General features: G+C 36.3%; 2 protein-coding genes across 2 annotated transcripts; one reads left to right on the top strand and one right to left on the bottom strand.

The window, feature by feature from the left end:
• Window positions 1–49,880: 49,880 nt before the first annotated feature.
• LOC109827635 lies at window positions 49,881–55,639 on the bottom strand. Its single transcript, XM_020394649.1, has 5 exons — window positions 55,402–55,639; window positions 54,153–55,207; window positions 53,857–54,045; window positions 50,063–51,333; window positions 49,881–49,968 (listed from the first exon to the last, which is right to left on the bottom strand). Exons 1-5 carry the CDS (start codon window positions 55,637–55,639, stop codon window positions 49,881–49,883), a joined length of 2,841 nt encoding a protein of 946 aa, XP_020250238.1.
• Window positions 55,640–67,427: 11,788 nt separating this feature from the next.
• On the top strand, window positions 67,428–68,915 carry LOC109827634. Its single transcript, XM_020394648.1, has 2 exons — window positions 67,428–67,629; window positions 67,840–68,915. The coding sequence occupies exons 1-2, from the start codon at window positions 67,428–67,430 to the stop codon at window positions 68,913–68,915; spliced, it is 1,278 nt and encodes a 425-aa protein (XP_020250237.1).
• Window positions 68,916–72,089: the final 3,174 nt, after the last annotated feature.

Below are 72,089 nucleotides of genomic sequence, written 5' to 3'. Positions count from 1 at the left end.
AAATGCAAGGCCGTAAACTATGAATGGATGGTTCATTGTACCCGTCATAGAGATAATGATTGATTCTATGTAAAAAAATTAAAGTTCTCATAGTTGTTTGAGAGGAGGCATAGGAAAGGAAGAATATAGATGGCCATCTCATAAGTGGAATGCTAATCATCTCAAATCCATCTTGAAGGAACAACTCACTTATCGCCTTATTAATTTCTAGAAGAAGCTTAAAATGGAATTTGGTTTGGACATCCCTTATCATAGAATTTGGTGGGGAAAAGAGCTAGCTCAACATTAATTGTATGGTGATACTAAATATTCATATGACCAACTCTGATGGTATAAGGATAAAGTTATGGAAACTAATCCGGGATTAATTGTTCACTTAGAGCATGAAGATGGAAGATTTACAAGAGTATTTGTTTCTTTTTATGCTTGTTGTAAGGGGTTTATGGACGAATGCAGGCCAATACTGTTCTTGAATGATACACATCTTTTTGATCGGTATGGTAGAGGTCAATCTAATCAAAACTTATATTATTGTATCATTCTTCATAATAACATATTATACTTTGTTTCATAATTGTTCTTTTTTATTATAGGTATGAAGGAACCTTACTTGCCGTAACTGCTCTAAATGGAGATGGGCGAATGTTACCCGTAGCAATTTGTATATGCAGGATGGAGAATGAGAGTAATTGGGAATGGTTTTTGGATTGCATTCGAGATATTCTCTTCAATGATGAAGATCTATATACTCTAGATGATGAGCTCGTTTTAATCTCTGATAAGGACAAAGGACTTCAGAATTCCGTAATGAAATGCTTTCATTGGTCACGCCACTCTTATTGTATTCATCATCTTTTGGCTAATTTTAAGAATAACTTGTCAAAGAAAGTCATTACACCATCTTTATGAGATGAAAGTGTGCAAACTATGAAGATGGCTATTTATGCATACACTTCTTATTCCTATAACAATGAATGCAACGGGCTAGGGAACAAATCAGTGATTGCCTATAATGAAATGTTGAGGATGAGTCCAAAAAATTGAGCTAATTACTACTTTCATGGAAAAAGGGTAATATTTTAATTTATGCAAATTTAATGTCCAAATCATTTAGATATATGTATATCTATATTTACTATTTATTGATATGCGTGTAGATATAGATGGTTGACATCAAACCTAGCGGAGTCATTCAATTCTTAGATCAAAGAAGCTCGTTATTTGCTATTTACCCAAACAATTGATAATATTCATAAGAAAATGATGAAGATGAGTTTTGAAAGGTGGGAGGCATCCCATGAATGGACCGCAACATTTGTTTCTACTGTGGAAGAGCACATTATTCATATCAATGAGAAATCACGTTGCCTTTCTACTATTCTTTCTATTATATGAAGGTACGAGGTATATGATTTCCCCACCATTGAAGTAGATTTGAATGACCGGACATACACTTATCGTGAATGGTAAATAGTCGGGCTACCTTGTAAACATGAGACTACAGTAATTCGACAAAATAATGACATTCTTTACTCTATATTTCTCACTACTTTAGTGTGGAGAAATACCACAAATGTTACTTCTTTCCTATATACCCAATTCCTAACGATGACAAGCCATATGTAGATGATGAAAATATGGTGATTCGGCCACCACCAATAACAATTCTTCATGGAAGACCAAGAACAAAGTGCATTCCTTCAAGATTGAATCCCCATAAAGAGTTAAAATATAGTAGATGTTAACAGTATGATCATAACCATAGAACATATAGACAACCTATTACAGACTAGATCACCTATATATTCTAAGCATTGCAAACATGCATGAGTTTTATGTTATAGTTTTGTGTAAGTGCCATACTTTTAGATCAATGTAAGACATGTTTTTGTCATACTTTTGGATCAATGTATGATATGTGTTTGTTATGTATTTTATACAATTGTTTAGTTATGTGTTTGGTATGACTTGTGCACTTGCATACACACTATACTTTAAGATTATCACATTATGCTTTTAGATTATCATGCTATACTTTCAAATTATCACACTATACTTATAGATTTTCATGCTATACTTTCAGATTATCATGATATACTTACAGTTTATCACACTATATTTACATTTATCACGTTATGCTTACAGATTATCACTCTATACTTATAGTTTATCACGCTATACTTACAGTTTATCACGCTATACTTCAGATTATCATATTATACTTACAAATTATCACGCTATACTTACAGTCTATCACGCTATACTTACAGATGATTACGCTATACTTACATATTATCACGCTATACTTTCAAATTATTACACCATACTTAAAGTCTATCACACTATACTTATAGTCTATCACGATATACTTACATATTATCACGATATACTTGTAATTTATCACGCTATACTTTTAGTTTATCATGCTATACTTATAATTTATCCCGCTATACTTTCAGTTTATCACGCTATACTTACAAATTATCACGCTATACTTATAATTTAGTTTATCATGCTATACTTACAGTCTATCGTGCTTTACTTATAGTCTATTCCGCTATACTTACAGTCTATCACACTATACCTGCACTCTATCACATTATATTTTTAGATTATCACGCTATACTTATAGTTGATTACAATATACTTACATATTATCACGCTATACTTATAGTCCATGCTATACTTTCAATCTTTCAAGCTATACTTACAGATTATCGTGTTATACTTACAGTCTATCATGCTATACTTACATATTATCATGTTATACTTAAAGAATCATACTATACTTTTAGTTTATCGTGTTATACTTACAGATTATCATGCTATCCTTACAGACTATCTCGCTATCCTTTTAGTTTATCATGCTATACTTAAAGTATATCACGCTCTACTAAAAGATTATCACACTATACTTATAGTTTATCATGCTATATTTATAGTTTATAAACAAATAATCCATCAGTTAAAGAGAAATTTGTTAATGAAAGAGCAAGCTTGGCTGCACTCACAAAACTGCATAAGAACAAAACTACACTCACAAAACCTTCAGATCATCTATTTTCATAGTCTTACAAACTAAGAACAATATGTTACAAATTAAACTCCAAATATATACATACACACATAAAAGTGAGAACAATCAGAGAAATTTACGTATAACAGCAGGCTTGGATGCAATCACAAAACTGCATAAGAACAAAAACTGAGATTGATGGCATCTAGCATCAGGTGGACTTAGCTTGAGATGAATGTTTATATCTGTAGGCATCGAAAATTGCCTACAGGTCTCCACGAACAGCTCAGTGTTAAGGAACGATGATGAACATCAATATCCGGTCCACAGGAGTTCGATTGATATCGGTGAACGTTTGAAGTGAATCGACAGACTACGTGGACTAACAGAATCTCGGAATAACGAAGGTACAGGCTAATCGAGAGCCCCGCGATGTTTACAAAAGAAACAACGCCCTTCATGTCTTATTCATTCAACAGATGATCCAACCATCGGAGCTGATAGAACTCCCTGTCGGCTTTCCAACGCACTTCGAATCACTCAAATCCGAGTCCGGACGAAGGAATTACAGCGGAAATAGATCAAAAAGCACCAAAGGAGTGTCTCGGACCAACGAGACACCCTTGGGTGTCTCGGCCCAACCCGAGACACCCTAGGGTGTCTCGGATCAATGGGAGACACCCTAGGGTGTCTCCGAACAAGTGGAGACACCCTGGGGTGTCTCCAAGGCAGATTTGGGCTTTTAAGGTGTTTTAACTGCTCTGTTATCCCCTCAAGCCTATAAATACAAGCCTTAGGCCTCATTTTTTCAGATCTGGAATTTTGGGAGAATTGGCAAAGCCCTGTCGGAGTGAAGAGTGATCGAGCACTTCAACGTAAGAGAGTTTCGTCGTCAGATCTACATCGCCCGCATCCGATCCTTAGTCTTATCCCGTTGTGGTAATTCATAGGCGCTTCAAGCTTCTAGATCTCCTCGCGGATCGACGAAGCTCTGGATCAGATCTGATTGCCAGGTAGTCCACGGATATCGACGTCCCCGTCACAGGCCAAAGACCCACGCAAGCAAGAAACGATAAACGGATCTTGCGTTTATTTTCAAGAAAGTTGTAATTTTTATTTCTTTGTTGTTTGAATTCATTTGTAACGTTTAAAGTTTAATGAAATCAATGATGAAGGCAACTTTCGACGAAAATAAACTGGCGTCCACAGTGGGAGCCAACAGCCTCGCTCCCGAGGCTGTCGTGACGCAACAGGCATTCAAGATCCGGGTGAATGAAGAGATCGAATATGAATTCGATCAACAGAAGTTCGAAGAGCACCTCTCTTCCTCCTCCTCCAGATCCGCCTCTCCAAGCAGGCGCAGGAAGGCATCCTCTTCCAGAAATGTTCGCGGGACCTTTGATTCGAAGATCCGAGATCCCCTCGTCGTAACTGCACTTACTCCCCGCGACGCTCCTACGACGTCTAACGTGGTCGAAGCTGTAGATCCAGATCTCCCCTCCGCCGTGAAGGTGACCGTTGAAGGTGCTCCAACTTTGTCGAAGAGGGCGCGCCAAAGACGTCGTCAACGCCTCACGCGACAATTGGCCAAGGCCGCAGAGTCGATTGACGGGATCCGATACAATGAGGATCTAAAGCCCAGACAGCGCCAAGAACAACAACGGCGAATCGTCAACTTCTCCTCTAAGATGGGGACGAACGAATGGGTCCGGGTCAAACGGAACCGTTCGACACTTGAGGACTGCATTCGCAAGCGAGAAGCCCGTAGAAGACTGCAGAAGGAGGTGGCCAAGAAGCCGCTACCAACCCGCCAAGTATGGAAGCCGAAGTCTGAAGCGGCGATTCAGGCTAAGGCAAAATCGTTGCGGCCTTCGAAGCAAGGTCAACCTCCGGCGAATCAACCAAAGTCGCCGGTAATCCCAGTAGCTACTCCGGGAGATCCCGTAGAATCATCCCGAAGGAGAAAGTCAGTCTTGGAGCACCTCGGTCCAATTCCCGATGAACGAGGCAAAGCTCCAGTTCAAGAGCGTTTGGGCCCGATGAAGAAGCCCCGAACGACTCAACACGCTAGGGGTCGCCGTCACCTCCAACATGACAAGGAGCTCAAGGCAGCTGCGCGCGCTAATTTGCGCATCGAAGTCCAAGAGCCCGCTAAGAATTCAAGCCCAAAAGGGCATGTCTCGAGGCGCGTGACTCTTGAGAGCCCTAAGAAGGCAGTTCGCCCTCAGAAGGAGACGTTGTCGTCTGATGACGACAACGTTATGAGGAAAACCAGGAAGAGGAGTCCCCGAGGACTGGAAACTCAATGCCCCTGTTCCAAACTCATTCGGGCAGTATTGTCTGAGTGCAACTGCATCAAGGCGGTCCCCGAAAGAGTTTCGGTTTTCGAAAGGCTCAGTACCGAAACGCCGAAACCAAGGCCTAGGCGTTTCCGACGAAGAAGAAGGATAGTCGAAGACGGAGAATTTCCGAGGGTCCCCACCAATATGACCAGCAAAAGTGCATCGACACAGGATAATCCCGAGTCAATTCTGCCAGTACCCCAGTATCTAACTCGTCTGCAGTCTAGAGCCATTACACGAGGAACTTATGGTAGGGTTCGGACGAGATTACCGTCAGAAGATGAAGAATCGGATGCCTGCTCTGCGATTGCATCGGACAACACGGTATCCAGCGAGGGACAACCCCGCGAGGCACTCATGATAAGTGCAGAACAAGTGGCCAAGATGCTCGAAGAGGCCATGGCCAAACAACAAGAGAGCTTCAAGTTCGAAATGCAGATGGCCATGCAGAATATGAGAGAAATGCATGACCAACAAATCCAAGCATTGACGAACCAGCGAGGCGGACCAAGTCGTCGTAACCAGATTAATCTGGAAGATGAGGACACAGATGAAGCTCACAATGCCAATAATCCTCCCGTCAATGCAGGGGGTGGTAATGAGAATGTTGATGAAGACTCAGGTGAAAACCTGAAGATTAAAAATCTCGAGAGCAAAATCAATATGTGGATTTCCGCTCAAGAAACAAAGAGGACGGGCATCCCTTGTCCATACCCACGAGAATGGGTATCAATCCCCTATCCGGCGAAGTTCAGTCTGATTAACTTCACGCCATTTGATGGGAAGGGTTCACCCACTCAGCATTTGATTTACTTCAAATCACACCTGGGTGTTATCTCTGGTAATGAGCCTCTGATGGTACGGTCCTTCGTTGGCACTCTTCGCGGAGCCGCCTTCAATTGGTATCGTCGCCTCAAGCCAGGAAGCGTGAACAGCTGGGACGACATGGAGACTAAGTTCCTCACTAACTTCTTCGACGACGACACCGAGATTTCAATTGGCATACTATTTGACGAGAAGCAAAAAATGGTGAAACAGTTGAAAACTTTGTAAAGAGATTTCGAAACAAAGCAATGAATTGCAGGGATCCGGTCAGTGAAGACTTTATCCTCGAGACTTGTTACAATAATCTTTCATTGGACATCCTCGAAGCGATGGGAACATCACCGTCTGACACTTGGAAAGACTTGAAGGTGCGCGGTGAACAAGCCGAACGCTTCCTCCGAAGGAAGAAGGCCGAGAGGAACCGACCGACGGCTAATCCTCCGAACTCGAACTTTGCCTCTCGTGGCAAAGGCAAATCACCTGCAACAGCTGTTGACGCTAACCAGACGTCACAAAAGCAACTCCGAAAACAGCAAAAGACTTCAGATCCGAGACTCCAAAGAGAGTATTCCTTCAAGGACGAAGACGTTCCAGCCATCTTCGAATCCCTCCATGGAAGCAACAAGATCAAGCTACCACCTATCACAAATCAGGAGGAAGCTAACAACACTACGGACCCAAAGTACTGTGCATACCACAGGAGGGTCGTTCATCCCACCAAGGATTGCTTTGCTCTTAAGAATAGCATTCAGACCTTGGTTGAAGCCGGCGTTATATCGCTCAATTAAGTCGATCAAGACTCCAAAGAGTATACGAGTATAAACTGTTTCTCAATCCTCCAACAGGTGCAAGAGGTTAAACTGCTCCCTGTATACTCCAATAGGTATATGAGTCTAAACTGTTTCCCACTTTTGACGGGAAGTTCCTGGAGGATATTACGCTAATATTCTTAAGGATAACCCGGTCAGGTAACTGAGAATAATGTCCGAACCAGTTCCGTAGAGGAAGCTGGGGGTGGACGATTTATGTAACGGGAAGTTCCTAGAGAATCATATATTCTTAAGGATAACCTGAACATGCGATTGAGGATAACGTACTCCTCGTTACACCCAGTTTTGCAAGAAAGCTGGGGGTGGATAATTCGTTTAATGGGAAGTTCCTAAAAGAATGTTAATATTCTTAGGGATAACCCGATCAATATGAACAAAGTGATGAACACTAAATCTCTCACCGATCAGACTAATTAACGGTGGGACCACCAAATTCGATCAAGTTTAATCCAATCAAACTTACGCTATGTTCGTGCACTCAACACTTTCATAGTTAGAGTCCGGATATAATAAATCTTGATCTGTCACTTGGTCAAATATTTCTACAGTTAGGACCACAACCAAAATCCCCCTCTCGATTCCTCCAATGAACGAGAGGTCCACAGATCGAGCGATCAAACCTTCCTACAGTTAGGATCGTCTCAAACCTCCCATTTGGTCAAACCTTCTTACAGTTAGGACCAGAGTCAAAATCCCCTCTCGATTCCTCCAATGAACGAGAGGTCCACTTTCAAATCGAGTGATCAAACATTCCTACAGTTAGGGTCAAAACCATAATTCACTCTCGATAAACAAGAAATTCACCTTTAGTTCGGTAATCAAACCTTCGGACAGTTAGGATTATCCGAATCTTTCGATTCTCGGAATGGAGGTCCCACTCCTAGTTTCACCGTTCCGGATTCTGGGGGTGGAGATCCCACCTCGAGTCTCCTTTCCAACTAGAAATAGAATATAAAATTCTTCCTTTCCAGAATCAGGGAATAGAATATAAAATTCTTCCTTCCTTGTGTTCGGGTTCGCCTTCACCCTAAAAGAAGACCGGGAAATAGAATATAAAATTCTTCCTTTCCCAAGAATTTGTCAATCTAGGATTCATCAATCTAGGATTCATCCTAGGAAGTTTATCCCGAATCCTAAGCAGGGATAAGTCTGCGCCTAACACGCGCTGCCGGTTTAGTCTTTTTCCGCACAAAAAGACACCAGAGTCTGATTCTGGGGTATTTTATCCTGAAACCTAAGCAAGGATAAGTCTGCGCTTAACCCGCGCTGCCGGTTAGTTCTTAACCACTAAAAAGAACACCCGTTCACATATTCAACATTGTGGCAGGTTATTATTAATAACACCAAAATCCATGCCTTACACGCACGGGGAACTTTATCTCGAATCCTAAGAAAGGATATGCCGACGCCTAACACGCGTTGCCGGTTTAGTCTTTTTCCGTAGAAAAAGATACCAGAGTTCGATTCTGGGGTATTTTATCCCGAAGCCTAAGTAGGGATAAGTCAGCATCTGACACACGTTGCCGGGTAGCCTATTCCCGTGACAATGGCGAAGTCTACGTATTCGAAGTCGTAGCGCCAATCCCGAAGCCTAAGCAGGGATAAGTCAACGCCTAACACGCGTTGCCGGTTTAGTCTTTTACCGATTGAAGAAGACACCAGAATCCGAGTCTGGGGATTTTTATCCTGAATCCTAAGTAAGGATAAGTCAGCGCCTAACACGCGTTGCCGGGTAGTCTATTCCCGTGAGAAAGACGAAGTCTACGTATTCAATGTCGTAGCATTAAAAGAGTTAACTCTTTTAGCACAACGTTATGTGCAGAACGGATCTAAACAATCTGCATGCTAGCCCGACTCAAACGGTAGTCGGTAAAGGCTCATCAAACCCGTTGATGGCTGAGAATTTGCCAAAAATTCTATAAGTGCGAGTCATTGATGCATCAGCTCTGTTAGTTGGTCTCGTGACTCGATTATCCAACAATATTAAATTAAGATCCACAAATGTAGATGAATCAGCTTTAATAGTTGGTCCTGCAACCCCGACACTTGGGACCGCCGTGCTCCAATACCTTAAGAGCTTAAACTGTGTATACTCCAGTAAACGTACGAGTATAAACTGTGTTAACGTATGACGTTCGAAACCTTAGGGTCAACGCCGGTCAACGCGTAACCCTAGGTCAACGCGTAACCCTAGGTCAACGCCAGTCAACGCGTTGCGATAAAAAGTCAACATTCGACGTTCGAAACCCTAGGGCCAACGCCGGTCAACGCGTAACCCTAGGTCAACGTCAGTCAACGCGTTGCGACAAAAAGTCAACATTCGACGTTCGAAACCCTAGGGTCAACGCCGGTCAACGCGTAACCCTAGGTCAACGCCAATCAACGCGTTGCGACCAAAAGTCAACATACGGTGATCTGAAACACTAAGTCAGCACAATATGACAGAGATAGTCAGTTCAAAGTCAACTCAATAACACGAGCCAAACTCAACTCACTGGTAGTAGACTCGAGACTCCGACGACGGCCAGGCGATAAACGCAGCGCCGGAGAGACTTCGGCTATTCGTCAAAGCATTGAATAGACCGAAAATAAAAGGAGCCGAGAGTTGAAGCTAACTACAGGTCCTTTACGCCGACTGAAGGCTGGACCAATCACATCCAAAGTATTTCAGCCTCTTCTATAAAAGAAACGAGTCTGGAACGCTTTGGAGGGGGTATCTGTAGGCATCAAAAATTGCCTATAGGTCTCCACGAACAGTTCAGTGTTAAGGAACGACGATGAACATCAATATCCGGTCCACAGGAGTTCGATTGATATCGGTGAACGCTTGAAGTGAATCGACGACTACGTGGACTAACAGAATCTCAGAATAACGAAGGTACAGGCTAATCGAGAGCCCCGCGATGTTTACAAAAGGAACAACGCCCTTCGTGTCTTATTCATTCAACAGATGATCCAACTATCGGAGCTGATAGAACTCCCTGTCGGCTTTCCAACGCACTTCGAATCACTCAAATCCGAGTCCGGACGAAGGAATTACAGCGGAAATAGATCAAAAAGCACCAAAGGAGTGTCTCGGACCAACGAGACACCCTTGGGTGTCTCGGCCAAGGCCGAGACACCCTAGGGTGTCTCGGTCATGGCCGAGACACCCAAGGGTGTCTCGGCTCAGGTGGAGACACCCTGGGGTGTCTCCAACGCAGATTTGGGCCCTTATGNGGCTTTTAAGGTGTTTTAACCGCTCCGTTATCCCCTCAAGCCTATAAATACAAGCCTTAGGCCTCATTTTTTCAGATCTGGAATTTTGGGAGAATTGGCGAAGCCCTGCCGGAGTGAAGAGTGATCGAGCCATTCAACGCAAGAGAGTTTCGTCGTCAGATCTACATCGCCCGCATCCGATCCTTAGTCTTATCCCGTTGTGGTAATTCTAAGAAGAGCAATTATCTCGCTTTTATCTAGATAGGCGCTTCAAGTTTCTAGATCTCCTCGCGGATCGACGAAGCTCTGGACCAGATCTGATTGCCAGGTAGTCTACGGATATCAACATCCCCGTCACAGGCTAAAGACCCACGCAAGCAAGAGACGACGAACGGATCTTGTGTTTATTTTCAAGAAAGTTGTAATCTTTTTATTCTTTGTTGTTTGAATTCATTTGTAATGTTTAAAGTTTAATGAAATCAATGATGAAGGCAACTTTCGACGAAAACAATATCATGAAATCAAAAGATACACGGATCAAAAGAATAGTAGACGTAATGTAAAAGTCAGCAGCATTTCATATCTCTAAGAGTTTAATCTCTTATAGGATCATTATTTTTGTTGGCATATAGTCATTTATGATACACCTGAAGCAATATCTTATAGGTCTTTCTATAACAGTACAATAATTACATCTTACACATGTGATGTTTTTCTTTTACATGTGAATTAAGGAAAAATGTTTGAATTCAATCTCATAACACTGATCCATCTTTTCATTCCTCTTAGTTTTGTTCTCACATATTTTATTTTCAAGTTTTGTGTTGTTTGTTATCTAGCATGAATACTTCCACAAGAAATCGCATACGTTAAACATTACACTTCTGGAAAATATACCTTAGATGGAAATAGGGCTACGATACAAGCCTTATGTCTCGCACAATCCTTATGGAAATCGGTTGACCAGAAACGAGCTTGAACATGTATGACATCAAGAACACCCCACAATCTAGGCTATTGCAAGTACATAAATTGCAAGTACAAATATAAAAGTTTTGACCCGCAATATATAGAAATTATGTGTTAACCCATATGGAAAATAATAACATACGAATAAGTTGAATACACTAATTCATGTTGTCGAGGTACATCAATACTTTCTATCTCATGATAAGATCTATAATCAAAATTTGAATTATCAAAATGGAGGACATAAGCTTCACTCTAAAATCAATAGCATCAGACATGTATCGCGGCGAGAGGAGTAATGATAAAACATTTCATCCTTTACAGATAATACCAACATATGCCAATGAAATGGAGTTAAAAGTAGGAAAATAATCTTATCAAGTTCAAGGAAACGTATAGTCATTTTGACTTGAACATACGTTCGACGCTTGACGGATTATTTTCATTAATGCATATCTAAAAAAAAGAAAATATAATTTTTAGTATTTTAGATAATATATGAATAATACTTATAATCTCCAATAGGATTTCTACTTACGGTTACCGATGGACTACAAATGTGTTTTGTCCTTTGCATAATTTGGCTGCATCTCCATCAACATATTTAGCAGCACAATATACGAGGCTATGACCTGAAATGTACATAATAAAATTGTAAACATTAGGAATATATACTACACATGTGTATTGTGTGAAGCATGAAAAAATGGGTACTTACATCGTAACTAATTGTATCTCCTTTACGTAATTCCAATGCATCCTTACGGGTTAACAAAGCATCACTAGACGTTCACACTAATGTCTCCCTACATATGAAAAAACTTAGTAAATATGTTAATGAAAACACTATAAAAGTCATAAAATGGGTCATTCAAAATTCCTTACATGGTCATATTTTTGTCCTTCCAAAAGTTATCGAAGAGTTCTCTCTCATTATCCCTTACTTCCTTCCTTCCCGGATAAATTGGTACTCCTTTTAGATTAGCAAGTAGGACAAAGGGTGAACACATAGATGGTCCAGCAATTTGAGACCTCGATAGTACTGTTCTTTTGATGGAAGGGGTATTTCGTTTGCCTTCAATCACCGGAATATCGCACGGGTTAAGAACAAAGGCGTCGTCATCCACTTCCATTGAAACCATGTCCATTTCATCAATAGCACCACATCCACCATCATCTTTATCTACATTCATTGTATCAACATCTCCATCTCCGTCATTTCTCTCATCTCCATCACCATCAACCTCTGCATCTCGACCAACATCCTCATCTACATTTTCACCATCCCCCTCATCTCTGACTCTGCTATCATTTTCACCTTCGCCTACATCTCTTTTATCCTCCTCATACCCGTCATCCTCATCTCCGTCATCACTATCAACATCCTCTTGCTTTCCACCAAATATTTCCCACTTCATCTTCAAGAGAAGGTCTAATTCCACTTTTTTTCATGTATGAGCCTATCCAAAATCAGCTTTAGTGATTACCTACAAGTAAATAACCCAAGTCTAGTTAAATTTATGGATGAACATCAAATATAAATCATTTTGTAAAAGCTACTATGTCAACATCAAATATAAATCATTTTGTAAAAGCTACTATGTCAACATCAAATATAAATCATTTTGTAAAAGCTACTATGTCAAAAAAGTTTATAATGTATAAGTCATGGAGCTATTAATTGGCATTTAGTTTATAATGTATAAATCATTTTGTACATTTAGTTTTTTAAACTTTTGTGAATAATAGTCAAACTCTAAGAAACTTGAAGCATGATAATTAGCCTAACACCATGAAGAAACATGCACTAGTCTATATAATAAGTGGAGTTTGGAAAAGTATATATCAACCAATTCAAAGATTTATTCCCATTTAGGTTAATTTGCCTAGTCTACTTAATAAGTTGAGTTTGTAAAAGTAACACTAGTTCTCATGTCTTGAATCAACTAAACAAAAACACAGAAAACACCAACATCCAACAATAAGTTCCATTTTAGTAAAAAACACATTAAAAACTAACTGATCTCGGATAATAATTGGAAAAGTAACACTAATATGCCTAGTTTACTTAATAAGTAGAGTTTGGTAAAGTAACATTAGTTTCCAAGGAACTTGTTTAAATCAACCATTATACCTTTTCCTTGAATTCTATAGCGACTGCTTCTGTAGTGACAGCTTTAGTAACCCTCTCTTGAAATTTTAGATAACTCGAGTTATTATCACACTTCCTAAAATTAGATGGGTCTCTAACTAAATCCTGCACAACATTCATCCTTAAAGTTTTTGGATGCTTGTAGAAGCTTAGTATGTGTGGTAGGGATTCAGCTCTTACGTGAATGCTCAACTTCCCTACAAGCTCATAAAACTAAATCTGTCAAAATATGAAAATTTTAGCGCAACAATAAATATAACTAAATAACATAAATATTTAAAATGGAAAATAACATAAATATATAAAAGGTTAACTTAAGACCAAAACCAAGGCAAAACTGTCCATATAACCACCTCTAGATTGATTTCCCTCGGACCTCTTAGTGATGGTCTTCTTAGCCTTATGCATCTCAATCTACAAGACATTATATACTACTTTAGCCCAATTGTACTCCTTAAGAGTGTCCAATTTCTCCACATATCTAAATGTAAATAAAGGACAACCCCAATTACTTTGAGAGCATAATATAAAGTCTATAATGAAAGCCACAAGCATCTGTAGCAAAATAGGATATCTACGCTCGGTGATCTCCTCGATAAGTCCACCCATCCTATCTCTTCTAGCACATACAACCTTCTTCTTTCCGTCATCAATTTTTTCTTTCCTCTTCTAGTCCTACGCTTTCTTTCTTCCTCAATTTCTGCCTTTGTCCTAAATGAAAGCATGAGTTTGTAGATTGTCTCACGATTACTTCTATAGAACCTCGTATCTACTATAGATCCTCCCATCGAAAAACTCGTAATCCTCCCAACATCTTCAATACCAAAGGAGGTCCATTTTCCTCTAATTTTGAAATTACTTTTTTTAACATCAAATACTTCCAATAAACAATCGACTAGAAGTGGCTGCATTGGAATATTAGGAACATCAGGAACATCTAGATATCCATACAATGGCGTATCCCGAAGGTCTGTTCGATGATCCTCTAACAATGTAGAAGAAATACAATTTTGAATTAGGTCCCGGAAGTAGACCACATTGGATGAAATTCTGACTACTTCCACATTGGATAAAATTTTGACTACTTCCACAGCCACGGTATACTGTAAACAAAGTAAAACATAAGCCAACTTTAGTATTATATCAACGTTATACTTTTTTCTTTACTAAATGAGCTACCATTAAGATAAAACATTAAGATCAAATACATGCACATGTAGGAAGGAGAAAGGGTCAGCATCATAGTGTACACAAGCATGGAGGAGAATAGGGTATCCTACTTTAAACTTTCAATCAGACTTGGAAGAAAGACCATGAATGAAGATACAATCCTATCATAAAGTATCTTAACAATCCTATTACAACGCATTTTAAATACAAGGTTTTGCACTCTCCAAGAACATGGATGATGTCTCGCACAAATTTGTATAATATGAAAGTGTCTTGTAATGCTTTCTTTAACAATGCATCATTAAATTAGATCTTATTTCCTATCTATATTGCATACTGAACATGATTTACTGCAAAAGAAAGGCTTAGCGTCCATTGGACATTGCTACATCTTGTAATCATTCATTAACAACTACTCAATTAGCCCAATCTCACAAGTTTTCCATCTCCCAGTTTTACAGTATATTTCCATAAATGGTACTAATACCTATCTATGCTTTATGAACCCAATTCTCAAACACTTGCAAAATTGTCTAACCAACAACTGTTTTGTGAAGTTAAATATAGTGTTCCAACAACTGTGAGAAGAAATATGATATTACATATTTCGACGCAAATTTCAAATACACCCTCAAATTTTAAATACTTTTACTCAAAATTTTAAAATTACTAGGTGAAATGCACGTGCACTGCATGTGGTCAAATATCAAAATTATTTATTTTAAGTTTATTTATTTACTATAGCATGTTTGCAAAAAAATGTTTATGATTATCATAAAATATTAAAGAATTCTGGATATTTCCATGTATAATATCTTGTTGGTTTTAACATTTTGCCTTCCATAGGAAAAATTCTTAAAATATTAATGACTTAAAGAGCAATTTAATGATTTGGAGATCTAATTTCAAAATATTAATGATGTAAGGGATCAATATAAAAAACTATTATTATTAATGATAAAAATAAATTATTAAATTCATCAAAGTAAAATGGTAGGTTTTATCTGGTCATATAGGATTTTGTTTAACTATAAAGAAATCACTTTCACATGTTGTTTACTTTCATCTGTTGTTTATCCGGCAATCACGTATTATAAATATTCAAAAACTTTTTTCTATAATTTTCTTCGTCAGAATGTGCAAATTCAATCAATAAAGAAAATATAAATTATATGATCAATTTTAAAATCTGATATGTAGTCTTTCTACATCTTCCCAACTAATTAATTGATTTGTCAAAACGATTACTCTCTAGTTTCAGAAAACTATAAAATATAATATGATAATGATTTATACATATTATGCACTATGAATTATATTTTAACAAATAATTCAGATCTATCCAATGTCAAACAACATTAAAAAATTTAGGTTGAGAGTTATAAGAATCTATTAACCGCAAAACAATACTCATACCCAAACTACGTGCTTCATAAACTTATAAGAAGGTGAGAACTATAAAAATGAACAATTTAATTTATTTTGTCAAATAGTTCATTATAAATCATGAAAGACAAGGTGAATCAGAAGGATCACATACCCTTCACAAATAAAGATTAAATTTCTTTTAGAGATTCTTGTAGCAAAAGATTTTCAGAGTTGATGTATAGGATAAATTTTTAGGATACATAATCCAAATCAGTTCATAGAGTGATTTACTACATCCCTTTGAAGATATCGACACAATCGAGTCATTTTTAATTTGATTATAGGATAGGGTTTTGGTCATGTTTGGGAACCAAAAGCGAAACCCACGAATGCTACAAAAGTCACAATTCGTCTCCCAAATCTCTCCACTCTCAGCTCTCCCACATTTTAAGCATATATTTTCATACAAATTCTTATATTTAAAATTCATTAATATATTAGATTATAACTTACAATGCTATATTATGTATGAATATTATCTTATATGACACCCGATATTTTTTACATATCCCTGATTTTTGCAATATGATATCCTAGATTTTAGTTATCCAATATTTATCTGATGTCCAACACTTTGTAGTAGTCATTCAAAAACCTCTTCTAAAGTTTTCTAAGCAATGTACATAATTTCTGAAAATAATTCAAAATCTCGAGAATATTTAAAATATGATGCTTTAATTTTTCCACACCTCCTCTACTACATAAATATAAGCTAAGCCTCTAGCATCATATTATATGATGAATATTATTTATCAATAGGATCACATACAATTATTTGTGGTTAACAAATGTTTTAAATCTTTACAGACTTCATTGAACTTAAATACCTTATAGTTTATGGAAGTTATATACCTCCACTTGTATCTTGTTGCACTTAATATCCTAATATTTTCTAAAATTACACATTTGTACCTTCTATCATGTTGCCTAGACGCAAGAATACTCTTTATAATTTTCCTATATGAGTGTCATGGTATAATTCTAGGATAATTCTATGTTTTCTATTCTTTAATTTCATAAATAATTTATTAACATGCAATTATCTATTAATATATTATTATACATTAGTGATAATTAATATGATGTAGAGTTTTATAGTAGTATTGAAATGTTTAGGGACCAAGTTAGACAGAATTGTAATTAATTTATAGTACGAAAGTTATACACCTCCACTTGTATCTTGCTGCACTTAAGTATCCTAATATTTTCTAAAATTACATGTTTGTATCTTCTGTCATGTTACCTAAAAGCAAGAATATTTGTAATTTTCCTATATGAGTGTCATGTTACAATTTTAGAACAATTCTATGTTTTCTACTCTTTCCATAAATAATTTATTAACATGCAATTTGCCTATTAATATATTATTATACATTAGTAATAATTAATATGATGTAGAATTTTACAATAATATTCAAAGTTTTAGGGACCAAGTTAGACAAACTTGAAGTGGCATATAATATATTTAATTAAAAATAATAATTAATTTAGTTTAGTTTTGATTAGAATATAATATCAAAAAAGAATAGGAGTAATATAGTCCATAGAAAGTTTTTATAATTTTCCTATATGAGTGTCAGGGTACAATTTTAGAACAATTCTATGTTCTATTCTTTCCATAAATAGTCTATTAACATGCAATTCGCCTATTAATATATTATTGTACATTTGTAATAATTAATATGATGTAGAGTTCTACAATAATATTAAAAGTTTTAGGGACTAAGTTCGACAAACTTGAAGTGGCATATAATATAATTAATTAATAATAATATATAATAAATATCATAAAATAAACTATACATATAAATTAAACCATAATAATATTTTATCTTATTACATGATAATATAATATAATATAATATATTGAATATATTATTACTTTATATTTTATATATCAATCGATATATTTATAATATAATTAGCATGTATTAGTTTAAGTAATACAAAAATATTTGAAAGTTATCCCAATTGCCTTCAAAGTGGAACAAAATTATTCCAATATGGAGGATGGGGTAAATTTTTACTATTGGGATAAAATTTTTGTATATGAGTGGGATAATTTTATCCCAAGTGGTGAAATTATCTCACTAGTGTTCCAAAAAAACCAATAACACAAAAAAGTATTATCTTTGTTCCATTGTCCCAATGAATAACACTATGAAATAGAATTCCCAAAATTATCCTATTATCCCCCAAATGTCCCAATGAATAACCCCCCTTAAGGTGCTAATACATTGTTGAGTAAGAGTTACTTATTTTACTTATTTCTTATTTATAAGCAGGGGAAAAATAAGTTAGGATTTTCCAACTTATTTTTTCTCTACTTATAAGGGACGTTTTCCTTATCCTACCCAAAGACAAAAATACCCTTCTATTCCCTTTACATAGCTAAATAGTTTCTTGTAAAGTGATTAATATTACTAATTAATTAATTTATTAGTATTTAATTTATTAATTATTAATTAATTTAGTAATAATTTGTTAGCAATTATTTATTAATAATTAATAATTATTATTTTATTAATATGAAATTATTTAATCTCCATATTACTAATTAATAATCACAAATAATGTAATATATAAATATATTACAATAAAGTATATTTCTCACTATGAGATAACTAATATTTAGATATTAATTAATTATTTTTACTAATATGAAATTAATTAATTAATCACGATATTAGTAATTAATATTCACATGTAATGTAATATATAAAAATATTTCATCAAATGTATTTCTTATTATGAGATAACTAGTTTTTAATCAATTAATTAATTTTATTAATAATAATATTTCATTAAATTAAATTAATTAACTAATATTAATATTATTAATTAATATTTGTAACTAATTGAAATAAATAATTTTAAATTAATTATTTTTTAAATAATTAATAAATTTAAATTATGTTATTCGGTTAATATATAATGAATTAATTAGTCATAATATAGAGTTGCAACAATATGATCTTTTTAGTCATTTGACATTGAATACAACCTTATAAGTTATTAGTTTACCAAACATATAACCATTTATATATCCTTATAAGTTAATGTGTTTACCAAATAACTTCCTTATTTTATTATATACTAGGTGAAATGCACGTGCACTGCACGTGGTCAAATATCAAAATTATTTATTTTAAGTTTATTTATTTACTATAGCATGTTTGCAAAAAAATGTTTATGATTATCATAAAATATTAAAGAATTCTGGATATTTCCATGTATAATATCTTGTTGGTTTTAACATTTTGCCTTCCATAGAAAAAAAGTCTTAAAATATTAATGACTTAAAGAGCAATTTAATGATTTGGAGATCTAATTTCAAAATATTAATGATGTAAGGGATCAATATAAAAAACTATTATTATTAATGATAAAAATAAATTATTAAATTCATCAAAGTAAAATGGTAGGTTTTATCTGGTCATATAGGATTTTGTTTAACTATAAAGAAATCACTTTCACATGTTGTTTACTTTCATCTGTTGTTTATCCGGCAATCACGTATTATAAATATTCATCTGGCGATCAAGTATTATAAATATTCAAAAAAAATTCTATAATTTTCTTCGTCAGAATGTGCAAATTCAATCAATAAAGAAAATATAAATTATATGATCAATTTTAAAATCTGATATGTAGTCTTTCTACATCTTCCCAACTAATTAATTGATTTGTCAAAACGATTACTCTCTAGTTTCAGAAAACTATAAAATATAATATGATAATGATTTATACATATTATGCACTATGAATTATATTTTAACAAATAATTCAGATCTATCCAATGTCAAACAACATTACAAAATTTAGGTTGAGAGTTATAAGAAACCTGAGCTACGTGCTTCATAAACTTATAAGAAGGTGAGAACTATAAAAATGAACAATTTAATTTATTTTGTCAAATAGTTCATTATAAATCATGAAAGACAAGGTGAATCAGAAGGATCACATACCCTTCACAAATAAAGATTAAATTTCTTTTAGAGATTCTTGTAGCAAAAGATTTTCAGAGTTGATGTATAGGATAAATTTTTAGGATACATAATCCAAATCAGTTCATAGAGTGATTTACTACATCCCTTTGAAGATATCGACACAATCGAGTCATTTTTAATTTGATTATAGGATAGGGTTTTGGTCATGTTTGGGAACCAAAAGCGAAACCCACGAATGCTACAAAAGTCACAATTCGTCTCCCAAATCTCTCCACTCTCAGCTCTCCCACATTTTAAGCATATATTTTCATACAAATTCTTATATTTAAAATTCATTAATATATTAGATTATAACTTACAATGCTATATTATGTATGAATATTATCTTATATGACACCCGATATTTTTTACATATCCCTGATTTTTACAATATGATATCCTAGATTTTAGTTATCCAATATTTATCTGATGTCCAACACTTTGTAGTAGTCATTCAAAAGCCTCTTCTAAAGTTTTCTAAGCAATGTATATAATTTCTGAAAATAATTCAAAATCTCGGGATTATTTAAAATATGATGCTTTAATTTTTCCACACCTCCTCTACTACATAAATATAAGCTAAGCCTCTAGCATCATATTATATGATGAATATTATTTATCAATAGGATCACATACAATTATTTGTGGTTAACAAATGTTTTAAATCTTTACAGACTTCATTGAACTTAAATACCTTATAGTTTATGGAAGTTATATACCTCCACTTGTATCTTGTTGCACTTAATATCCTAATATTTTCTAAAATTACATGTTTGTACCTTCTATCATGTTGCCTAGACGCAAGAATACTCTTTATAATTTTCCTATATGAGTGTCATGGTATAATTCTAGGATAATTCTATGTTTTCTATTCTTTAATTTCATAAATAATTTATTAACATGTAATTATCTATTAATATATTATTATACATTAATGATAATTAATATGATGTAGAGTTTTACATTAGTATTGAAAGGTTTAGGGACCAAGTTAGACAAACTTGTAATTAATTTATAGTACGAAAGTTATACACCTCCACTTGTATCTTGCTGCACTTAAGTATCCTAATATTTTCTAAAATTACATGTTTGTATCTTCTGTCATGTTACCTAAAAGCAAGAATACTCTTTGTAATTTTCCTATATGAGTGTCATGTTATAATTTTAGAACAATTCTATGTTTTCTACTCTTTCCATAAATAATTTATTAACATGCAACTTTTGTATTAATATATTATTATACATTAATAATAATTAATATGATGTAGAATTTTACAATAACATTAGAAATTTTAGGGAGCAAGTTAGACAAACTCGAAGTGGTATATAATATAATTAATTAACAATAATAATTAGTTTAGTTTAGTTAGGATTAGAATGTAATATAAAAAAAAGAATAGGGGTAATATAGTCCATAGAAAGCTTTTATAATTTTCCTATATGAGTGTCAGGGTATAATTTTAGAACAACTCTATGTTTTCTACTCTTTCCATAAATAATTTATTAACATGCAATTTGTCTATTAATATATTATTATACATTAGTAATAATTAATATGATGTAGAATTTTACAATAACATTAGAAGTTTTAGGGACCAAGTTAGACAAACTCGAAGTGACATATAATATAATTAATTAACAATAATAATTAATTTAGTTTAGTTAGGATTAGAATGTAATATCAAAAAAGAATAGGGGTAATATAGTCCATAGAAAGCTTTTATAATTTTCCTATATGAGTGTCAGTGTATAATTTTAGAACAATTCTATGTTTTCTATTCTTTCCATAAATAATTTATTAACATGCAATTTTCATATTAATATATTATTGTACATTAGTAATAATTAATATGATATAGAGTTTTACAATAACATTGAAAGTTTTAGGGACTAAGTTACAAACTTGAAGTGGCATATAATATAATTAATTAACAATAATAATTAATTTAATTTATTTAGGATTAGAATGTAATATAAAAAAAGAATAGGGGTAATATGGTCTATAGAAAGTTTTTCCACAACTCCCTCTTTTAAAGGGAGTATGATTGAATCTAAGTGATGATTTAAACATGGAAAAGGCCTCTTCATGCTATATTACTCCATTAAGAGCATCCTGTTCAAAATAAGTAAATTATTAAATGCATATAATACACCAAGATTCCAAATCAAGAATAAATAAGGTTACGTGGAATTGAACCAAACTACAAAAACCACCAAACTTTTAACGGGCAATGTGTAAATTAACACAATAATATTACCTCTATCGGCATAAGAAGCATTGGAGAAGGTGGCGGCTAACAGTCAGGAGAGGCACCGGAGGAGGTAGCAATAGGCAGGCTAAGCGCTGGAGGCAGCGACGATGACTGTAAGCCGAAGATCTGCTGGAGGAGGTGCCGATAGTCAGGCGAAGAACCACTGGATGAAGGAGGCAGCGCTGAATAGGCGTTGGACCGATTAGGGGTAGATTGGGGTTAGGGATCCAATCATGGGGAGTTTCCCCTCGGTTAGGGCTCAGTGATGAGACCGAGACGGAGTTTGGTCATCGATGAGAAGGAGATAGAGTTCGGCCACAATGGGATTTTCCCCTCGGTTAGGGCTCATCGAGAAGACGGAGATGGAGAGGAGAAGAGGGATTGTTGAGAGATGAGAACGGGGAAGAAGATGAGGGATTTTTTTCTCGGTTAGGGCTAAGAGAGAAGCTGGAGAAGAAGAGGAGGGATTACTGTTTTGGTTTGGGGTTTTTCGGTTAGGGCTAAGACATGAGAAGGGTGAAGAAGAGGAGAGAGAAGTACATGTTTAAGTGGGGTATTCAAAGTGGTATTTTAGAGTTTTTACCATGTTTATGTATAAATATAGGATGCTTTACCTACTGTATTTTGGAAGGTGAGTTTAAATGCAAATATAAAAAGATATTTGGGTTTAAAGATACAAACAATAGTCATGGGGTTTATGGATAAAGTAAAGTAAACAATTGGAGCTAGAAATAAAAACCCCAAAAAGAAATTGGGGCAAAGAAAGTCCCAAAAAAGAGTTCAAATGATTTCTTAAAAAATATTTCGAAATTGGTCCTAAACTTGGGGTCAAATCACCAATGGGAGGTGGCATCTCATCGTCCCTCTTTGGCTTCAAAGAGCTAACCAAACTTTTCAAAAAAAAAAAGAAAAGAAAAACAAAAGAAGAGTTAACCAAACAGGAAAGGGAAAAAAAGAAAAAAGAAAAAAAAAGGCAGCATTGTTTCCGGTGCTCTGAGAATGAGATTTTTCTCTTAGAATTTAAATTGATAAAAAATATAAAATTACTGGAAGGATATTTCTAGCTTTCCACACTTCGATTGAGTTCATCGTTATTTCCCCTTATATTATCGAAACCATAACTCCTCCCTAATGTTTGCTCACTACGTACATAACAAACATAAATATATATGATGCATGATTATTTCTTTGGAACGACAGCCAAGAAAATAATATAAATACAAATTAAAAGTATGGGTGTCTTTACTATATTTTTGTAGCGGAGAGGATCTAAATTCAAAATAAACTTAAAATTTTATCGCAAAGGATACATAGACTTATCTCAAATTTATCTAAATATTTATCATATTCTATTTTATCTAGGAAAAATTTCATATTTGCTTCCAAACGTATTTAATTTTTATTAGAAAATAATATAGATAGGAATCATAATGTTTATCTATAAATCATTTTGAAAGGTAAAAAATTTATGTTCAAGGAAATTTTTAGAAAAAAAAACATCGTCGGTTCTATACAGGAAAATTTAAAAGAAAATAAAAATCACATTAGTACGGAGATCGTTAAAAAATGTTTTAGAATAAAACTTATCTCTAAATGTGCTATTATCCAAGTTTTCTAAACTCCTAAAGTTCCCTAATTTCTATCCTCAAATTTAATTTTATTTATCAAATTAGTCACTGAATGGTTACTAGATTCCTAAAGCGAAAATTGTGGACAGTGAGAGAGAAATTTTTGGTTCAAAATTATAATTTGTGCTATCAGAACTCTAAAATCATAATATATTTAATGAATTTTATTATAATTAAATTGTTAATATATTCTAGTGAATGACAAAATATTTTAAGACAACGAAGAGGTGCATAGTTAATAAGAGGGTATGGATCATTAGTTTTATAAATAATGATATAATCGTGAGTCATAAAAAATTGAGAGGGTTAAAAAGAAAATAAAAAGTTTTGACATGAATATTTTCTTTTATAAATAGTGTACATATATAAATCATACTCTCTTTAAAAGCACGAGTTTGGAAAAATCTTTTAATAGACAAAAATACCCCTATAAAGTTTGAACTATCCTATCACTAATCAAATTTAAATTTTTGATACTAATCCATCATTTGCCTAGGAAATTAATACATTCTTAGTAGATATACATAGTATAAAGATAAGGAAACAAATTGTATTTAGATTATATTGGAATTAAGAAATTTAATTACATTCTCATCCTAATCTATACACTAATATTTACCCACAACTGTCTTTACCAATTATTGAATACCTCAATTTCAGATAAATAATTCTCCCCCACCACCTCTAAAAAGAGTTGTCTCCTTTTACGGAGTCAAAAGAGTTTTCTCCACTTCTTTGCGGCGACTGTTTTTTCTCCTAGGATTTCAATTTTTGGCTATCACTCCCGCAATAAATGTATGCTTTGCTTTTCATTTTCATTTTTACTTCTTTTTAGATCTTGATTTGTTTTGGGCGTTCTATTCTTGAAAGATTTGTGATGGGGTTTGTTGGTTTACGATTTTCTTAGAGTTTATGTTTAGATATTCAATCTAAGATGTGGGTTTATCATTTCTATAAAGTTTTTACAGAATTTTTTTACTGATTGTGTATTGATTTGCCATTTCTTTTTTTTAATTTTTTATTATATGTTATTGTTTAAATTTGAAAGAGACTTTACGTGTTGAGTAGAGTTTTTATTAATTTTGTGCTCAAAGCAATAAGAAAAAAAGCAAGAGTGTTTATGAGTAGATGATTAGTGTTCTTTTAGGGTTTTTGAATTGCAGATGCTATTGATTTGTTGAAAAAGCTATCGTTGGTGCCCATGACTAGGACCTCATGATGCTTCTGAGGCCCGAATTAGTTAAATATGTGGTTAAGATTAATATGGTTTTTTATAAATTTATTTGTTTCTTAGGTTATATCCTTTCCTAAATAATAAAAGTACACAAGTCAAATTGAGATATTAATTAATGTTTTGTCTTTTAGTTGATTTAGCATGCTTTATTGAATGATGAGAATAAGAAAAATGAAGCTATCCTGCCAATGGACTGGTCAGCAACACCCTTCTGTGTTATGTGTCACTTTACTTATGGAGGTAAAATATGATGTCTCTTTTCTATTGTATCCTACAATTTTTGTAATCATATTTCAAATTATTTGCTACAATTATTACATGTCATCTTTAGCCAACAATAGTTAACTCGCATAATTTTTTATTATGTTAGTTATAATGTTTGGTATATGATGTTTGTGAAATTTGGACGGGTTTTTAGGTTATGATCCCGTGAGCAAGTGTGAGGATTACCCTAAATTTGATGGACCAGAGATGCAACATCCTGTAAGTTCTATTACAAATCATAATTAACTTTTTTCGGTGGTAGTATGCTATTTTGTGCTTAGCAATAATGGTATTGCTGGTAAACTGTTTTGAACTATAAGTTTTATTTATTTATTGAATCGGAATTTTGATTGAGCAGTTTACCATATTTGGTTCTAGCCTATTTCATCGACTCATTCCATGAAATTGATAGAACTTTGTCCTAAAACGATAATATTTTGTCTAATGTAAAAATTAGTGAGTCTGGAGCTGTAAAACTAAAATTAAAGATTGACAATAATTTGCTATGAATATTTGTAATATTTTAGGTTATCATTAAGTAATAAGGTATAGTATGACACAATGTTTGGTGTTTATTGTCTTTATGAAATGTAAATGAAAATATTACCAATTTTGATGTTTATCAGACCTTTACCTTTGAAGCCCACTAAAAGAGCAAAATTTTCATTGATGTGGAGATTAGTGAATTCAGGATTTTAGAACTGAAATGAAAGAATATCTAGGATTTAATATGAATTGGTTTGTGGAGTATTTGTTGGAAAATTTTGTAATAATAAAATGATGAAAGAATTACGTTTGCTTTTATTCTCTCTAACTGCTTAGAAAAAAAATATTTACAAGTCTCCCAACTCTCAATTACAATTGAATTCCTGATTACAAAAGAGAGGAGAATTGATCTGAATTCTACCCTTTGTTTAGGTCTGGGTTCTTCACGATGGCGATGGAGTGCCTCCCTCGAATGCTCGCGTCGAGTTTTCTCTCCGTTGACGATCCGAACGTCTTGTTTCACTGGAACGTAGTCTTCTCCTCACGATTTGACGTCGTGGAGAACTTGCGTGGTAAGTTTGAAAATAACTCTTAACGAGTTAATAACTCTGAGCGAGTTTTAGAAGAACTTGCAGAGCAAGTTTTGAACTCTGATCGAGTTGATAACTCTGAACGAGTTTGAAACTCTATGAAAGAGTTGATTTAACCAAAATCGGTTTATAAGCCAAGGATGAAAGCTCTCTGTTGTTGAACGTTGCTGAAGGATGAACGTCGATCTTTCCCTCGCTGCCAAGCCGAAGATCTCCTCTTCGCTGCCAAGTCTAAGATCCAAAAAAAGCCAACCCCAACTCAATTGAGTTTCCTACTATTTATAGGGGATTTAAGGGTATAACCGCCCCTTAAATCTCTCCTTAATGAGGGTTTAATAGGGTGTAACTGCCCCCCCATAAATCTCTCTATGATAGGGTAGTGATCCCCTCAAATCGTGGGGAGAAAATGGTTCTAGAACCGTTCAAATCGTGATTGAACGAGTCAAACGCTGAAAACAGCGTTCTGGGCCCGAACTCTGCGTTTTAGACCTGAAACGCAGAGTTGGGCCTGTTTTAGGCTGAAAACGTACAGGTCGCGCTACGCAGAGATGAACTTTGCATTTTGGACCTGGGACGTAGAGTTGGGTTTCGCATGAACTGTGCGTTTTTGGACCTGGGATGCAGAGTTGGGCTCCGCATGAACTGTGCGTTTTTGGACCTGGGACGTAGAGTTGGGTTCCACATGAACTGTGCGTTTTTGGACCTAGGACGCAGAGTTGGGCTCCACATGAACTGTGTGTTTTTGTCGTTGGACGCAGAGTTGAACTCTGCGATTAAGTCCATGAACTCTGCGTTTTTGATTCTGTAATGCAGAGGCGAGCCTTAGGCAGGCTTGGCGAGCTTTAGGCTAAGTCTAATGTTCAAGCGAAGTCCAGTCTTGCACACGGACTTCAGAACATAACTTTCTGTGAAGAACAGGTCATAACTTTCAAACCGTAAGTCGGAATTGGACGAATTATATATGAAAATAGGCTATCTCGATGAGACGGAGCTGACCAAACCTACCCTATAGGGTTTGGTTTGCTTCGTCGGTTTTACCAAATTCCTTACGGTTTGAGAGATATCTGCGTTTTGGTTTGAAGAGACCGTCGATTTGTAGTATCTTTTGCTAGAGCGTTACAAAGATCGTCATCTTGTAACCTTCGTCTTGGCTCCTTGAAAATGTGAGAGTTGTCAGATTGTAACTCTCTGTAAGGACCATGAATTTTTAATACTAGTTAAAATAATTTTTCGGGTATTTAAAATATTAAATTATTATTTTCAAAATAGTATTTATGTTTTACTTGATTTCCTAGAATTTTCTATGATTTAATAATACCATTTTATGTTTTACTAATTATAATTTAATTATTGAGGTAAAAACTTTTTAAATAAATATATGTCATCCATTATTATTGTTATTCATTATTATTATTATTATCATTATTATTTGTATTGTATTAATATTCACCTTAGCTGTGTACTTTAGCATATATATAAATATTATTTGTATTGTATTAATATTCACCTTAGCTGTGTACTTTAGCATATATATAAATATTTGGTTGTTAATATTTTGTTAGTAATATTATTTGATTAATTGTTATTATAATTATCATGATTACGCATATTATATTTGATTTGTATTATTAATCGTGATTGATATTATTTTTTCCACGTGCATGCGTATCTATGTGTATATACCCCTAAACCTAACCCTAATCATCTCCTACCTCTGGCCACAAATCTCTCTCCTTCCATATTCTCTCATTTTCAAATTTCAAAACCAATCAATCAAATATACCCCTAAAATCACGTTGATACTTACCATATCTCTCCCGTACTCAATCTTTTCTCTCCATATATTTTCTCATCTTTTTCTCTCTCTAAATCACAACAAATCCTATCTCTCCCGTACTCCCTCTATCAAAATACACATATAATATTTAAATCATCATCTCTCCCTCTCTTCTCACGTCAATTCTCTCTCTCTCTTCCCAATAATTCTCCCTCTCTCCTCCATTTCCCAAAAGCTTCAGCCAGCTCCCCACCCTCTCCTCCAAGTTCGCCGCTACCTCTCCATCGCCGTTGCGCCGCCGCTCAGTCTCTCCCCTCCACGTCCAACTCCCCTGCGCTGCCTCCTCGTCGGCCTTCTCTGCTCGACCGCCTCCGCCTTCGCGCTCAACCCGCCGCCTTCACTCGACAACCCAACACTCCGCCGCCTCCAGTCACCGCCCTCAACAACCCAGACCCGAGTTTCCTCTTCGCCGGCAGCCGCTCGACAGACCCAAGCCGTCGCCGTGCCGTCCAGATCCCCGCGAGAGCCTCCCAAGATCCGCTCTCATCCTCACCATCTTCTTCCCGTCGACCGGAGATCCACGCCGACAGCACCACCGTCGCCGTTCGTCGTACTCCTTCGTCTACAACCCACCTCGTCTCCTTCAACCTCAGCGCCTGACCCCCTCTCCGTCAACCTCTAGAGGCGCCGCCCCTCCCTCGTCGTCGACAACTCGCCGTCAACCACCCCAGCTCCTCCTTCCTCCAGCCGAGCTCCGTTCGCCTCCGACCAACCCTCGCCGGCGAACCTGCAGAACCCCTGTCCAGACCCGCTTAGCCTCGTAACGCCGCTGCCTTAACCCAAGGCAAGATCTCACTTCTCTCAAGTTATGAATTTATTTTTATTATCATTTTATACATGGGATGTGTTATTTGATTTCTCTGTGTAGTGAGTAACCAAGGAGATAATGAACATAGATGTGAACAGTAGACTTAAGTTGATGATAATTGTTATTATATGATGTTGGGGATGTTAGTTGGTATACAACAGACCAAATAATGAGAAAATATCGTTGATGATTAATAAAGTATACTACATGTAATAAATGATATGGTTAGAATATGATTGATGATAATATGTACGTGTAAATGCAAGTGTGAAGATAAGATTTATAATGAATGTGAGGGATATGCATGATGAGTTGTTGTAATGGATAATGTGGCATAGATGACGTGTAAGTGGAATAATATAATAGTAGAAGATGAAGATGTGAAGAAAAGGATTATTATATGCAAGGAGTTGAGATATATTTACATTGATCAGGATGATGTATAGTGAGATAAATGAAAATGGATGTAATGTGATAAGCTAGGTAGATGACTGATGTTCATTTTTTTGAATAGATATGATAGGACTTGTGAAACCTACATTTTGATGCTGAAAGGAAACTTGTTGTTTTATCACTTAGTTGTTATCCAATAGGAGAGACTGTACATGAAGACGACTCCTGTTAAAAGTATGAATTATAAGCGTGCTTTCAAGGCATGGCTGTACCCTTGATATCGATATCCCGGTATGAGGTTTTCTTGATTATTATTATTATTATAGCATTGACTAGACGATGCACTCTTGATCGGACGTGTTATGGATCACGGTTATTTTCATAGTTTTTGCAGAAGTCGTTCCACGGTTACTCTGTGGTTAGTGCACGATATTTCATGTACAGTTACTTAATTAATATGACAAACATGGGGATATAAAGGGGAATTGGACGAAGAATATAACATTTATATAAACGGGCATATGCGCTTTCTTGATATTGTGAGTTATATATATACTTGGGCCGGAGAGCCAAACTTGACTTGAGGGCGACCCCCGGACGACTTTACGGGGACCCGATTATATATATGAAAATATTCTTCCCCAATTCAAATAACATGTAAAACAAGAATAATATGCTTGCGTGCTTCTGGTGGACCTTGTTAGTTTTGTTGAGATGTAGATCAGTGTTGTTCTTTTCATACATAGATCGGGATTAATATTTAATTATCTGCAATTTGAGACATATGGTATATACATGAGGGTTTCCTTGTTTGGATTATTTCGCTCGACGTACTACGTCTCAAGTTGTAGATTTTTAAGTATTAATTCTATCTAGGGGTATGTCCTTGTTACGCGGATGATTATGGATTCTTATGATCGTTATACTCTAGTGATGGATTGCATCTAGCTTGTTAGTATTCCAGCTGCATGTTTCTATTTATTATTATTATTGCATTGGTCATTCGACCGTTCCTATTTTCTTTGTGGGGTCGGGTCTTGCCGTGCGTCATGCACCTGACGTACACCTGTTTTCTCTGGTGTACGTCAGACTTAGGAGAAGAACAGGTTCAACAGGAGCCAGAGGATTCTCAGCAGGAGTGCCTTACAGACGTAGCAGAAGAAGAAACCGAAGCTTAGTCATCTCTTTTATTATCTGTTGGTCCTTAGTTTACTTTTGTAGTTCTTTCTACTTCTGTTGATCGATGTATATTATACTTTCCAGTATTTCATTCAGATCGTTTTGTATATGGGCATGTTGGCCTGCATATTATGTCTGGATCGGGGACCTGTGATTGAGATTTACGTATTTGACGCTTAGCGTATTAGATTGAGAAGAAAAGAAAAAGAAAGAATTTTAATAGTGTATATTTCTTCTCAACCTAATACGTCGCGGACTTGTTCATATCCCGATTCCTGAGTATTTTGGGAAGCGGGGCGTGCAGGTTTTTTTTGGTGGCCCATGCAGGTCACGGTCCCGAGTCCTCACTAGTAAGAATATGGTAGACAATTTAGATACATATCATATTTCATCCGTAAGACTACAATTATTTTCTTATACTATTATCTTAATAACTATGTTTTAATTCCTATTTTCCAAATATATTATTTGATTTTAACCTTAATTTACCTTTTGATCCTCGTTCCTTCAGAATCATGGTGGGTACTCGTAGTAACGATAACCCGTCTAGTAGCAGTGCCCCACAGCCCGAAGTGGATCCAAACCAACTTCTGGCGAGCCGCAGCCCCAACCTCCCCCTCGTCCAGAGTCTAGCGTCAGGGAGTTCCGGTATATGCGGCCTCCTTCCTTCTCCGGTGCCGAAGGACCTTTAGCAGCAGAGGAGTTTCTCAAGGTCACGGAGACTATTCTCACGGTGACCCGCATCCCCCATGCTGAATGTGTAGACCTCATGGATATTCAACTCACCGACACCGCTCGGATTTGGTGGACTGCAGAGAAGGCTCATTTGGAGAAACCGATTTCGTGGGATACCTTCACAGACCGCTTCAACAGGAAATACTTTCCTCAGTCAGCTCGGGATGAACTCCTACGGAGATTTGTTGAGCTCAAGCAAGGAGGGCGAACAGTAGATGAGTACGAGGCCGAGTTTTCTTCTTTGAGCCGATATGCTCCCCACTTGGTTGCAGACCCTACAATTAGGAGGCATCAGTTCCAGAAGGGTCTGGACAAGTATATCAGGTTTGCTCTAGCTGGTAGAGCACTTGCGACCCATGATGCGGTACTGGATGCAGCACACGAGATTGAGAGTGTGCATAAGGAACCTGAAGACTCTCACGTGATTCAGAGCAGGACACCAGCAGTTCAGACTCGGAATGTCGAGCGTCCGCCTCCGCGACAGCAGCAGCAGGCCCCACAAAGGCAGCAGTATTCCCAGCGTCAGCCATTTCATCAGGCTCATCCTTATCAGCCTCCTGGAGTGCGGTCTCATAGCCAGTCCCCGGTGATGTGTTCTTATTGTGGCTATCTCAGCGCCTTCGTTTGTGCTACACCTGTGGGTCCCCTGACCATCTCAGTCCGAATTGTCCGCAGAAGCAACAGATCCATTTGCCACCTCCTCCAGTTCGGGCAGCTCTTCCAGCTCCACCTCGATCTTCCCCAGCAGCACCAGTTCCGCAAGGATTCTACCCCCGAACAGGGCCTCTTCCCCCGCAGAGGCAGGTTTTTCAGCAGGCGCGAGGACAGCAACCATCACGACAGACATTCATGATGACGGCCGTAGAAGCTGAGGCGAATGACCAGGTTATCACTGGTAAGAACTGTTCACTCTTAGTTTTACTTGCATATGAAATTTTCTTTATTTAGCATTACCTAATGATATCATAATAGGACATGTTTATGAGTGCTAAGTTTAGTTACATTTACCTCCTCATGTAATAGGCAAGGCACTTGTTTCTTCCGTTCCTACTTTAGCACTTTTGACACCAGAGCTTCCCATTATTTTTGTCTCCTCTGCTTATTGACATCATTCCATATCTATCATTGGGTTCTTATTTTAATTCCGAGGACGGAATTTGTTTGAAGGGGGGTAGAATGTAAGGACCATGAATTTTTAATACTAGTTAAAATAATTTTTCGGGTATTTAAAATATTAAATTATTATTTTCAAAATAGTATTTATGTTTTACTTGATTTCCTAGAATTTTCTATGATTTAATAATACCATTTTATGTTTTACTAATTATAATTTAATTATTGAGGTAAAAACTTTTTAAATAAATATATGTCATCCATTATTATTGTTATTCATTATTATTATTATTATCATTATTATTTGTATTGTATTAATATTCACCTTAGCTTTGTACTTTAGCATATATATAAATATTTGGTTGTTAATATTTTGTTAGTAATATTATTTGATTAATTGTTATTATAATTATCATGATTACGCATATTATATTTGATTTGTATTATTAATCGTGATTGATATTATTTTTTCCACGTGCATGCGTATCTATGTGTATATACCCCTAAACCTAACCCTAATCATCTCCTACCTCTGGCCACAAATCTCTCTCCTTCCATATTCTCTCATTTTCAAATTTCAAAACCAATCAATCAAATATACCCCTAAAATCACGTTGATACTTACCATATCTCTCCCGTACTCAATCTTTTCTCTCCATATATTTTCTCATCTTTTTCTCTCTCTAAATCACAACAAATCCTATCTCTCCCGTACTCCCTCTATCAAAATACACATATAATATTTAAATCATCATCTCTCCCTCTCTTCTCATCTCTCCCGTACTCCCTCTATCAAAATACACATATAATATTTAAATCATAATCTCCCCTCTTCTCACGTCAATTCTCCCTCTCTCCTCCATTTCCCAAGAGCTTCAGCCAGCTCCCCACCCTCTCCTCCAAGTTCGCCGCTACCTCTCCATCGCCGTTGCGCCGCCGCTCAGTCTCTCCCCTCCACGTCCAACTCCCCTGCGCTGCCTCCTCGTCGGCCTTCTCTGCTCGACCGCCTCCGCCTTCGCGCTCAACCCGCCGCCTTCACTCGACAACCCAACACTCCGCCGCCTCCAGTCACCGCCCTCAACAACCCAGACCCGAGTTTCCTCTTCGCCGGCAGCCGCTCGACAGACCCAAGCCGTCGCCGTGCCGTCCAGATCCCCGCGAGAGCCTCCCAAGATCCGCTCTCATCCTCACCATCTTCTTCCCGTCGACCGGAGATCCACGCCGACAGCACCACCGTCGCCGTTCGTCGTACTCCTTCGTCTACAACCCACCTCGTCTCCTTCAACCTCAGCGCCTGACCCCCTCTCCGTCAACCTCTAGAGGCGCCGCCCCTCCCTCGTCGTCGACAACTCGCCGTCAACCACCCCAGCTCCTCCTTCCTCCAGCCGAGCTCCGTTCGCCTCCGACCAACCCTCGCCGGCGAACCTGCAGAACCCCTGTCCAGACCCGCTTAGCCTCGTAACGCCGCTGCCTTAACCCAAGGCAAGATCTCACTTCTCTCAAGTTATGAATTTATTTTTATTATCATTTTATACATGGGATGTGTTATTTGATTTCTCTGTGTAGTGAGTAACCAAGGAGATAATGAACATAGATGTGAACAGTAGACTTAAGTTGATGATAATTGTTATTATATGATGTTGGGGATGTTAGTTGGTATACAACAGACCAAATAATGAGAAAATATCGTTGATGATTAATAAAGTATACTACATGTAATAAATGATATGGTTAGAATATGATTGATGATAATATGTACGTGTAAATGCAAGTGTGAAGATAAGATTTATAATGAATGTGAGGGATATGCATGATGAGTTGTTGTAATGGATAATGTGGGATGAATAGCTGTGTGGAAGCTTGTTTTATCACCTAGTTGTTATCCAATAGGAGAGACTGTACATGGAGACGACTCCTGTTAAAAGTATGATTTATAAGCGTGCTTTCACGGCATGGCTGTACCCTTGATATCGATATCCCGGTATGAGGTTTCCTTGATTATTATTATTATTATAGCATTGACTAGACGATGCACTCTTGATCGGACGTGTTACGAGTCACGGTTATGTTCATAGTTTTACAGAAGTCGTTCCACGGTAACTCCGTGGCTAGTGCATAATATTTCATGTACAGTTGCTTAATTAATATGACAAACATGGGGTTATAAAGGGGAATTGGACGGAGAATATAACATGTATATAAACGGGCACAGCGCTTTCTTGTTATCGTGATATCGTGAGTGTTATGTACATGGGCCAGAGGGCCAATACTTGACTTGAAGGCGGCCCCCGGACGACTTTACGGGGACCCGATTATATACATCAAAATATTCTTCCCCAATTCAAATAACATGTAAAACAAGAATAATCTGCTTGCGTGCTTTATGATGGACTTTGTTAGTTTTGTTGAGATGTAGACCGGTGTTGTTCTTTTCATACATAGATCGGGATTAATATTTAATTATTTACAATTTGAGACATATGGTATATACATGAGGGTTTCCTTGTTTGGATTATTTCGCTCGACGTACTACGTCTCGAGTTGTAGATTTTTAAGTATTAATTCTATCTAGGGGTATGTCCTTGTTACGCGGATGATTATGGATTCTTATGATCGTTATACTCTAGTGATGGATTGCATCTAGCTTGTTAGTATTCCAGCTGCATGTTTCTATTTATTATTATTATTATTATTGCATTGGTCATTCGACCGTTCCTATTTTCTTTGTGGGGTCGGGTCTTGCCGTGCGTCATGCACCTGACGTACACCTGTTTTCTCTGGTGTACGTCAGACTTAGGAGGAGAACATGTTCAGCTAGGAGATCATCAGGAGCTAGAGGATTCTCAGCAGGAGTGCCTAGCGGATGGAGCAGAAGAAGAAGCCAAAGTTAGCTATTGGTCCTCAGTTTTCTTTTGTACTACATTCCATTTCTATTTGATCAGTGTATTTTGTATCTCTTTAGTATTCATTTGTTCAGATTTGTATAAGGGTATGTTTGACCCGTATTTTATGTCTGGGATGATTTACCATTGATGATATGTCTATTTTTATTCTGGGTTGTCTTTATATTCTTGCTATGTGTGATCGGGGACCTGTGACTTCGGATTATTTTATTTCCAGACGCTTAGCGTATTAGATTGAGAAGAAGAGGTCTAGCACTTATCTCTCCTCAGTCTAATACGTCGCGGGCTTGCTCGCATCCCGATTCCCTGGTATTTTGGGAAGTGGGGCGTGACACTCTCGATGTTGATTGTGAAGGCTGTTGATTAGAGTTTTCATCAGTTGTTACGAAGGTCATCAGATTGTAACATTCATCGATCCATGTGAAAGTCTTCAAATTATAGTCTTCTGGAAGTCGTTAAATTGTAACTTCCATCATTGGTGTTTGATGGGAATTAGCTATCTGCAGTGATTTTTAGACAGCCTACATGGAGAGGGGTAGGGATATCTTTTTCTTCTACAATTGATGATTAGGGGCAATTTTGTCAATACTACAATTTGGGGATATTTTTTCAAATATGCATGGTTTAAGAGGTATATATAAAAAGAAGCCTTTCTTTTTTAATCTTAACACATATAAAAATTAAAATTTATGGTTTTCTTTACCCGCAGGATGATAATGTGACTACCTACTCTTCAATTGCACATTCTCGCTCGTCTTAGACTTTCGCATCACCATCACTTCTTTGAGATACTTATAGATGAGGGTTTTAGGTTGTTGAGTGTTGTTCTTCTGTAACAACTATGGCAGAATGAGCTACAAAGTTATGCATATTGATCCATGAGAACTTTTTACCTATAACAAAAATCTTTAACTATAGTAATTAAGAATGACAGGAATGTGTCATCTACATATTCATCCAACCAAAAGAAAATAACTTGGGTACTAAGAACAGTAAAGTAAATAGTAGAGTTAGACTAATATCGCTCATGTTATGTCATTTCCCATTCTATTAAGAGATTATTATGATTGTTCCACTATCATGCCCTCTTTAAAATTATGAGTTCGGAAAAACTTTCCATGGTCAATATTACCCTTAACTCTTTTGAATATTATATTTTAATTATAATATGTCCTAATTATCGAATAAAAATTTTAAATATCCTATTACCCTTGATACTTTTTGGATGTTACATTGTAATCTAATCTTAATTAATAACTATATCTTTATTAATAAAATTTATGATTTCGTTCTTATTAGTTGTTAGCTAATGTTGATAAGGGAATTCAAATGATCTCAGTAAGTTTCTTTGCCTAGCTTATTTGATTATAATCTAATTTGTTATTGAATTAAAATTCTTACTTTATGCAAAGTTTGAAAAACAAAAATGTGTAGCTATATATAGCATGGGCTGGGATAGAAATTTGAGACAACTATAGTAATTTGGAACAGAGATCACTCCTCTCTATATTCTGAACCACAAGATCATTAAATTATTTGGCTGCTGATATTTGTATTGGCTCTTTGCTTCCTCTTCACTTGAGAGAGATTATATTAGATTTCTTATAGTGTGATTTGGAATTAGTGATTTGAATGGCTAAAATACCAAATTGGTATATTTATACAAACGTGTTTGCCAGTTTGTTATTTTTAAAAACTCCGGCGACAACAAGGCATTAAAGCTCGTCCTTTTTATCAATAATACATTTTTTCTCAAAATTCTAGTGAGAAAATTTGTTTTAACCCCCTACCTCCCAAAATTATTAAATATATGCCCAGATTTATCAAAAAAAAAAAATCATCCCCTCCCTCTCCCCCTCCTCCTCCTCGTCGTCGTGGACGTCCACCTCCTCCTGTCCCCCTCCCTTTCCTTCCCTCCTCCGTTGGGGCGAGCTCAGAACTAAAATGGGGAATTGGGTTAAGAGTTTGACTGAGGGTGCGATTAGTAATAAGGTTAAGATTGGCGGGAATGGATGTCAGCTGGTTGCCCTTCAGGTCCAGGGTCAGGAGGCTGAGGAGGTCGCCGATAGAGCTGGAGACGTCGGTCAGACGGTTGCAGTGGAGGTCCAGATTCTTCAGGGAGGAGAGAGACCCTATTGATGTTGGTGTTGGACCCTAGAGGGTGGGTGATTAGGGTCTTAAGGCTATAATAGTACAATAAAATTAAGACAAGCAACACACCACAACAATGAACAACTAAAGTAAAGGAGATAGAGTTAAAAATCGTTATTCAAGTGACGTGCGATATGTTAACGAGGTTCGGCCCGCTGACCTACGTCCTCGCTCCTCACTCTCGAGGAGAATCCACTACACAACCCGGTTTGAAAGCCGGAACTTCTTCTACACAACGATCTCTACAAGATCTCACAACTACACAGTTGATCACCACAATATCTAACTCCCACACAGTTGATCTCCACAAGATCAAGCTCACAACAATAGTAATGGTGTAAAAACTCTCTCTTTACAATGTCCCTATGGCAAGGAGAAAGATTACACTGAAGCTGGGATGTGAACTTGAAAACAGAGAACAGGTTTGAAAGTTTAGGGCTCTTTTGAAAACAGTAAAACAGGTTTGCAGGATATTTCAAATGGACAAGAGTACTTGAAAGAGGAGGGGTATGAGAGTTTAAATAGGAAAAAGAACAACTGTTAAAACTCATACCCAGATCCCCTAAAACCCATAAGAAATCATTTGCAAATCTGTACTGAAAAACGTCCGTTGGATTAAGCGGCGGTCGACCGTGAAAATCTCGCGGTCAACCGCGAGCCACTTTTGAAACTCAGAATTTTCCAAAAACTTTTACGGTCGACCGTGGCGGTCGACCGTGGGAATTTTCGAGCTGACGGTCGACCGTGAAAGTTACTGCTGCCCACTCAGAAAAAGAACACAGGCGCGGTCGACTGCGAACTAATACATGCTGACACTATTTATAAAACCTGTTTTTGACTCTTTAAAAAAATCTGTAAAAATATTTAAATGACTTCCAAACATTGTGTAACTTTGTAAATTATTTTTGACATTAAAAACAAACTTTTTGGAAAAGAAATTTTACGAAAATGTCCTCATACTTGTGAAAAATAATATTTTGTCAAAACACTCAAAAATATAAGTATGAAAACGTGTGTGTGATATCCCAATAGCTTCAAATAAAATCTATAACTACTTGCCTATATTCTAGCACTAGAGAGAAAAGAAAAACTAACTAATATCCTCACATAGAGTTACAATTCTTTGAGTCTTGATATAGCTTGAGTTGATGAAGTTTCTGATTGCATTTATTGTTCTTGAATAAACATTGCTTCATCACTATGCCTCCTCCTCCTTTGGATATCATCGTTGTAGCTTATATTCCATCCAATCCTCCATACGTGGTACTAATAAGCTTGATATATATATTAACTATAATATCACTCAACAAGTAATTAGTACCGATAATGGTGGTTGTAAAACATCATCAAAACATAAGCGCTAATAATCTCCCTTTTTTTAAAGATGACAACCAACCATTATATAGTAGCAAAATAAATATAGATTATAGATAGGTGCTCCCCCTATCTATAATCTCCTCCTAACTGTGTGCAACAAATGAGGAGATTTCTCTCCCCATTTGTCACCATCAAATGGGGTAAAGGAAATGGAAAAAAATGCATATGAAATGCAACTAACCAAGCAAGAAAATAGAACTTTCATATAGTGCATAAACCCAAACCATTTCTTATGCGACAAAAATCATCTTCACTAAGAGGCTTAGTAAAGATGTCCGCGAATTGAGATTTTGTGTCAATATACACAAGGGATACATCTTACATCTCTACATGATCGCGTAAGAAATGATGGCGCACATCAATATGCTTGGTTCTAGAATGCAAAACCGAATTTTTTAAAATATTGATAGCACTAGTGTTATCACAAAAGATTTTTATATTTTGAAAATTCAAATCATAGTCAACTAAACTTTGTTTCATCCACAAAACTTGGGCACAACATAAGCCGGCGGCAATGTATTCCGCTTCCGTAGTGGAGAAGGCAACACAATTTTGTTTCTTGGAAGCCCAAGAGGCAAGAGAATTACCCAAGAATTAACATGTACCACTCGTACTCTTGCGATCTACCTTACATCCGGCAAAGTCGGCATCACAAAAACCATAAAGATCAAAAGATGTGCTTTTTGGATAAAATAAACCAAGATTAATTGTTCCATTAACATATTTAATAATCCTTTTAACCGCAATTAAATGAGATGTTTTAGGTGAAGCTTGAAAACGTGCACATGCACACACACTAAATATGATATCGGGGCTAGTAGCGGTGAGATAAAGAAGACTACCTATCATAAATCGGTATAATTTTTGGTCCATATCCTCACCACTATCATCCACATCAAGCTTGACACTCATACTCATGGGAGTTGGTACATGCTTAGAATTCTCCAAAGTGAATTTCTTCACCAATTCTCTAGCATACTTGCTTTGAGAAATGAATATCCCATCCTTAGTTTGCTTGACTTGGAGCCCGAGAAAGAATGTGAGCTCTCCCATCATGCTTATCTCAAAATGATCTTACATAACTTTAGAAAAATCCTTGCATAGAGATTCATTAGTAGCACCGAAAATGATATCATCAACATATATTTGAACAAAAATGAAATAATTTTTCCTTTTTCTCACAAAAAGAGTATTATTAATTTTTCCTTTAGAAAAACCATTTGCAAGAAGAAAGCTAGAGTGGCGAGCATACCAAGCTCTAGGAGCTTGTTTTAACCCATGAAAAGCTTTTTGAACCCGGTAAACATGATTAGGAAATGCATGATCCATAAAACCGGAGGGTTGCTCAACATATACTTCCTCTTCTATAAAACCATTTAAAAATACACTTTTAACATCCATTTGAAACAATTTGAAATCTTTAAAGCTTACAAATACCAAAAACATCCTAATTGATTCTAACCTTGCAACCGGTGCAAAGGTTTCATCATAGTCTATGCCCTCCTCTTAATTGTATCCTTGGACAACCAAACGAGCTTTATTTCTAGTTACAATACCATATTCATCAAGTTTGTTTCTAAAAACTCATTTTGTTCCAATTACACTAGCATTGTTAGGTCTAGGAAATAGTTTCCAAACATCATTTCTTCAAAAATTGTTTAGTTCATCATGCATAGCTAAAACCCAAAATTCATCATTTGAAGCATCATTAATCTTCTTAGGTTCTAATCGAGATAAGAAGGCAACATTACCACATTCACTCAAAGCCTTTGAGCGAGTTAGAACCCCTTGTGAAGGATTCCCAATGATTACTCATTTGGATGATTTGGTGCAAATTTCCATGTTTTGGAGAGTTCTTCTTGATCTTGCTCTTGAATGTTGGTGCTATCCCTATCCTTTTGAGCATCTATTGAGGGTGTTTCATGTATTTGCAAAAATTCCAATCCTCCCTCAACATCATCATTATCTTTCCTAGGCAAACCAACTTGTAAACCAATATTAGTCTTATCAAAAGTAACGTTTATAGATTCTTCAATAACAAGAGTTCGTTTGTTGAAGACCCTATAAGCCTTACTTCGAGGTGCATATCCTAGGAAAATGCCAACATCAATTTTAGAATTAAATTTATCATGGTGATCTTTGGTATTTAAAATAAAACATTTACAACCAAAGATACGAAAATATCCAATGAAAGGAGTTTTGCATAAAATAGTTCATAAGGAGTTTTCTTAAGCTTTGGTCTAATCAAAACACGATTTAGAACATGGCAAGCCGTATTGACGGCTTCCGCTAAAAAATACTTAGGCAAATCAAATGAATTTAACATAGTTCGTGTCATCTCTTGTATGGTGCGATTTCTCCGTTCAACAACACCATTTTGTTGTGGTGTTCTTGGAGCGGAAAAGACATGGGTTATACCACGATGTGCACAAAAGTCATAGAAGAAATTATTTTGAAATTCACCACCATGATCACTTCTTATTTTAACAACTTTAAACTCTTTTTCATTTTCAATTCTTTTAACATGATACGAAAATTCTTCAAAACATTCGTCTTTGCTTGCAAGAAAGATTGTCCATGTAAAACGAGAAAAATCATCAATGATAACAAAAACATAGTGTTTGCCTCCAAGAGAGGTAACACGCATAGGACCAAATAAATCAAGATGAAGTAATTGCAAGGGTTTAGAAGTTGATACCTCATTGATGGATTTCAAGGTAGACTTAGTTTGTTTACCTTTAGCACAATCTTCACATATGGTAACTTTGATGAAATACAAGTTTGGTAACCCTTTTACAAGATTCCTCTTGGATAATTTAGATATGAATTCTATGTTCGCATGTCCAAGCCTCTTATGCCAAATCCAAGGGTTTTCATCAACCGTCACAAGGCACTTAACATCTTGATCTACTTTATCTCCACCACCGAAGGAGATGTTACCTCCTTCAATCCTTGATAGGGTTACAAATAGCTCTTTGTTGCCTGTCATATGATGTGAGCAATCACTATCAATGTACCACATCTCTCTACGTTGTGTTCGTGATGTTCTCTACAAGAGATGAATGTGTAGTAACTTTAGGTACCTAAATCTTGGGTCCTTAGTAGTTAGTAAGCTTGGTACCTTTGGGTACCCATGTCATTCTATAAAAATCATGATTATCTTTAATCCTACAATGAGTAGGAATATGACCATGTTCCATACAATATGTGCACACAAAATTTCTCTTGTGTGTAGGAGCATAAGATCTATGAAATCTATTTCTACCATGGTGATAATGATTAGCATAAGCATGAGTGGGTCTAATTCTACCACTCTTAATTTCAAGTCTTTCAATCTTGGATCTTAATTGTTTGTTTTCAAAATCAAGATCCCCTAGCAATTCATCTTTTAAAGCAATAGAGGTTTGTAGTTGTTTTAGTTTGGCATCACAAGAAGCATGTAATTTTTTAAAGGAAGAAAATTCTTTTGACATCCTTTTAAACTCAATGTTTAATTCTTCTAATGACATAGCTAGATCATATTGCATATAAAAGGATTCACTTTCGGTGTCGGAAACTACCTCCTTTTCATAAGCCATGAAGCAAATGTTGGGATCATGAAGAGCAATCTTAGCTCCTTCTTCATTGCTATCTGAATCGCTTGGTTCGGATTCCTCCCATCCGGCATACATGGCTTTCTTCTTCTTGTACTTCAAGTATTTCTCCTTGAGCTTGGGACAATCTTTGGCGATATGACCCGGTTCATTGCATTCAAAGAACTTTCCTACACATGAAGAAAATTTGTTGTTAGACCGGGGATTAAACTTCTTGTTCATTTTAATGAGTCTAGAAATTCTTCTAGAGAGGTGAGCCACTTCTCTAGAAAAATCAACTTCACTATCCGATGATGATGAGGAGTTATCACTAGCTCCTTTGAGAGCTATGGTCTTCATTTTTGGTGATGGCTCCTCAACTTCCCGTGGGGGCACTTCCTCCTTCTCCTTTCCCTTGAGCTTCTTCTCATGAACCTTAAGCTTGCTGATGAGGCCATCGAGAGCTAGAGTGGTAAGGTCATGAGCTTCCTCTATGGCCGTAGCTTTGGGTTCCCATACCGGAGTCAATGAACGAAGGGATCTTGTAGTTCGTCTCTTGGATAGTTAATTTCTTATCAAGACCATGCAATTCATTAATTATGTTAGTAAAACGAGAAAATATAGCATCAATGGATTCATTAGGAAGCATCTTAAATAACTCATATTCATGCATAAGCCCACTAATCTTGGATTCCTTAACTTGGGGGGTTCCTTCATGTGTAACACATAATTTCACCCATATTTCGTATGCGGTTGCACACGTAGAAACCCTATTATACTCATTGGGGAAAAGACCGCAAATTAAGGTATTCATGGCCTTTGCATTGAGATTGGCTTGATGCCTTTCTCCATCGGTCATGTTTCCGACTTTGGTCTTTTCTACATATTTCTTCTCTACGAGTTCTAGAATGTCAAGATCAATGCAACGAAGGTAAATCCTCATCCTAGCTTTCCAATAAGCAAAATTACTACCGGTGAAAAGTGGTGATCTAGTGGTGGATTGTCCCTCTAACATATGCACATTTATTGAAGCCTCCATGAGATCTTTTCTCTAAGGTGGTTAAACGAAAAAACTAATATCGAGACCAAGCTCTACCAATTGTTGGACCCTAGAGGGGGGTGATTAGGGTCTTAAGGCTATAATAGTGCAATAAAATTAAGACAAGCAACACACCACAACAATGAACAAATAAAGTAAAGGAGATAGAGTTAGAAATCATTATCCAAGTGACGTGCGATGTGTTAACGAGGTTCGGCCCGCTGACCAACGTTCCCGTTCCCCACTCTCAAGGAGAATCTACTACACAACCCGGTTTGGAAGTCGGAACTTCTTCTACACAACGATCTCCACAAGATCTCACAACTACACAGTTGATCACCACAAGATCTAACTCCCACACCGTTGATCTCCACAAGATCAAGCTCACAACAGTAGTAATGGTGTAAAAACTCTCCCTTTACAATGTCCCTATGACAAGGAGAAAGATTTCACTGAAGCTGGGATGTGAACTTGAAAATAGGGAACATGTTTGAAAGTTTAGGGCTCTTTTGAAAACAGTAAAACAGGTTTGCAGGATATTTCAAATGGACAAGAGCACATAAAAGAGGAGGGGTATGAGAGTTTAAATAGGAAAAAGAACAGCTGCTAAAACCCATACCCAGATCCCCTAAAACCCGTAAGAAATCATTTGCAAATCTGTACTGAAAAACGTCTGTTGGATTAAGCGGTGGTCGACCGTGAAAATCTCACGGTCGACCGCGAGCCACTTTTGAAACTCAGAATTTTTCAAAAACTTTTGCGGTCGACCGTGGAGATCGACCGTGGGAATTTTCGAGCTGACAGTCGACCGTGACGGTTGACCGCGAATGTTACTGCTGCCCACTTAGAAAAAGAACACAGACACGGTCGACCGTGGCGGTGGACCGTGAACTGATACATGCTGACACTGTTTATAAAACCTGTTTTTGACTCTTTAAAAAAATCTGTAAAAATATTTAAATGAGTTCCAAAAATTGTGTAACTTTGTAAATTGTTTTTGACATTAAAAACAAACTGTTTGGAAAAGGAATTTTAAGAAAATGTCCTCATACTTGTGAAAAATGATATTTTGTCACAACGCTCAATAATATAAGTCTAAAAACGTGTGTGTGATATCCTAATAGCTTCAAATAAAATCTATAACTACTTGCATACATTCTAGCACTAGAGAGAAAAGAAAAATTAGCTAATATTCTCACATAGAATTATAATTCTTTAAGTCTTGATATAGCTTGAGTTGATGAAGCTTCTCATTGTATTTATTGTTCTTGAATAAACATTGCTTCATCACTATGCCTCCTCCTCCTTTGGATATCATCGTTGTAGCTCATATTCCATCCAATCCTCCATACGTGGTACTAAAAAGCTTGATATATATATTAACTATAATATCACTCAACAAGCAATTAGTACCGATAATGATGGTTGTAAACTTGATATATATATTAACTATAATATCACTCAACAAGCAATTAGTACCGATAATGATGGTTGTAAAACATTATCAAAACATAAGGGCTAACAGTTGGTAGCCCAGACAGCTGGGTTGTCTGAGAGGTTGAGGGTTATGAGAGTACTGGAGAGTTTGGATATGGTGGCGGGGAGCCAGTTGACCTGGTCCATGAGCTTGCTCGAGAGGTTGAGGACCCGGCTGCCCGTCTTGAAGTCTGTCCATGCACCAGCAACACATCCCCAACATCTACCCATCCCACCTCCTTCAATCTCCTCACTACCTCCTCAAACATCACCAACCCTTCCTCATTTGAAAACTAATACATGAACTTAGCCTAAATAAATCTTGGCACCTCCACCCCCTTAACCTTCATCATCCTCTCTACATATTTGGTTGCCTCTAATGTCCTCCTTGTCTTCACCAAACCCGCAACAAATATGCTCTCAAAATTCACCATTGGGTCCCTCCCTTTTCTCCCCCCTCTTTCCTAAATGCCCCTGAACAACATAATGTAAGTGTGAATATTAGACGGAGGAGGGGAGGAGAGGGAGGGGGAGAGGCGGAGGAGGGGAGGAGAGGAGAATGGGAGAGGTGGAGGAGGACGTCGACAACAAGGAGGAGGAGGAGGGGGAGAGGGAGGGGATGACATTTTTTTGAAAAATATGGGCATATATTTAATAATTTTGAGAGGTAGGGGGTTAAAATAAATTTTCTCGCTGGAATTTTGAGAAAAAGATCTTATTGACAAAAAGGACGAGCTTTAATACCTTTCTGTCACCAGAATTTTTAAAAATACCAAACTGGTAAACACATTCGTATAAATATACTAATTTGGTATTTAAGCCTGATTTGAACCATGAACTACCTGTGTGTATTATCTTGTTTATATTTTCTTTGCTTTTTGTGTGATTGATATTTGCTTATCAGGGGATTTGTCATTACACATTAAAATCACTAAATTACTAAGCCTATATTTGAAAATGAATCAGCAAAATATTATTTTATTTATTTGATTCGTATTAGGATTATTCAATTTTGATGTTGCAATTTATGACTTACAGTTGAAACCACACACATTAGTCTGTAAATGCCATAGATGTCCCGAACTCAACATATTTTGAAAACAGAATGGGGACTCTCGAGTCCCGATGATCTTTATCTTTAGGAAGAGGTAGAGATTTTCGTAGTAGCATCTCTGTTATGATAGGATTTCATTCTCGATATGTCCCTTATCATTAATATCTCATAAGCTAATTTTTTTCTTAAAACTGTATGCCTTTGTTCATCAGTCCCCTAAATGCCAAAGTATGCATGATAGTATTTCATGTGATCTGTGAAGTACAAAGATAGTTCACAAAGTGTTTCAGATCTTATTAACATATTCTTTTGCTTATGTGATGCTATAAAATGTTTTGAGCATGGAAACATCGACTTAAGCCACTTATTATTTAGTACCAATGTATATGAAACGTTTTGAGCATGGAAACATCGACTTAAGCCACTTATTATTTAGTACCAATGTATATGAAATACCTCCTTAAGTACAAATACATATGATACAATCATATCCACATCCAGCCTCATTTCCTCATTTTAAGTTCATTTATTTTTCACTTGCCTTTTTCAAGTCCTTTTTTTCCTCTCAAGTTCTCCTATCGCTGCTTATATAGTTCATTTTTTCAATATATTAACGAAATCTTGTATCTGCTTTATTTAAATTATATTGTTATCGATGAGTCTTAAAAGACACAAAATTCCACATATTGTTATTGATGAGTCTTAACAATAACGTTCGACATATTCTAGTGAAATCTTTAAAGAGGAAAGGTAATGACATTGCCAATAATATTACAAGTAGCAAACTATAATGTAAAGTTAACTAAAAATTTAATGGACATATTGCAAGTAAATTCATATGTAAAATTTCTTTACGAATTGAATGATCACCCATTTTTTAAAGACTTCAAGATACTAATAAATAGAGATATTGTACTAGATTAATGTGTTTATAACTCAAAAATAGTAAATCACGTGGCCACAGTCTGGGTTAAAAAATAATGATAATATTTTATTTAAGAGAGAGATTATTGAGTTGATGATCAATCCCACAAAAAAGTTTATTTTCTTTTTTTTATTTTAACTCTATTTTTGTCAATTTAAATAATCATGATATTCAAATTACCTAGAAGAAAATGAAAGCTACCGCATGGCTGTCCTTAGGTTCGATATCAAACATAAGAAGTTTGAAGTTACATCGATCGCTCATACGCCACTTAGGAGAGATTGTTGTATAACTATACATGAGCTAAGAGGGCATGTTTGCGTTGCGCTTGTTACAAGATTGTTGTATAACTATACATGAGCTAAGAGGGCATGTTTGCGTTGCGCTTGTTACATATAAAAAACCTCAGGTGAAGATATGGATGCTCAAGGATAACAAGAATTGGATTGAGATGTTGAGCGTCTGTACCGAAAATTGCTGAGAGAGCTGCTTAGGTTCACCATAATTACCCAAAGTTATCAGTATCGCTGATGACAAGATTCTATTCGAGTATCGTAATTATAGGAACTATTCAAGCAGATTATGTAGTCATGACTTTGAGCATGATACTTGCACTCCAATCCTAAATGAAGTTGTTCCGTGTCTTTCTTCGTACTCGGAAAGTCTCGACTCAACAAGAAAACTGATAAGAGGCATGAAGTCTGATGTAGAAAACTTTCAATGAACCTCTATTTTTATATGAATTCAGTGATTTGTTGATTCTTTAGTACTGTGGTTTTATTTGTGCTGAGCATAGCTATAGAAACTGTTAAAAATATCTAAAGTAAATTATGAAGAAAAGATCTTTTTAGATATGTTTTAGTGCTTATTTGTTGCTATTACTTACAAAAGTTTTCTGTGAAAATTCTATTCTACTCGGTTTGTTCCTCGAGTATTGTCGGTGATTTTGCTGCTCCTTTTTTCCATTTACATATATTAGGAAGTATTACATAATGATATGGTCTATATATTCAAATTCTATGTTAGGAAAGAATATTGTATTGTCAAATAAATGAAAGAACATCCTTGTTATTTTTCTTAAAAACATTTTAGTTATTTGCCAATTGCAGATTTAGTAGTCTAATTGTAATCTATATAGTTAGAACAATAATGCCAAAAAGTTGAGGATCTAAATCTCGACCTTCCTAGAATTTATCAATGCCAAAATAAGTATATATTTATATACTTATTCTGTGGATGCTTTTATCATATAAAATTATATTAGAGTTAGTATTAATATTTAGTTTATGGTTTTCAATGAAGTCTATCAATGATTATGAATAAAATGCATATTCTTTTTTGTGCCATGTAGCCACTTCTAATCAATTGTCTAGGCTCATTAGCTTTAATGATTTCTTTTTTTATTATAATGCTATTTTTTTAAATATTTTCTACTTTACATCATTATACTTACTTAGGTGAAGCTTCCTTTCATGTCGATTTAAATAACATGAATATTCAAATTGGTCTCACATTGTTTTTATGTAGCCCATTCAAAAAAATATTAAAAAAATATTAGTTTTTTCATGTAGCCCACTCAAACAAATATTAAAGAAGATAAATAATCACAATATTAAATTTTAGAGACATAAATGAGCAAAAATCGAAATCGAAGAACAAATTTTAGTAAGAAAATAAACTAAAAATGAATAATTATGATATTTAACCACGTATAATGCACGTGCATAAAAACTAGTATATATAAAAGCTATCAGCAGTTAGATATTATAGAAAATGTATTTCTTATAATACCATTTTTTAATTTCTTAAGCAACCTAACAGGCTCTAATACGAATATTAACATTGAAGTAAAAGGAAACATCTCTCCTGGGCCAAGTTTTGTTTATATTAATTTAATCCACACAGATGGGCCAGTTACCATTAAATCATACGGCATGTACGGAACGATCTGTTCTTTCCTAACTGTACATATGAACTTGATTATCTCTATGACTTTATATGACTCTGTATATGGATTTGTTAGCTCTCGTTTCTGAAGTTTTAATACTTATTCTTAATATTTTCGAGACCAGTTTCTATTTTTTTTTTTTTTTATGCATGGAAATGAGGCTATCCAATTTTGTAAAGAAGCTTCTCGATATTGAGGATAATGTTATTGGAGTAAGTGATTAAAAAAATTGAGAATACTATAATTTTTAATTATGTGAGTTCAAATTTTATTCTTATATGTCATGATTTAAAATGTTCTAGAAATAAAAAAAAGAGAACACAAAGAAAAAGACACGCTTATAAATTATAATTTCATTTACGTGAGTCAAGTCTAATTCTAAGTCATAATTTGGAATATTCTAGAAATAATAAAATAAAAAAGTAACGAAAGAAGTGTTTGCTCACTTTGACCCATAATTTTACAAATATGTCCCTCTCTTTTCTATTGTGATGAACAAAGTCATTCAAACTTTATGGTAACTCTGGTTGGTTTTTCAATACGATAGTATAGATTATCATCATCATCATCATCTTTATTTTTTTTCTTTGGCAATAGACTTGGGATTCTTCCGCTAACAAGCTGAACGGAGTAGTCGATCAATATTCAATTAGTTAGTCAAATAATGCGCCATATCTTTTTTTGGTGAATGAAAAATTTTATTCACTACCAAAAATGAGAAGTTTTAGTACACCTCAAGATACTCAGATTAGCACAACTCATCTGAGTAACAAACAAAGAGAAAACTAATGACCCCCTTAACAGAGATTACAATGGATACCTCCACCTTGAGGGCTATTGAGAACAATATACAATATCTCCATTTTAATTTCTTTGATCACTGCATCCGGACCTTTGTTTTTCTCTTGAAACAGTCTTCTATTCCTTTCTCTCCATAAGATGTAAACTGTAGTGACCATAGCCATTTTCTTAAGTTTTTGAGTTGAACCCTTACCTCTCAGATAGGTAGAGAACCAGTGCACACATTGGTTCCAATTACAAGATTTCCATCTACTTTGGAGCCAATCCAACACCCCATTCCATACCTGGCATGAAAAAGGACATTCAAAAAATAAATGATCTCTGGATTCCACCGAAGCAGAGCATAAGCAACAGGAGTTAGTGTTTGCAATCCCCCACTTCAAAATTCTGTCCTGTGTCAACAATCTATTCTGAATTGCTAGCCAGCATATGAAAGAGTGCTTAGGGATGTTTAGTCTCTCCCAGATAAGCTTTGACCATGCAACATTGCTTGCACTAGGATACAAGCACTTATATAGGGCAGATAGTTTAATTTTTCCATCCATATTGCAGGAATATATCATATTCTTCAAGTTTTCCACCCCACCACAGAAAGAAATGGCTTTGTCTCTTGTCTTGAGCAGTTGTCTCCACATCCATGAGTCTCCACATCTTATGTTCACATGCCAGATATCACTATTCTTCAAATACGTACCATGGATCCACTTAATCCATAATAACTCCTTGTTTATATGAATATGCCATATACACCTCAAGGCAGATGCATAATTCCAAATAGGAGCAGAGAACAACCCCAATCCTCCCTGTTCCTTCCTTAAACATATTTTTTCCCATGACACAAGAGGAGTCCTAAAAGTATGAGTTGATTTTCCCCATAAAAAACCCCTGCACAATGAATCAACCCTCTGCATAACCTTAACTGGGAGGACAAAATTGGAGGTCCAGAAGGTTTGAATACCCAGTATCACACTTTTGATCACTTGTATTCTACCTGCATATGAGAGGGTTTTATGCTTCTGCCATGAATTGAATTGGTCTTCTATCTTTGTAAATAAAAGATTACAGTCCAGGTAAGACAATCGCTTGGATACTAGGGGAACACCTAAATATTTGAAAGGTAGTTCACCCAATTTGAATCCCAACAGGTTGATGATAGACGACTTTGTTAAATCATCCACACCCCCTAAGAAAATAGAACATTTATCAGGGTTGGCTTCAAGACCTGTAATATTACCAAACTCTTGGACACACTGGTGAAGCTTCTGTATAGAGTAGTGGTCAGCTTTAGAAAATAATAGGAGATCATCCGCAAAGACCAAGTGTGTAATTTTGAGCCTCTTACATTTAGGGTGGAATTTGAACATCCTGTCATGATATAGAAGATCTAACTTCCTTGAGAGATACTCCATTCCTAGGATGAAGAGGTAAGGGGAGAGAGGGTCACCTTGCCTTAAGCCACGTTCACCTTTAAAATATCCATGTAGAGATCCATTAAGAGAGATTGAATAGCTTGGTGAAGTGATACATGCCATAATCCATTTGATCATAGAAGCTGGAAAACCCAGACCCTGAAGCAAGTCTGAAATGAACCTCCAGCTTATGGTATCAAATGCCTTCCTGATATCAATACTGACCATAGCTCTGTTGGCCTTCTTGTTTTGATGATGATTTACAAACAATTTACTACTAATGTTATTTGTCTAGTGTTTGTGCATTCCTATGTATTATAGACAAACAACGTAGTTGGAGGTTGGATGGATTGAGCCTACACGATCATATCAAGAGTTGGAGGTTGGATGGATTGAGCCTACACGATCATATCAAGAGGAGGTTGGCGGAATTGTGGAGTGAACCATCGTAAAATTCAAGTTAAAGATCAAGTTCAAGCTTCATCCGCAACGTGTACCAAGTTGAGCTACAATGAAGATCAAGATCAAGTTTGGGTAATCTAGTTTAGATTTATATTATGTGTGTTAGATACTCTAAGCTCAATATCATATACACACATAATATTGGATTTTCTCACAAAATAAGCTATTTTGAGAAAACTTTGTGATATTATTTTATTGACCATGTTTACTTTATATTCATGTGTTATAATGTTTATGAAGACATTTCATACACACGTATTTGGTTTCTATGTATATATATAGTTATATATATACATGCATGGTTTTGGGTTTTCATGTTTTGGACATACTTGCAAAATACATGAGTTTTCACAAATGGAAATTCAATTTGAGAAATTCTTTTTCTAACATGTTTGTTTTCATGTTTACAAACATTTCTCAAAGTTTCATCAAGTTTGGAATTGATTTGTTATGTTTAATGGAATTTACAAAATCATGTTTTTGTTTGTGCACATGTTCGTGCATGTTTTACAAAACAGATGAGTTTTTATAAATGGGAAGTGATATTTAAGAAATTCTTTCTTTGACATGTTTATCTACATGTTTAGAAACTTCTCTCAAAATTTTACTATTTTTGGAGTTGATTTACTATGCCCAATTGATTTTACAAAATCGCGTATGTCAGTAGTTTTTTAGAAACTGTAAATCTGTGTTCAAACATTTATTTCTCTCAACTGGGAAATGATTTTTCAGATATTCTTTCTCTAACATATTATTCTACATGTCTATAACCTTCCCACAAAATTTCATATTTTTTAGAACTGTTTTACTATTTTTAATTTATTTTACAAAACTGAAATATAGTGCTACAGTACCAGCGGTCGACCGGTACGGTCGACCGCCAAGCTCTCTGGACGTGGTTACTGTAGCACAATGGCTATATTTCCCAGATTTTGATATATCCATTTTTTTGTCTTTTTGCTTGGTTTTCTTGGTTTTTTGGGCTTGTTTCATGAGCCTATATATACTCCATGCCATCATACTTCTAAGGTGACTTAAGAAATGTTTTAAACAAGTTTAAAGAGCTTTAAACAAGGGTTTAAGTGTGTTTTAGTGTTTGTTTGGTTTGAAGATTGTTTTCACAAGTGGAGGAGATCATCTTCTTGTTTGGGCTCCAATCTCCATCTCTCCATCTTGTCATCTATTGGAGAAGTTTTCTAAACTCTATCTAGCTTTACATTTGCTTAGTTATTTGATTATCATTCTTTAAAGCTAGTTTTTATATTGAGTTTAGATTTGATTATATTATCTCATTGTTACACACACCCACTTGAGCTTATTGTATTTGCATACATAGTATATTAGGGTTGTGAGAGATTGTAACATTGAGTTGTGCTTAATTGTGTTCTCATCTATTGTAGAGAACAAATTTATATTTGTTACATTGTGAGTGGTGTAAGGTTTTCGGTGAGCTAGAAAACCGAGTGTGTTGTGAAGTTTTCGGTGAACTAGAAAACCGAGTGTGAGGAGTGACGTTGATCGGTGAGGTTGAAAACCGACATAGTGTGGTTGTAAACGTTATTCGGGTGAGCGTAGAAAACCCGGTTGTGATAGTGGATTTCTCCCCGGGAGTGGGGAGCGGAGACGTAGGACGGAAGGTCCGAACTCCGTGATCATATCTTGTGTTTGAGTGTGCTTTGGCGTTTATTTATACTTGTGTTTATATTTCTTGTCGCCATTCTCATTAGCTCATTATTTATATGATCCCCTATCTTGTTTCATATTGTTTACCCTTGTGTTAGTTTCATATCCTTGCTCATTTTGTAATATCTTATTGCTAGGATATATCACTTAGTTCATATTGCTTATCCTAGCTTACATATCTTGTTGTGTTTCATACTTGCTAGGATAATTTATTAATTAGTTTTTAATTGGCATATAATCGGATTAGATTAGCATAAGACCCTACCCCCCCCCCCCCCCTCTAGGGTCTAACAAGCTCTTGGAGAGATATTTTCTGCTATAATTCCTGATCAACTGATGAGCAAGCATAATATTGCTTGAAATTTGCCTCCCTTTGACAAAAGCACTTTGTGCTTGATTAACAATGCATCCCATCACTGTTTTCAATCTATTAGCTAGCACTTTTGAGATGAATTTATAAACACAATTGCAACAGCATCCCATCACTGTTTTCAATCTATTAGCTAGCACTTTTGAGATGAATTTATAAACACAATTGCAACATGATATTGGTCTAAAATCAGATGGTGACTTTGGGCACTTTATTTTTGGAATAAGGGAGATAGAAGTAGAGTTCACCATACCAAGCAATTTGCCATTCCTGAAAAACTCATGAACAGCTTGAGTGATTTCCTCTCCAATGGTTGACCAAGAAGATTTGAAGAATGACATACTAAATCCATCAGGTCCAGGAGCTTTACTTTCAGATATAGAGAACACTGCTGATTTTATTTCATCATTTGTAACTGGAGCACCAAGGGCAGCAGCCTGTAAAGTTGACAAGCAAGGACCTGACTTTATGATACTCATATCAAGGGGAATTGTGTTCACTGCTGTCCCCATAAGTTTTTATAGAATGTAACAAATTCATTTACAATTCCCTCAGGTTCAGTAATTCTCTCCCCCAGACTATTATACAAAATAACCACCCTGTTGTTATGCTTTATGGATTTTGCAATATTGTGAAAAAGACTCGTGCACCTGTCACCTTGAAGACTCCATTTAATCCTGGCCGTTTGTTGATAAAATGACATTTCACAATCAATGAGATTATTATATTTTAATAGAAGTTCTTTCTCCTGCAATATAAGCATAGGGTGGAAAGGCTGATTCTGCAGTTCCCTCTGAGTGTCCTCCAAAGCAATTTTAGCTCTTTGAACTTGCTCACTTATATTATAGAAGTGCTTTTTATTTAAAGTTTTAAGAGCCCCTTTCAGCAGTTTGAGCTTTTTGCACACTGAAAACATTTTGCACCCTTGAATAGATTCTTTCCAGACCTCAGAAACTGTGGATACATAGCTAGGATGAGTTGTCCACATTTTGAAGAATTTGAAGGGCTTTTTTCCTTGGATATATTCTTCATAGATTGCAATTTGAGCAGGAGAGTGATCAGAAAAACTGGGAAGAAGAAATTCAACATGACTGGCATTGTAAGTATTTATCCATGCATCATTAACCAGTGCTCTGTCTAGCCTACACCAGACTCTGGAATCAGCTTCTTTCTTGTTGTTCCAAGTATAAAAACATCCAAGAGTTTTCAGGTGAGAAAGCAAACAATTCTCAATGAAGTCTTTGAAGTCCGTAGTATCAGCCTCAGATAGGATTGAACCCCCTAACTTCTCATTATTTATCATAACATTAAAGTCTCCACAAAGTAACCAAGGAAGATTACCAATACTCTGTTTAATTTGAGTGAGCTCCAACCAAAGATCTTTTCTAGCTTCCATCTGATTGAAACCATAAACTGAAGTAATGACACATCTAACTTTCCCATCAATTGATTTAACTGTACATGTAATGTGTTGATCAGAAGACTTTAAGGGTTGAACCTCCAAAACATCAGGGTCCCATAGTAAAAGAATTCTTGCTTTACCAGAACTCCTGACATTTGATATCCAGTTCCAACTATTAGCAATTTTCTTGGCTCCAGCTGGAATCATAATATCTTTAATTTTAGTCTCAATCAGAGCAATGAAAGAGGAATTATATTGATATAGGTGATGCTTGACTAAATGCTTCTTAGAGGATTTATTCAATCCTCTAACATTCCAGAAAGTTAGGTTCATGTTCTTTTGGTTTGATCCCCTCTATCCAAAGTAGAAGGGTCAGTTATCTCTAAAAAACCCAAGGGGAGAAAAGAATTTGCTGAAGAAATATTCCCTTGAACCAATTTCCCAGTATTTCCTAAAGCACCTGCACTCCCAGACCCATGCATAAATCTGATACCAGATCCAGGCATTGTGACTGTAGAATTGCGGGCGTGCACAACATGCACAGGTTCCAGGCTATGGACAATATGTTCAGATTCTAGACAGGAGCTAGGGATCTCATTTAAATGCCCAGAATCCACAGATCCAAACATTGAGACTGCAGAATTTTGAGTGTGTATAACATGCACAGGCTTCAATCTGTGTACAACATGCTCGGATTCCAGACAGGAGCTAGGGACCTCCTTTGCTTTTAGTTGTCCAGATTTTCCCTTTTAAAAGTGATCAGATATAATATCTTTTCCAACATCATTATTGGTATTCCCTTGTACTAACTTTCCAAATTTGCCTGAAACCCCTGCACTCCCAGATGAATGCATATCAGATCCAGATATAGGACCTTTAGGAGTTTGGATGTGCACAGCATGCACAGGTTCTATAACAGGATGCTGAGGAGAATCAACACACTCCATTCTACTAAGCACTTGTGAGCCACTAAGAGTAGAAATTTTAGTTTCATCATTATCAGCCCTTTTTAAATTCTGTTTAGGCACCCATTTCTGAACCTTGGTTTGCCTCTTGCAAAAATTAGTGTCATGCCCAACTAATTTACAAAAATCACACCATCTTGGCTTCAGTTCATAATTCACCTTCTGATTAAAAGATTCACCATGCGGTCCCTGAATGGTTATATAATCAGGAAGGGATGTTGGTAAAGTTACTTCAACTAGAACCCTGGCATATGAGAGTCTCTGTCTACTGGCAGTGAGCTTATCAGTGGTTATAGGCTTTCCAATAGCACTCACAATCTTACTAATACACCTTGCATTCCACAAGTTTAATTTCAAACCCGGCAATTGAATCCACATTGGGTATAAGCATTCTTTAATATGATCAATCTCATTATTTGCTGCCCATGCCTTTAAAAGTAAAGGCCTAGAACCAAAAAACCAAGGACCCCTTTCAAGAATATCACCCATTTCCTCTTTACTTTTAAATTTGAACAGGAAGATTCCAGGTTTAAGAAGACAAATTTCTGGATTAGCAATAGGAGCCCACACCTTTTGTACAAAAATCTCCATCGCTCTAAATTTTACGTTCAGACCAATGACCTGCCCAATCAATGAAAATTTCCATGTAGACATCCCCTCGTTCCATTCATCTTCTTCAAAAGAGACAACATCTTTAGAAGAAGGTGGTAAAAAATCCAGATCAAAACCGTTCCCTGGTAATCTATTATCAGCAAACATACTGACCCAGCTTTTCTTAACAGAACTATCAGGGGGAGGTTTATCAACCAAGGGATTTAGTTGAGGAAAATCAGAGGGATCAAGATTTGATGCACCAGGATTCTTAATTGAGTTTTTACCAGAAGATTTTGAAATTGAGACAGGATCAGTAGCTAAATTTCTAATATTTGATTTCAATGCAACAGTATTCTGATCAAGATCTGAAACCAGAACTGAATTAGGCCTTTCTCTCGATGAACTCTCTACGAATCCCCGAGAAGGAGAAAATTCCAGATTATTTCCTTGTTCAACTTCATCCGCCCTAGATCTAGTATTAGAAAAAATATCAATCGAGTTGAGGATCTTACCAGAGATCGACAATTTGTCAAGATTCTGAGATTGAACTCCTACAGGTCTAGGAGTAGCTTGTGGATCATCAGAAAAGACCTTAGATCGAAGAATTTCCATCATCAGAACCTTCTTCTTCTCACCCTTCGGTCCCGTTGACCCCATCTCGATGCAAGAATCATCATCATCTTCAACAAAGGACACATCAGATTGATCCTCTAGAGCAGATGAACTTGGATTTGAAGACCTTAATCCAATTTGTAGAATTTTTTTTCCCATTTTTGTTCTTTTTTTTAGCTATCTGAGAACTAAGCGGGGGCGTAAGATAGCAGAGAGAAATCACCCTCTATCTTACGCCAATAACCGCTCCTTCATATAATGCGCCATATCACTGATTCGATAACAGATAAAAGAATTGACAAGAGCTTAGAGATAGTCTGACTCCAGAAATTGCATTTTGGAATTCTACAAATTCAAGGTCTAAAATATCTCAAAATTTTACAGTTTTCTTGTGTTTTTGTTCGGTTAATAGGAAATTAATTGAAAAGCATAGTATAGCACTTTAGACTCAAGTTTGCTATTTGAATTAATTATCGCTAGTAATTATAGTCATACTAGAATTCCATTATGAAACAATTTGTAAAGCCTTTAAATAGGCATTCATGCATCCTTCTACTTAAGGAAAAAAAAGAGGAGAAAAAAAAGAGATCAAAAAATCCGAATACAGTAGCTACAGTAACAAAGAGTTAAAAAAGAATTTTTTTTATTTCCTTCTCCCACTAAATCTCTCCTCATACATATTATGCTTCTATTTGCTTTGCCGTTGATTGCTCCAACAGTAGTATCAGAGCCATGAACAATCTAAACGGGACGACATCGCCTTCTATTCTTATATTGGATAGGAAGAATTATCACCGGTGGAGAGTGCAGATGAAGGTGTTGTTTGAATATGAAGATATATTGGGTGTCGTAGAGAACGGAGTTGTCAATATCGCAAATAGCGCAAGTGAATCCGAGAAGAAAGCCCACGGTGAGATCAAGAGGAAGGATCGTAAGATGCTATTCTACATCCATCAAGGAGTGAATGATTCAGTTTTTGAGAAGATCGACGGAGCAACTACAGCAAACTAAGTGTGGGATATTTTGGAGACATCGTACCATGGAGTTGAGAAGGTGAAAAAAGTTAGGCTTCAAACATTGAGACGTTAATTTGAAATTTTATAGATGAAACCTGTTGAAAGTGCTGCAGATTACATAACTCGAGTACTTGCTTTAACAAATCAAATAAAAATAAACGGGGAGAAGGTTACAGATTTAGCAATCGTGGAGAAGATATTGCGATCTCTTACAGTAAAATTTGATCATATCATGGTGGCAATCGAAGAATCGAAGGATTTGTCCAAGATGACAGTTGATGAGTTGGTGGGTACCTTACAAGTTCACGAGCAACACATGAACGAGAGGTCAACTAAGAAGCCCCTTGAGAAAGATTTTCAAACTCAAGCTTTTATAAAAAAATAACAAAGGAGTACAGTACGAAAGAGACCAACAAGGAGAAAATTCAAGTGGCAGGGAACGAGGATACGTGAACTACAACAACCGAGGACGTGAATACTACAATAGTCAAGGACGTGACAATTATAACAACAATCTGTCACGCCCTGCTTCCCAAAATATCGGGGAATCGGAACGTGAACAAGCCTGCGACATATTAGACTGTGAGGAGAAATAAGTACTAGACCTTCTACTCAACCTAATACGATAAGAGTCAAATAATGTAAAACAAAGGCACATGTCCCCGATCACAGTAGCGAGAATATAATAAACAACTCAGAACAAAATGATATATATCACAACTAAAATATCATCCTAGACATAATATTCGGACCACACATGCCCTAATACAAAATAATCTAACTAAATACTAGAGGAACATAAAAATACATCAATCAAGCGGAAATGGAAGGTGCTGCAAAGGTAAAAAAGTACCATCGAACAACTAAAGGAAATGACTAAGCTTCGGCTTCTTCTTCTACTCTGTCTAGAAAGCACTCATGCTGGGAATATTCTGGCTCATGCTGAACCTGTCCGTCCTCCAAATCTGATATACAACCCGAGAGAATAGGAGTACGTTAGCGTGCATGACACACGACAAGATCCCAAAAGGAAGAATAGAAATGGTCGAACGACCAAATACAATAACAATAATAATGTATAGAAACATGCAGCTAGAATACTAACAAGCTAGATGTAATCCACCACTAGAGTATAACAATCAGAAGAATCCATAAACATCCGAGTAACAAGGTCATACAACTAGATGGAATTAATACTTAATCTACAACACGACACGTAGTACGTCGAACTAAATAATCCAAACAAGAAAACCCTCATGTATATACCATATGTCTTAAATTATAGATAATTAAATATTAATCCCGATTATGTATGAAAAGAAATATAACTAGTCCACATCTCACAAGAATCCATAATCATCTAAGTAACGAGGTCATGTAACTAACCATCCTATAACAGGTTAATGGTCCATATCTACCATAGAATCAATGTTCATATTATCAGATAACTGACTGTTCATAAATCCTCTACGTGCATCTAATACTGCTACACGAATCAGACAGAGGACTACACGTAATCTGATTTCAGCCTAGTTCGAACTCAAGCAAAACTCGTGTGACTACACAAATTCACTGACTAAAGTGACTACACGAATTCACTTTAGCCTAACAAACTAACCCCAGTGATTACACGAATTCACTGGGGCAAGTTTGGAAGATACATCAACAGCCACATCCGATCACATGAACCAAGACTTTCCCACTCTAACTCTTCTTATTTTTCTAAGTCAACAGACACATGTCTCTAGGTCTTGTACAAGGCCAATAAGGTCATGAACTACTAACAGTTCTCAATCACCACAATAATAAATGCAACTGATCATGAGCACTAATGTCATGGTATATCACAAATAATCAAAATCTAAGAATCATAATTTATGAACAACATCTATGTAATTCAGAAAATGACCTTTTTCACAAATAATTTCCTTTAAATTATTTTATCATATACTAATTCAATATAAACCCTTTTTCGAAATAACTCCTTTTAAATTATTTATTATTATAACAATTCAAAATAATCCCTTATTCCAAAATAAACTCTTTTAAATAATTCAAAAAAATATTCTTTAAGTATTCTTTTTAATATTCCCTCTTCCAAAATAAATTATTTTCTCATTATAATAATAATTCAAAAATAATCTTTAAATATAATAATCTATTAATTCAAATAATCTTTTTTCTCTGTAAATAATTCTTATCTTTACAATATCAGTTATTCTCATCTATCATCAACCAATCCACGCAGATAATAACTAATCACAGTCTAATCTATACAACTAATTTAATAATAGATATAATTATGAAATGACAAGTCAAGAGGAGCGGGATCTTACCTACGAGGCTAAGGGCCTGCGGACGAGGCGACGACGACGGTTGAGGATTGTCGTAGTTGGGCAGCGGGTCAGAGCCATGGTGATATCATCAGATCTGCTGAGGGAGGCGTCAACTAAGGGCTGCCTAGGGTTGCTCGGCTGGAGCTTAGGGGTTGGCGTGCGGTCTTCGACGAGGAGGGGGTTGTAGGTGATGGGCAAGTGGCGTAGGCGGTGGAGGACGGCGTTCCTTATGATTGAGATTGAGTTGAGGAGTTTGATAGAGCTCTCGTGGTGGTCGCACGGCTGGTCGACGACAGAAGATCATGCCGAGGGCTGTCGAGGGTGAGAGAAGCTCACGGCGGCGATAGAGGAGGCACCATAGTAAAGGGGACGTTCGGAAGGTGGGGCGTCGGTGTTATTAGGGTGATCGGATCTGGGCAGCCTTGTGTGGTGATGGAAATGGAGACATCGTGAGTTTGGAGGGAGTAGATGCGAAGGATACTGATGGCGAGGGTGAGGCGGAGAGTGGTTGTTGAGGAGGACTTCGGACCGGTGCGGGGCGACATGAGAGGGAGGCGGTGGATGCTCCAGGGAGTCGTGGCGGGCCTGTACGAGGTGTGACGGCGAAGGAGGGAGCCGACACTTTCTGGGGGAGAGCAGGGGAAGAGGAGGAGGGTGGAGCGGGCTGAGTAGGTTGGAGGTCTTCTGTTGGTGTTGGACGGCGACGACGAGACGGTACGGGCGGGCTGTAGGGAGGGGCGGCGGTGATGAAGGGCTGGAGAGGGAAGATTTGGTGAGGGCGATGGCGGGGAAAGAGAGAGAGAGAGAGACGAAGAGAGAGGCGACGATGTAGGGGATGAGGTGAGGAGAACGAGAGCATGAGAAGATAGAGAGAGAGAGAGAGAGAGACGAGAAAGAGAGGAGAGAGGGAGAGAGAGAGAGAGAGAGAGGGAGAGAGAGAATATATATAGGGAGGGATTAGGGTTAAGGAGATAATTAGGGGGAAATCAATATAAATTAATTACAATAATGATAATAACAATAACAATAATAAATAACCAATATTAATTTAAAAAGTTTTCACCATAACGGTTTTAATTTATAATTAGCAAAATCATTAAATTAATATAAAATCAGATTTTTAAATCATAGAATTTTTTTAGAAAATAAAAAAAATATAAACACTCTTTTAAATATAATAATTTAATATTTTAAATTATTAGAAAAAGTATTTAAACTAGTATCGAAAATTCATGATCATTACACAATCAAAGAGATAATAGCAATCAGAGAAGCAATTATCAATCAAATTCAAATTATCGTGGTCAAGGTCGAGGTCGAGGTCGAGGCTTTGGACGTGTTAGAGGAAATTTTAATAAATCAAACAGTGAATGTTAGATATGTCATAGATATGGACACTATGCAAAGGAGTGCAAGTACCAGGATAATTCCCAATCCGTAGAAGAAGTTCGATTTGCACAAGAAAGAGGTGATGAAGACGACCACACTTTATTGATGGTCACGACAGCCGGTGAAGAATCAAACTACAACACATAGTTTCTTGACACTAAGTGTTCTAATCACATGTGCGGAAAGAATGAGATGCACGTTGACCTAGATGAATCGATGCGGTTCAAAGTCAAGTTTGCTGATGATAACACTATACCAGTGACGGGAAAAGGGCAAGTTATCATCAAGCTAAAGAACAGAGACCACAAGTTTATTTCTGATGTATTCTATGTACCGAATATGAAGAACAATTTACTCTATATGGGCCAACTTCTTGAAAAGGGGTATGATCTGCGCTTCTCTGCTAATCAACTCCTAATCTTTGATAAAAGAGGTGTATTTATCCTTAAAACCCCTATGATAAATAATCACATGTTTCTAGTTGACATCCAGAATGATGTTTACCATTGCTTCAATGCTATTATTAAAGATGAGTCTTGGTTATGGCATCTTCGGTTTGGACATCTGAATTTTCATAGTCTGAAGTTGCTTGCTCAAAGAAATTTGGTGAGAGGCTTGTTCGTTGTAGATCATCTCGAGCCCTTGTGTGAATGTTGTATTCTTGAAAAACAATATAGATAATCCTTTGGTATTGAAAATACTTGGCATGCAAAGAAGCCTCTTGAGCTCGTTCATTCAGATGTGTGTTGTCCTATGAACACTATATCCAATGGCAATAATCGCTAATTCCTTACTTTTATTGATGATTTCACAAGGAAATATGGGTCTACTTTTTAGTAAAAATCTAAAGTCTTTGATTATTTTAAGAGCACTAAAGCCCTAGTTGAGAAGGAAAACGGTTACGTTATCAAGGTGCTATAAATAGATGGAGGAGGTGAATATACTTCTAATGAATTCAATAAGTATTGTGCAAAAGAAGGAATAAATCATGATGTTACTTTTTCCTACACACCTCAACTTAACGATGTCGCTGAACGGAAAACCGGACAATACTTGACATGGCGAGAAGCATGCTAAAGGCCAAAGATATGCCCAATTGTTTTTAGGGTGAAGCTGTCTCATGCACTGTATACTTGTTGAACAGGTCACTAACAAAGCGTGTTGATAATATTACTCCTGAAGAGGAGTGGACTGGTTATAAGCCAAGTGTAAGATATCTCAAAGTGTTTGGCTCTATTGCTTATGCTCATATTCTAGCAGAAAGAAGAAAAAAACTTAATGACAAAGGTGAGAAGATAGTTTTTATTGGCTATAATTCCGGGGGCTACAAACTCTACAATGCTACTACAATGAAGGTGATTGTAAGCAGAAATGTTATGTTTGATGAAGAAGAAGCTTGGAATTGGGATCTAGAAACACAAAACGATTCATGGCGTACTCTCTTTGATATTCTTGAAGACATTGTCCCTATTGCAACCGAAGAATCACCACCGGCAAATGCTCTTGAAGTTCCAACCCCGCAAGTTCCATTAGAAGTTGAAAGACCAAGAAAAAATCGCCAACCATTAGTTCTCTTGAGAGATTATGAAGTAACTCTAGATGATGATGTTGATGCAAATGAAGATATAGTACACTTTGCAATGTTTGTAGGTTGTGAGCCGGTTATGTTTGAAGAGACTATTTAAGATCCTAAGTGGATAAATGCAATGAAAGAAGAGATAAATGTGATTGAGAAGAATGATGTGTGGGAGCTTACTAATATCCTGCAAGGACATAAAGCAATCAATGTCATGTGGGTTTTCAAAATAAAGATTAAAGCGAATGGCGATGTTAAGCGGCATAAAGCAAGATTGGTGACGAAAGGTTACGAGCAAAGGCCTGGTTATGATTACCAAGAGGTATTTTTTCTTGGTTGCTAGAATTGAAACTGTTAGACTAATAATTGCCTTGGCTGCACAGAAGCATTGGAATATTCATCAGATGAACGTGAAGTCAGTTTTTCTTAATGGGCTACTTGAAGAAGAAGTTTTTGTGAAGTAACCACCTGGATTTATGAAGAAAGGGAGTGAGCATAAAGTATATAATTTGAAGAAAGCATTGTACGGGCTGAAGCAGGAGCTACGTACATGGAACAAAAGAATAGATTTTTTCTTTCAGAAAAGTAGATTTCAGAAGTGCCCTTCCGAGCATGCCTTATATGTAAAAATAAATAACTTTGGTGATATACTATTATTATGCATCTATGTTGATGACTTGATTTTTATGGGAAATAACATTAGCATGATTGAAGAGTTTAAGAAGTCGATGATGTATGAATTTGAGTTGACAGATCTTAGCCTGATGTCTTATTTTATCGGTATTGAAGTGGTTCAAGGAGATGATGGGATTTTCATATGTCAAAAGAGGTACTATACAAAGTTATTGAAGAGGTTTCAGATGGTTGATTGCAATCCTGTTAGAATTATCTTGGAGGTTGGTACTAAATTATCTCAAGAAGGTGATGGTGCACAAGTTGATCCTAATTATTTCATGCAAATTGTTGGGAGTTTGAGATATCTCATATGTACAAGGCCAGATATAGCCTATGGAGTTGGTATAATCAGCAGATATTTGGAGGCCGCTCGCCAATCTCATCTACAAGCTGCAAAGAAAATTATGCAGTACCTAAAGGGGACTTATGATCATGGTTTGTTTTATTTTTTATCTAATAATTATGATGTTGTAGGCTATTCTGATAGTGATTGGAGTGAAGATCATGATGATTGTAAAATTACTTCTGGCTATGTTTTAAATTTTGGCTCCATCGTATTTTCTTGGTTGTCGAAGAAGCAGTCTATTGTTGCACTATCAACTTGTGAAGCGGAGTATGTAGCAGCTGTGTCGAGTGCTTGTCAAGCAATTTCGTTGTGTAATGTGCTAAGTTAGCTTCATATACAAGTTGAAGGTCCTACATATGTTGACAACAAGTCCGCAATTGATTTGGCGAAGAATCCAGTCACTCATGGAAGGAGCAAACGTATTCATACTCGTTACCACTTTTTATGAGACAATGCTGAAAAGAACGAGATCGTGTTGATTTGTTGTGATTCTGAAGATCAAGTTGCGGACATCCTCAAGAAACCTTTGAAGTTTGAAGCGTTTGTCAAGTTGAAGCACATGATGGGAATGAAGACCTTACAGAATTATGATTAAGGGGGGATGTTGAATTTAATCCGAGTTAGTTATCTCTAGGAATTATAGTCATACTAGAATTCTATTATGAAACACTTTGTAAAGCCTTTAAATAGGCATTCATGCATCATTCTATCTAAGAAAAAATAGAGAAGAAAAAACAAAGGGAAAAAAACCGAGTACTGTAGCTACAGTAAGAGAGAGTTAAAAAAGATTTTTTTTATTTGCTTCTCCCACTAAATCTTTCCTCATACATATTATACTTCTATTTCCTTTGCCGTTGATTGCTCCAACAAAACTAAGAACAAATGAAAAATTGAAAAATTTGTGATTCCATAGAGTGCAAAATGGAAAAGAGATGTAAAATATCATATTTCTTTTGAAAAGAACAGCCATAACTTTATTCTAAATAATCTATATTGCAAATCCAAGAGCTTTGAGTCGATACATCTTTAGCCGTACGTAGCATCTGCGCACCTATTACCTTCTTTGAAGACGCATTATAGAAAGCTGTTTGGTCTGATGGTCTAAGGGGTAAAAAGGGGCGGTCTGTATGGTGTATGATAGCGGGCGATTTTCGCTTTGTATTGTGCGCCCCCGCCGAGAACTTTTGTGAAATTTTGAGTTTTCTGATGGTGAGGAAGAAGAAAGGCAATGGTAAAAAGATCCTAGAGATAGGTTTGAGAGTTCCTAAGCTGAATTCGACAGGCTCTGATGGTCTATTTGATGTTCTAAGCGAGGAAGATGATGTAGATTCCATTGAAATGGGTTCTACTGGGCCAAAGGGGGCAGGAAAGTCTAGATCTATGACAGAGGTGCTGAATTCGGGCAATTTGGAGTTCGAATTTATTCAAGATCGTCAGCTTCTCCAAAATTCTGGTCGGCAGGGTGATCGGAGCTCTGGTGTTCTTGATCTCAAAAATTCTGGTTGGCAAGGTGATCGGAGCTCTGATCGGCAGGGTGATCGAAGCTCTGGTGTTCTTGGTAAGATTCACTCTTCTGGATCTAATGGAAATCTTGAGTTTAATAAGTCCTCTATTTCTAGTAGATCTATCAAATCTTGGGCTGATGAACTGGACGTAAGAAAGGAAAATCTAGATTCATCTTTAAATCAAGATTTTCGGTCAAATTTGAATAAATCTGGGAGTTCTGATCTGGAAAAGGAGAAAAATACTGTTTTATTGAGACCTGGAAAGAATAGTTCACCTGTTAAAGATCATTCTGTTGTGACATTAACGGGTTCAAATGGAACTGGTGAAAAATTGGATAAAAGTTGGGCGAGTCTGTTTACAGATAACAGAAAGATAGAGTATGGGATGAATTTGAACTATGTTCCCTCTGAAAACAAAGACACAATTTCTTTTAATGATGATGAATGGAATGGGATGAATTTGAACTATGTTCCCTCTGAAAACAAAGACACAATTTCTTTTAATGATGATGAATGGAATGAGGATATATTAATATGGTAATCTTCACTAATAGGGCAAGTAATGAGATTGAATGTAAAGTTCAAGGCTATGGAGAATTATGTGCAAAAAACATGGAGGAAATTTATGCTAGAAGTATGCCTTCTTAAACCTGGACTCTTTCTGATCAAATTCAAAAATACTGATGAGATGAATGAGATCCTGTGTAAGGGTCCTTGGTTCTTTGGATCAAGACCTTTGTTATTGAAGCAATGGACAAATGGAGAAGATATTGAGAAGATTAGTGACAGTGTATATCCTATGTGGATTCAGCTTCCATCTCTGAGACTCAACCTATGGAATGCTAAAAGCATATCAAAAATTGCAAGTGCTATAGGTTGTCCAATAGCAACTGATAGACTGACTACCAACAGACAGCGCTTGGCTTATGCGAGGGTGTTAGTAGAGGTTAAATTACCATCCCCCCCTTCCTGAAAAGATCAATATTCTTGATCCAAAAGGAAAGCAATACACTCAGAGGGTGATTTATGAATTTAAACCTAAACAAGATCAATATTCTTGATCCAAAAGGAAAGCAATACACTCAGAGGGTGATTTATGAATTTAAACCTAAATGGTGTGAGGTATGTAAGCAAAAGGAAAGCAATACACTCAGAGGGTGATTTATGAATTTAAACCTAAATGGTGTGAGGTATGTAAGCAGGTTGGTCATGATATAAGATATTGTAGAAGGCAGATAAAAACTCAAAGATGGGTTCCTAAGCAAGGCTAGATTCCAATATCTGATGATATTAGGAAAGAAAAAGCTATTATTGAGAATGATAATCCTCTGCTATCAAATGTTAACCTGAATATGGATAATACTAGACAAGAGGGCAGTAAAAAAGAAGAGAATAGTAGGAAAATGGCTGTGCATATTTCTGATACAGGTGGAGATGACCATCTATTAAGTGAGATAGTTATTGAAAGTGGGAGGAAAATTGCTGATCCATTTGGTTCAGGGCTGAAAGCAGTGCATTATGCTGTACATGTGATCAAAGAGAAAAATACAGAAGCTATCAGTGCTGATACTCAAGGAATTAGACCTTGGACTCATGTTCAAAAAGGTTTAAAGAGTAAGAATATCATTCCTGGGAATTCTTTTACATTTCTGGATATTTTGGATATTGACCCCTCTACAATAGATAGAGGGGGGGGGGGGGGGGGGGGGGGAGCAAAGATGAATTTATCCTTCTGGAAGGTTAGAGGATTAAACAAATCCTCTAAGCAACATATGGTTAGACATTTCATATCTCAATACCATCTTTCATATATAGCTTTACTTGAAACAAAAATAAAAGATAGTAAGATACAGCAAGCAGTTAAAAAAATAGCTAGAAATTGGAACTGGGTCTCTAATGCCAGTAATCAAAGAAAAGCAAGGATCTTGATTATGTGGGATCCAAAAATTCTTGGGGTTCAAATTATCACCACTTCAGACCAGAGTATCACATGCAAAATTGTATCAGTTGATGGAAGAACAGATTGTATGATTACATCTATTTATGGCTGTAATCAAATGGAGGCTAGAAAGGAGTTATGGAATGAATTGAAGACTATCAAGCAATCAATGGGGAATGAACCATGGATCTTGTGTGGTGATTTTAATGCTGTAATAAAGGGGGAAGAAAAGCTTGGAGGTGCAGCTGTTACTGAGGCTGAAACCAAGGATTTTAGGGATTTAATTGAAGACTGCCATCTAAACCATCTAAAAACAACTGGATGTTTCTATACATGGAACAATAAGCAGGATCATGATACTAGAGTGTGGTGCAGGCTGGATAGGGCTCTGGTGAATGATGCATGGCTTAACATGTACAATGCTAGTCAGGTTGAATTCTTGCTTCCTTATTTTTCTGACCACTCTCCTGCTATGGTATCTCTATTCCAGGATTGTTCAAATGGAAAGAAACCTTTCAGGTTTTTTAAAATGTGGTCTAAGCATGAAAGCTACATTCCAACTGTTTCTGCTATCTGGCAAACAAAAGTAGAGGGGTACAAAATGCTCTCAGTTTGCAAGAGACTTAAAATGATGAGAGGTGCTCTTAAGGAATTAAACAAGAAACATTATTATAATATCAGTGAACAAGTTCTTAGAGCCAAAATGGAACTTGAAGAGGCTCAAAGAAATCTGCAAATTAGTCCTCTCAATTCAGATTATATCATGAAGGAAAAGGAGTGTATTACAAACTACAACAAACTCCTAGATTGTGAACTTTCCTTTCTGCAGCAAAAAGCTAGGATTAATTGGAGTGTTCAAGGAGATAGGTGCACAAATTTCTTCCACTCTAGAATCAAAGCAAACAGGCATCATAATAGGGTGTTGGTTCTTTACAACAACCTAGGACAGTGACTTACTGATCAAAAGGAGATCGCAAATGAAATGGTGGATTTTTTTCAAGAACCTTTTAGGGACTGCTCCAGTTGTTACTACACCTGACATACAAATTATCCAAGCTGGACCTTGTTTGAATGAAGCTCAAGCTAACATGCTCTCAAGATCTGTTTCAAAAGAAGAGATAAAGAATATTATTTTTTCAATGGATGAGAACAAGGCACCTGGGCCAGATGGATATGGATTTGCATTTTATAAATCTGCTTGGCCTGTGATTGGTGAGGAGATAACACTTGCAATTGAGGATTTCTTCAAGAATGGAAAATTGCTGGGAATGGTTAATTCAACTGCCATTACACTTGTGCCAAAGAAACAATGTCCAGTCACCCCTGCTGACTTTAGGCCTATATCCTGCTGCAACTGTATTTACAAAGTCATTTCAAAAATTCTAGCAAATAGGATTAAACCAATCATGGGGAGCATTGTGAATGAAGCACAAAGTGCTTTTGTCAAAGGAAGACAGATTACAAGCAATATTTCCTTGGCTCATGAGCTGGCTAAAAGCTATAGTAGAAGGAACATTTCTCCTAGAATCATGATGAATATTGATATCAAGAAAGCATTTGATACAATAAGCTGGGACTTTGTTAAAATGATGCTTGAAGGGCTGAAATTTCCTAAGGAGATGATCAACTGGATCATGGCTTGTATCACTTCACCTAAATTCTCTGTTTCTCTTAATGGAACTCTTCATGGCTATTTTGAAGGAAAGAGGGGTTTAAGACAGGGTGATCCCCTATCACCATACCTCTTCATTCTTGGGATGGAATTCTTATCAAGGAGATTAGAGCTTTTAAAAAAAGACAAGTTGTTCAAGTATCATCCAATGTGTGGTAAACTCAAAATTTCTCATCTCATCTTTGCGGATGACTTGTTGCTTTATGCCAAAGGAGATCTCTATTCCATCCGAAAGCTATATCAATGTGTTAAAGATTTCAGTGACACAACTGGACTAGAAGCTAACTTGGACAAATGCTATATTTATTTTGGTGGGGTTGATGATGCTACTAAAACAGAGATTAAAAATTTCATGGGGTTCTCAGAAGGGGCCATTCCATTCAAATACCTAGGGGTTCCTCTCATTTGCAAAAGGCTAACACATGTGGACTGTAACACTCTGCTAGATAGTATTTCAAATCAATTTCAGAAGTGGACAAGACACAACAACCTTTCATATGCAGGGAGGATTCAGGTAATCAAAAGTGTGATTTTGGGTATTCAAAACTACTGGACATCTAATTTCATATTGCTAGTTAAGGTTGTGAACAGGATTGATGAAGCTTGCAGGCAATTCCTGTGGGGGAAATCTGATAACTCTTTTAAAACTCCTTTGGTCTCATGGGATAAGATATGCTGTGGGAAAATTCAAGGTGGTTTGGGAGTTTACTCTGCAGCTATTTGGAACCTGGCTACTGCTATGAGGAGTATGTGGTATATCCATGTCAATAAGGAAATATTATGGGTGAAATGGATTCATGGGAATTATTTAAAACATAGGGATGTATGGAATGTTAAAGCAAAAAGAGGAGACTCTTGGATGTGGAAGCAGCTACTTAAATGTAGGGATAATGCTTTGAATGAAGTTGGAGGCATTGACAACCTGAAGCAATTGCTTAGTGATTGTTACAAAAACTCAAAAATCAAACTGTCAGCAGTATACACTGCTTTCTCCCCTGTCACACAAAAAGTTCCCTGGTTTAACACAGTGTGGGGAAAATTGAATTACCCTAGGCACTCGTTTATGTTGTGGCTTGCGGTGCTGAACAGGTTACAAACACAAGACAAATTATTAAGAAGAGAGATCATCAATATAAATCAGTGTCTCCTGTGTGCAGGTTTTGAGAGCAGGAACCATTTATTTTTTGACTGCTACTTTTCAAGGGAAGTGTGGCTAGGCATCATCAACTGGCTTGGAGTAGATTGGCAAACGTGTGATTGGAACTTATTGTTGAACTGGTATAACACAAGACAGAAAAGGAAGGGATTCAAGAAAAAGGTTCGGAGATTGGCGCTTGCGGCTGCTGTGTACAGGATCTGGGAAGAAAGGAACAGAAGATGTTTTCAACAGAGGAGCAGAAATACTGATCAATCAGTAAAGATTATCAAAACTGACATCTTCACCTTATGTCTAAACAACCCCATTTCGGCTGATCAAAAAGATTGGTTAATATCTTTGTAAGTTTTGTTTAGAAGCTTGGTTTTCTCTTTGTTGAGATAGTGATGTACATAATTTCCATATTTTGGTAAATGAATAAAAGTTTTTCATTGACCAAAAAAAGAAGACGCGTTATAGTTATAACTGACCTTCCCAATCCTTTTCCCACCCCCGGTTAATACTCGCGGCGATATCCCTCGTTCCAACCCTACTGAACGTTATTGCATACAACGTAATGGCGGTCCTCGAGTCACTTTCGACCACCAAAAATTCCTCCAGCCCCTGCCTGTAGCCTTTACTATCACACCACTGACATTCAACTTCACGCATCACATTTTGGCTTCTCGTTCAACTCGGACTGTCCTCATTTATCTACTCTAAATAGATTGGGTCAGATCTTGCATAATAATGTACACCCGCAAACAATTCCCTGTAAATAGGGGTCAGTTTCAGAGAACTCGCTGAACTTTTGAGGGTATTGCAAATAACCCTCTCAACTACTTCAATTCAAGAGAACCCCGAACTTGGGGATTTTGCAGGGAACCCATTGAACTACTTTTAATCAACTAAACCCCTTGAACTTTATTGTGTTTGAGAGGGAATATGTTTCCTATAAATGGCGAATGTCTAACTTGAGATTTTTCCCTCTCAAGACCGCCGGTTACAGGTAGGGGTCCAATGAGAAAACACAACGGTTGGGAGGTTTAGTAGGGAAAAAAAGTTCAAGGTTTTATTCACAACACTTATAAATTTAAAAAGAGATTTCTCAAATTAAAATAGTTAACAACGGTTATTTGCATCACACCTCAAAATTCATGGTAGTTTCTAAAATTAACTCTTGCAAATATATAAAAGATTTTCCGTATGAAGAGCATGATTCAGGAGCTTTTGAAGAAACAAGCAAAGTAATATATTGCAGGAACTGTTGAATAAAAATCAAATAAAATTATAGCATATAAAGTAAATCCAAAATTAAT

Source organism: Asparagus officinalis, unplaced genomic scaffold, assembly GCF_001876935.1.
Source record: "Asparagus officinalis unplaced genomic scaffold, Aspof.V1 AsparagusV1_Un331, whole genome shotgun sequence".
Taxonomy (NCBI): domain Eukaryota; kingdom Viridiplantae; phylum Streptophyta; class Magnoliopsida; order Asparagales; family Asparagaceae; genus Asparagus; species Asparagus officinalis.
The sequence above is the reverse complement of the archived record's forward strand: the minus strand, read 5'-3'. Positions and strand labels throughout refer to the sequence as shown.

Bases quoted from the DNA above. Each gene is read 5' to 3' on its own strand.
- LOC109827634 (XM_020394648.1), top strand. From the start codon at position 67,428: ATGGCTGTGCATATTTCTGATACAGGTGGAGATGACCATCTATTAAGT. The intron at 67,630-67,839 runs GTTTAAAGAGTA...TTTCATATATAG, and splicing joins TTGGACTCATGTTCAAAAAG to CTTTACTTGAAACAAAAATA.
- LOC109827635 (XM_020394649.1), bottom strand. From the start codon at position 55,639: ATGTTTGGATCTGTGGATTCTGGGCATTTAAATGAGATCCCTAGCTCC. The intron at 54,046-54,152 runs GTAAATGAATTT...TCAACTTTACAG, and splicing joins TTACTGAACCTGAGGGAATT to GCTGCTGCCCTTGGTGCTCC. The intron at 51,334-53,856 runs GTGAACTCTACT...CAAAACAAGAAG, and splicing joins ATGGCAAATTGCTTGGTATG to GCCAACAGAGCTATGGTCAG.